The 72,089-nt window shown below is 48.3% G+C and overlaps 1 protein-coding gene across 1 annotated transcript; it reads right to left on the bottom strand.

Annotated features, from left to right (window-relative positions):
* Window positions 1-13,881: 13,881 nt before the first annotated feature.
* On the bottom strand, window positions 13,882-50,234 carry LOC138268025 (mas-related G-protein coupled receptor member H-like). Its single transcript, XM_069217343.1, has 2 exons — window positions 50,099-50,234; window positions 13,882-16,092 (listed from the first exon to the last, which is right to left on the bottom strand). The coding sequence occupies exons 1-2, from the start codon at window positions 50,137-50,139 to the stop codon at window positions 15,081-15,083; spliced, it is 1,053 nt and encodes a 350-aa protein (XP_069073444.1). The 5' UTR covers window positions 50,140-50,234; the 3' UTR covers window positions 13,882-15,080.
* Window positions 50,235-72,089: the final 21,855 nt, after the last annotated feature.

Raw genomic sequence — 72,089 nt, 5'->3', positions numbered from 1 at the left:
TCATAAGAAATAGGAGTCCTATCTGGTGGATTCAACTTTCTTGTTCCCCAGTTTTGTACAAATAGCTCCTGGGTGATCATAGTGATTCTAGCACCCGAGTCAGCCAGTAACTTCAACGTTTTGTCTCCAACTTGAACAAAAACATATGGATCAATACAGTGCTCAGGATTACCAGACACTGGCCCTCATTCTGACCCTGGCGGTCGGTGATAAAGCGGCGGCCAAGCCGCCAACAGGCCGGCGGTCTAAAATATGCAATTCTGACCCTGGCGGGAACCGCCAACACAGGCCGCCAACTTAACACTCCGACCGCCACAGCGGTACAAACAAACAGCGCGGCGGTTCCCGCCAACAGCCCGGCGGCAGACAAAGTACCGCCCACCCTATTACGACCCACCAATCTGCCACCTTTTCCGGGGCGGGAGCACCGCCGATAAGAACACGGCGGAAACAGACTACGAACGGGAAAACGCTCACCTCTACGCACTCCACGCGAGATTCCGGCAGTATGGAGCCAGAGTTACAGGTCATCCCCGCACTCCTATTCCTCCTCATATACCAGGAGCACGCCCGGCGGCACGGAAGACATCGGTGAGTACGGCACCTACGACACAGGGGAGGGAAAAGATTACCGGCACACACCCACCCACCCACACCCACTACAACACACACATCAATGCATTCCCACAGATCACTGTCACAACCCACAAACCACCCCCCTCCGAAATAATGCAAAGACCAAAAGAAGAGATCATAAACGGGCAGATATATTGAAATATGTACGCCATTAATCCCAATAAATAAATAAACTATGTACAAAATATATACAGCTACTAAATGTAGTCCAACCACTGTCCGTGGATCACAGGGGTCCTGTGCAAAGGGGCAAGGCCCAGTCCCACGACAAGAACTCCACGGAGAGAACACTGCAGGGGCATCAGAAAGAAAATAGGACAGGCACCTCAGGGGGAAGGGAAGGGGGGGCACCTCAGCCACTTGAGTACACGACGCCAGATCCACGAGGGGACTCCATGACCACTGGCCCATCCTGGGGAGAGCAAAGCCACAGTCCAAACAGTCCATACAGTGGGTGGCCTGCCCACTGGCCCATCCTGGGGAGAGCAAAGCCACAGTCCATACAGTGGGTGGCCTGCCCACTGGGCCATCCTGGGGAGAGCAAAGCCACAGTCCATACAGTCCATACAGTGGGTGGCCTGCCCACTGGCCCATCCTGGGGAGAGCAAAGCCACAGTCCATACAGTCCATACAGTGGGTGGCCTGCCCACTGGCCCATCCTGGGGAGAGCAAAGCCACAGTCCATACAGTCCATACAGTGGGTGGCCTGCCCACTGGGCCATCCTGGGGAGAGCAAAGCCACAGTCCATACAGTCCATACAGTGGGTGGCCTGCCCACTGGCCCATCCTGGGGAGAGCAAAGCCACAGTCCATACAGTCCATACAGTGGGTGGCCTGCCCACTGGGCCATCCTGGGGAGAGCAAAGCCACAGTCCAAACAGTCCATACAGTGGGTGGGCTGCCCACTGGGCCATCCTGGGGAGAGCAAAGCCACAGTCCAAACAGTCCATACAGTGGGTGGCCTGCCCACTGGCCCATCCTGGGGAGAGCAAAGCCACAGTCCATACAGTCCATACAGTGGGTGGCCTGCCCACTGGGCCATCCTGGGGAGAGCAAAGCCACAGTCCAAACAGTCCATACAGTGGGTGGCCTGCCCACTGGCCCATCCTGGGGAGAGCAAAGCCACAGTCCATACAGTCCATACAGTGGGTGGCCTGCCCACTGGGCCATCCTGGGGAGAGCAAAGCCACAGTCCATACAGTCCATAACAGACCCCACTGCCACTGGAGGAGGCAAGTTGGCCAGAGGACATCCTGCAGCCCTGCCCGAGATAGATCCTGCCCTGCCACGTCTGCCAAAGGGCCAGCGGTTCTTGCCCTGAAGGGCCCAGTTCAGCGGTTCATGAGACGGCGGGGCCCAGTTCAGCGGTTCTTGAGACGGCGGGGCCCAGTTCAGCGGTTCTTGAGACGGCGGGGCCCAGTTCAGCGGTTCTTGCCTTGAAGGGCCCAGTTCAGCGGTTCTTGCCTTGAAGGGCCCAGTTCAGCGGTTCTTGAGACGGTGGGGCCCAGTTCAGCGGTCCTTGAGACGGCGGGGCCCAGTTCAGCGGTTCTTGAGACGGCGGGGCCCAGTTCAGCGGTTCTTGCCTTGAAGGGCCCAGTTCAGCGGTTCTTGAGACGGCGGGGCCCAGTTCAGCGGTTCTTGAGACGGCGGGGCCCAGTTCAGCGGTTCTTGAGACGGCGGGGCCCAGTTCAGCGGTTCTTGAGACGGCGGGGCCCAGTTCAGCGGTTCTTGCCTTGAAGGGCCCAGTTCAGCGGTTCTTGAGACGGCGGGGCCCAGTTCAGCGGTTCTTGAGACGGCGGGGCCCAGTTCAGCGGTTCTTGCCTTGAAGGGCCCAGTTCAGCGGTTCTTGAGACGGCGGGGCCCAGTTCAGCGGTTCTTGAGACGGCGGGGCCCAGTTCAGCGGGTCTTGAGACGGCGGGGCCCAGTTCAGCGGTTCTTGCCTTGAAGGGCCCAGTTCAGCGGTTCTTGAGACGGCGGGGCCCAGTTCAGCGGTTCTTGAGACGGCGGGGCCCAGTTCAGCGGTTCTTGAGACGGCGGGGCCCAGTTCAGCGGTTCTTGAGACGGCGGGGCCCAGTTCAGCGGTTCTTGCCTTGAAGGGCCCAGTTCAGCGGTTCTTGAGACGGCGGGCCCAGTTCAGCGGTTCTTGCCTTGAAGGGCCCAGTTCAGCGGTTCTTGAGACGGCGGGCCCAGTTCAGCGGTTCTTGAGACGGCGGGGCCCAGTTCAGCGGTTCTTGCCTTGAAGGGCCCAGTTCAGCGGTTCTTGAGACGGCGGGGCCCAGTTCAGCGGTTCTTGAGACGGCGGGGCCCAGTTCAGCGGTTCTTGAGACGGCGGGGCCCAGTTCAGCGGTTCTTGCCTTGAAGGGCCCAGTTCAGCGGTTCTTGCCTTGAAGGGCCCAGTTCAGCGGTTCTTGAGACGGCGGGGCCCAGTTCAGCGGTTCTTGAGACGGCGGGGCCCAGTTCAGCGGTTCTTGAGACGGCGGGGCCCAGTTCAGCGGTTCTTGCCTTGAAGGGCCCAGTTCAGCGGTTCTTGAGACGGCGGACAGTCTATGGCCAACTGCTAAATGCCTGGTGGTGCCCTCCTGGGCAGCGGGGATGGTGCTCCTTCACTGCCCACCTGGGCTGTGGGTGGTGGGGCCCTCCTGGCCAGCTGGGCTGGGTCCTCCCTGGGCAGCGGCTATGGGGCTGGTGGGCTCTCCCGGGGCAGCTGTGCCGGTTCCTCCCGGGGCAGCGGCTATGGGGGTTGTGGGCTCCTCCTGGGCAGCAGGCCTGCTGCCTGACCTCTCCAACTTGCTGCCCTTGCCCTCCTTAGTCGTCGGCCTGTGGCCCTTTCCTCCCTTTGGAGCTGTGGCTGGTGACTGTCTCTGGGTGGTGTCCGGGGGGGATGTAGAAGGCGGGCTCCTGCGGCGCCCCTTCCGCCTTCTGCTCCTCTTCCCAGGGGGTGGGCTGGCTGTCCCCTTGCTGCTGGGCGAAGATCCAGACATGCGGGCTGGCGGGCTCCAATACCCCTGCACCCTTGTCAAGGGGGCTGCAGGGCTGGTGGTGGCTGAGGTGCTCTTCTTACCCCGACGAGAAGGAGGGGGGGGCTCAGGGTCAGGAAAGAAGTTAGTAGTGGCGAGGAAGAGCTTCTTGGGACAATGGAGAGTGGTAGGTACAGTGGGAATGGGAGTGGAGGGAGAGGATGTGGTTGTAGGTGAGTCACGTTTGCTGTCTTTGGGTGCAGGAGGGATAGGCTGTCGTGAGGTGGATGGCTGTTGGGTGGGTGGGTGGCTGCGTTTGTGTGGTGTGGAAGAGGGGGTGACAGACACAGTGGGAGAGGACACGGGACGTGTAAATGGCAGTGGGGGTGGTGACTGCACGTGTGCGGACTGGAGTGGAGGGTGTGCTGGTGATGGAAACACTGGCTGATGGTGAGGTGAATGGAGGTGTGAGTGTAGACGTCACAGGGAGGGAGGAGGGAGACGAGGAGGTGGGGGTCTCAGAGGTGGTAGTGACTGTTGGCATGTCTGCATCGGAATGTTGCGTGTGTGAATGTCTGCGTGATCTGTGGTGCTTATGTTTGGATGAGCTTCTCTTGGGTGTTGAGGTGTGTGCAGGCTGGTCTGATGGTGTGGGTGGGACAGGCAGAGGAACAGGAGACTGGGAGGAGGGAGTTAGTAGAGGCAGGCAGGAGACAGGGACAATGGCTGCCGTCAGTGCTGAGGCCAGAGCCTGGAACGATCGCTGATGGGCAGCCTGACCCGAATGAATGCCCTCCAGGTACGCATTGCTGCGATGAACCTCCCTCTCCACCCCCTGGATGGCATTCAAAAGGGTAGTCTGCCCAACAATGAGCGTTCGGAGGAGGTCAATGACCTCCTCACTGAGGGCAGCGGGGGTAACAGGGGCAGGGCCTGAGGTGCCTGGGGCGAAGGAGATGCCCGGCTTCCTGGCAGAGCGGGCACGGGGCGAACGCGGAGGGGCTGCTGGGAGGGCGGAGATGGTGCGCTGGGTGGCGGCTGTACCTGTAATGGCGGGGGGCACGGATGGTGCCACCCCCGCAAGGGAGCCCCCTTCCGAGGACGTGTCCGTGTCGCTGCAGGCTCCAGTCGTCCCCGTCGTGGAGCTCCCCTCGCCCTCCGTCTCACTGGTCCAGTCTGACTCTGTGGCATGGCCCTCCTGGGCCATGTGAGATGCAGCTCCCTCCTGCCCCGATGCCACTTCTCCTCCGCCTGATGATGCTGATGCACACAAGCACAGAAAGACAAACAAAAAGGGGGGGGGAGAGAGAAATAAAGGGATATTGAGTACATGGATCTCCGGTACAGTTAGCGGACATGACAGACACAGATGCCCCCTGCACTAAGTCGCGCACTTGGGGTACGCTACGCATTCCGTGGAACATGCCCTACACGCCTAGAGTTGACAACTGCACCCATGGATGACACAGCCCAGGGATGGCTGTACTGACAAACTACTGAGGGTGGTGGCTGGGGACACAGGGGCTTACGGGGGTGCCCAGCCTACAGATATCGCCCTGGCCTAGGGGGACCCCCAGCCCTCCTCCCCCACCCAGACACCTCCACTGCGCGACAACAGAGTAGATAATGCTTGTACTCACCCCCTTGTGTCTGCTGTGCTGCCCTCACGCGCCCATCCAAATCAGGGTAGGCCACCGCCAGGATCCGGAACATCAGGGGGCTCAGTTGACGGCAGGCACCCCGCCTACGTTGGGAGGCCATCCCCAGCAGAGACTCGGCGGTCTTCTTGGTCCCGCGGCGGATGTCCTCCCACCTCTTGCGGCAGTGGGTGCCCCGTCGATGGTGGACCCCCAGGGCCCGGACTTCCTTGACGATGGCACGCCAAATCCCGATCTTCTCATGGGCGCGGACCTATGTGACACGTACAGGGAGGGAGAAATACCACGTTCAAGTTACTCAGCATTTTCCTTTCCAGTGGCCCAACGCCCCCCATCCCCGCCAGGCCCCACGCCAGGCCCCCCGCCAGGCCCAACATGCCCCCCATCCCCGCCAGGCCCCCGCCATGCCCAACATGCCCCCCATCCCCGCCAGGCCCCCCGCCATGCCCAACATGCCCCCCATCCCCGCCAGGCCCCCCGCCATGCCCCCCGCCATGCCCAACATGCCCCCCATCCCCGCCAGGCCCCCCGCCAGGCCCAACATGCCCCCCATCCCCGCCAGGCCCCCCGCCAGGCCCCCCGCCATGCCCAACATGCCCCCCATCCCCGCCAGGCCCCCGCCATGCCCCCGCCATGCCCAACATGCCCCCCATCCCCGCCAGGCCCCCCGCCATGCCCAACATGCCCCCCATCCCCGCCAGGCCCCCCGCCATGCCCAACATGCCCCCCATCCCCGCCAGGCCCCCGCCAGGCCCCCCGCCAGCCCCAACATGCCCCCCATCCCCGCCAGGCCCCCCGCCATGCCCCCCGCCATGCCCAACATGCCCCCCATCCCCGCCAGGCCCCCCGCCAGGCCCAACATGCCCCCCATCCCCGCCAGGCCCCCCGCCAGGCCCCCCGCCATGCCCAACATGCCCCCCATCCCCGCCAGGCCCCCCGCCATGCCCAACATGCCCCCCATCCCCGCCAGGCCCCCCGCCAGGCCCCCCGCCAGCCCCAACATGCCCCCCATCCCCGCCAGGCCCCCCGCCATGCCCCCCGCCATGCCCAACATGCCCCCCATCCCCGCCAGGCCCCCCGCCATGCCCAACATGCCCCCCATCCCCGCCAGGCCCCCCGCCAGGCCCCCCGCCATGCCCAACATGCCCCCCATCCCCGCCAGGCCCCCCGCCATGCCCAACATGCCCCCCATCCCCGCCAGGCCCCCCGCCAGGCCCCCCGCCAGCCCCAACATGCCCCCCATCCCCGCCAGGCCCCCAAGCCAGCCAGTGGCCCCAAATCCATATTGAATTAAACTCACTTGTTGGTCTGGAGGACCGTAGAGTAGCGCATACTGGGGGAGGACCCCATCCACAAGTTTCTCCAACTCCTCTCCAGTGAAGGCAGGGGCCCTTTCCCCAGTCGCAGCAGCCATTGTCCCTTCCAGACCGAGGTCACAGCAACACTTGCAGTATAGGTCCTCTCCTGTGAAAGTTCAAGTCGCAAGTGGATAAGTAGATAGAAAATGGCGGTCACGTCCGCGGCGGTGCGTACCGCGGCGGTGCGTCCCGCCACCGCCGGCGCCCTTCGCCATTGGCTCCTGAAACCCATAGGGTTCAATGTTAACCAATGCGGCTTCGCGCCGCGGTCTTCGCCCGCCGCCCGCCGCGGTGTGCCACGCCAGCGCATTGACCTCACATCCCATTGTCACACTTCACAGGTCAGGCAGCCGCCATTTCCAGGGCCCACATGGCTCAATTTCAACTGCGTCACACAGGCCTAGGCCTTGCATAGCCACTCAGACACGCCATTCACTGCATAGAGAATCATATACTGTGCTAGCTGTGAGTACGTACCTGTGGGTTGCTTGACTGTGTGCTCCATGTTGTCCTTCCTAGGCACCGTCCGCTGGGTTGGGCGAGGAGACGGATGAATCCTCCCGTGTACCGACCGCTGGTGGACCTGTCGACAATGGAAGAACGCCACATTATCCTGACCTACCGTCTTAACCGTGCCACTATCCATGAACTGTGTGCCCAGCTGGAGCCCGACCTGATGTCCCCCATCCGCCAACCCACAGGGATTCCCCCTCTGGTGCAGGTCATGTCAGTACTACATTTCTTGGCAAGTGGGTCATTTCAGACAACCATGGGAATTGCTTCCGGGATGTCTCAGCCCATGTTTTCGAAGGTGTTATCCAGAGTGTTGTCTGCCCTGATGAAATCCGTGAGGAACTACATCATTTTCCCTGAGGTGGGCGAATTGGCTACAGTGAAGGGTGATTTCTACGCCCTTGGACATATTCCCAACGTAATTGGTGCCATTGATGGGACCCATGTGGCTTTGGTTCCCCCAAGAGACAGGGAGCAGGTGTACAGGAACAGAAAAAGTTACCATTCAATGAACATCCAGGTGGTGTGTTTGGCTGACCAGTACATCTCGCATGTAAATGCCAAATTCCCAGGGTCAGTGCATGACGCCTACATCCTCAGGAATAGCAGCGTCCCTTACGTGATGGAACAGCTACAGAGACACCGTGTATGGCTAGTGGGGGACTCTGGGTACCCCAACCTGTCGTGGCTACTGACCCCAGTAAGGAATCCCCGGACCAGGGCAGAGGAACGGTACAATGAGGCCCATGGGCGTACTAGGAGGGTGATCGAACGCACCTTTGGCCTCCTAAAGGCCAGGTTTAGGTGCCTGCATATGACAGGTGGATCCCTAATGTACTCACCTAAGAAGGTGTGTCACATCATCGTGGCCTGCTGCATGCTTCACAACCTGGCTTTGCGCCGCCAGGTGCCTTTCCTGCAGGAGGATGGTCCAGATGGTGGTGTTGTGGCAGCGGTGGAACCTGAGGAGAGTGACGAGGAGGAAGACGACGGGGCTGAAACAGACAACAGGGACAGAATCATTGAACAGTACTTCCAATAGGACACAGGTAACATTTCAAAGATAATTTAGTAAATGTTAACTACTCTCCAGCATCTCTGCTGCCTGTCTATTTGCCCCAGTGTATGATGACTGAGTTTTGGCTTTTCCCTCCCTATTTCAGATCTGGGGTCCCCACTACGAGTCCTGTGCTTCGTTTCCCCATGGACTACAGCTTTGTGGCAGCTGTTTGTTGACTTCACCATGTACAAGGACATATTTGCACTGTCATGTCAATTACAATCTATTGAAATCACAGCCAGACTCCTGATATTTTGGTGCAAAATAGGTGTTTATTGAAGTGCTCAAAATGGGATGGGTGGTTTCAAGTGGGTGGGGGCTATGGTGAAGGAATGTCCATGGCAGAGTCCAGAGTAACAGTCACACAGGTGCATTGTCCAGAGGCCTGTGGAGAGATGGAGCATGGGCAGTTCAAGGATGGACAGGGTGACAATGTGGGACAGTGGGATGACATCAGGTGGTATCCATTGCTGGCGGGGGTCTTGACATCCTACTCTGTCTTCTTGCGAGATCTCAGGGCCCTCTTGCGGGGTGGTTCTTCTCCTGCAGGAGGTGGGGGTCTGGTGGGCTGCTGCTGTGCGGGGGCCTCCTGTCCACTAGCGCCGGCGGAGGTGGATGGCTGTTCTTGGTCCAGGCTAGTGGCAGGGGCCCTTGGGTGTTGTTCAGTGTCCGCCCTGCTGTTTACGAGGTCCTGCAGCAGCCCTACCATGGTAACCAGGGTGGTGTTGATGGCTCTGATGTCCTCCCTGTACCCCCGATAGTGTTCCTCCTGCAGCACCTGGATCTCCTGGAACCGGGCCAGTACCGTCGCCATCGTCTCCTGGGAGCGGTTGTATGCTCCCATGATGGTGGTGAGGACCTCGTGGAGAGTGGGTTCCCTGGGCCTCTCCTCCCCCCCCTGTCGCACAGCTGCCCGCCGAGTTGCCCTGTTTCCCTGGGCCTCTGCCCCCTGGCCGGTGTGCCCACTACCACTGCCCCCAGGTCCCTGTTGTTGTTGGGGTGGTGGGTTATCCTGGGTGCCCTGTAGTGGTAGACACACCGCAGATTGACGCGCCCTGGAGACAGAGGCATGGGCCCGCTGGGTGGGAGCTGTGCTGGTGTTCCCAGAGGGGTTAGGGTCTGTAGTGGCCTGGGCCTGTGTGAGGGGAACCGACTGTCCAGAGGTCCCCGATGGTCCGGGCTGGTCATCGGTGTCCAGGTCGACAGAGCTGCTGTCATCGCTGACGGCCTCTTGGGTGGGGGGTGTGGAGAATTCTGGCCCCTCCGCCGCGGTGTGTTGACGGTCGGGTCCTGCAGGGGTATAGAGGTATGGTTATAGTTTCAATGTGTGGCATATGGGTGTATCTGTGGGTTCTCGTGTCCCCAAGTGCTGGCATTCGTGTGTGGGGGCTTTGGTGAGGGTGGCTTGTGGGGGGGATGTGTATATGCATTGGGCATGCTTTGGTGATGGGTGTCCATGCTTAGTGGACGCATGCAGGCCTAGGTTTTGGGATGTGTGGGTTGTGATGGTGAGACATTGGCGGGGAATAGGTGTGCTGGGGGTGGGGGTGAGGATGGTGGTGGGGGTGAGGATGGTGGTGGGGGTGAGGGTGGGGGTGGGGGTGAGGGTGGGGTTCGAGGATGGGGGTGAGGTTTGGGGTCTGATTTGGCATGCAGGTGGGGGGGAAGCAGTATTGAAGCTTCAACTTACCAGTATCCATTCCTCCGCCGACTCCTGCGAGGCCGTCAGGATGCAGGATGTTCAAGACTTCCTCCTCCCATGATGTGAATTGTGGGGGTTGAGGTGGGGGTCCTCCGCCAGTCTTCTGCACGGCGATGTTGTGCCTGGATACCATGGAACGCACCTTCCCCCGTAGGTCGTTCCATCGCTTCCTGATGTCTTCCCGATTTCTGGGGTGCTGTCCCACTGCGTTCACCCTGTCGACAATCCTTTGCCATAGCTCCGTCCTCCGGGCAATGCTGGTGTATTGTATCTGTGTGCCGAACAGCTGGGGCTCTACCCGAACAATTTCCTCCACCATGACCCTGAGTTCTTCGTCTGTGAAGCGGGGTTGTCTTTGGGGTGCCATGGGGTGGTGTGTATGATGTGTGGGGTGGAGTATGTGTATTTAAGTGAGTTGAGTGTGGTGGTGTGTGTTGTTTTGTGTGTGGATAGTGTGTGGGTGATGGTGTTGAGTGGCTGTGGCTGTTATGTTTGGGATGCTGGTGTCTCGCTCTTGTCTTCTTTACGAATTTTTAAGCGTAGGGGTTTGTGGGTGATGTGGGTGGGTGTTTTATATTGTATTGTGTGTGTGGGAGGGGTGTGTGTATGTGTATCAGGTGTGTGGGATTCAAATCGTCCAATGTGGGTGAGTTTTGTTCGTTTGTGTGTATTCTGACCGCGCCGGTGTGTCCCGCCAATGGAATACCGCGTTTGAATGACCGCCGCGTGGATTCGTGGGTCGTAATGGCATGGGCGTATTTCTGTTGGCGTGGCGGTGGAAGTTTGGTCACCTCCACCTTTCCGCCGACCGCTGGTCTGGCGGTCTGTTGTGGCGGTCGGATTTTCGGAGGTTTGCCTTCTGCTGGTCAGAATGACCGTGGCGGGTTTCCGCGACCGCGGCGGGATTATGGAGGATTTCTGACCGGCGGTAGGCGCCTTTTACCGCCGAGGTCAGAATGACCACCACTATGTCCTGGTCTCCCACCGCCAGAATCATCTCTTGAATTTCATTCATCAATTCATCCATCCTGTCATCAGTATCATCACTGACCGCATTAACCTTAGTGAAACTGTTTTTGTTACTTTGACAAACCCTTGCAAAATGACCAATTTTGCCACACGATCTACATTGAACATTTTTTGCTGGACATGCTTTTCCACCTTTTACATGTAATGTGTAGCCGCATCTAAAACAGATATTAGACTGCTTGAAAAAACTACAGGATTTGTTCGCCTCGACTTTGTTGTGAGAAAATGCCATAGTCTTGCGTCTGTCATCCGATCTCTGAACTACATTCACCATTTCATCTTTAGCACATTCCAATTCTTTAGCAGATTTAATAGCAGTTTCAATGCTTTTAGCAATCCTAATGGAATCCGACAAAGAAGGATCCCCCAAGGACAACAATTTTTGCTTTATAGCTTTATCAGAACAGTGACAAATAAATTGGTCACGTATTAACTGATCCGTAAATGTTTCAAAACGACACTCTGACGCAAGTTTCCTCAGTACCGAAATGTACATGTTAACATCTTTTCCACTTTTTTGCTCTCTCCTAAAAAACTTATGTCTTGAAATAACTAAACTTGGTGGTGCATCAAATCTTTTGCCCAATTTCTTAAGAGCGTCTTCAAATTCATAGAGTTCCTCGCCTTCATCCGCTTGAACTTCTGGCAAATGTTTATATACCGACCTTCCCTCAAAACCTAAAGAATGGAGTAACAAGCATTTTTTCCTTTCCGGTCTAAATCTTGACGCTCCAATAGCACCCATATATGTTTCAAACGCATCATACCATTGCCTCCATGGTATAGTTGGCTCACCGGGTGTTTCCAAAAAAGGTGGCAGAGGGTTGACCAACTGCATGACTGGAAACGCAGACCCAAGAACTATTTACAAACCAATAAAAATTAATTCAATGTAGACTTGAAAGGTCCCGTACACTTACTGCTTGATAAAAACACTATAAAAGTTTAAACTTACTGATGTTCAAAGATGTCCGCCACTCTTTCCATCAAAAATGGGCCTGCCTGCACCATCACCTCCAGAATGAGGGATCATGGGAGAACATACACAAAAAAAACTCACTGTAATTAGTCCAGGAGGTCATCCATTAGCAGAGAACTAGTACTAGCACGAGTGGGCTACACAATGTGTGCCTGGGGTGATTCAGTTTCACAGCTCGTCGCCAAATGAAGTGAGCTTGAAACAACGCGAAGGGAGGCTTGTAAGTTCCATTCTTCAACTGTTTATTTCAATGGTATAAGAGTAAACTGACAATAAATCACCCCAGCGCCAGCAGTCGGCCCTCCAATGTCCAAATCATCCAGCCGCGGCGTCCGACCGTTGCTCTCGAATCCCCGGCGTTCCTCGCTGCATACTTCAGCACGAGGAACCCCGAGGAACCAAAACACGGGCGCGTGTCAGCGTCTCCACTGCGCGCGCGGTCTAATACACAGCTGAATACAGCTGACCGGCCCGCGCAGCGAACACGCTGCTATTACATTGTGCTTAAGCACTAAACACTGTCATATCAAAGTGGCGAAAAAAGAGGCCCTGACCCTCTAGGTCGAGAACAGCGCCAACCAAACCAAGAAATGTTTCACCATCGTCAGAGAGTTTAGTTGCCCATCAGTCATGATGCCTTGGTGACCACTTCCACAACAAGATAGAAATCATTGACAGTAACTTCGATCCCCAACCCTCTGACCTCCCCAGCGTCCCATCATCCTCCACTGCTGATCACCGGCTCACCGCATGGCGAGAACTCAACACACCGAACACGATCACACTCATGAGCTCCATCCACTCAGGAGCAATCATTGACTCTGGCCCCCACAGGATCTTCAACCTCAGAAGAAACAAGATAAGCCACCAGCTCACCACCATCCTCAACACCGTGTTAACCACAACCACTTTTCCAGAAGACTGGAAATACACAGAGATCAGACCACTCCTCTGTAGAGGAGTGAGCTGCAGAATTACCGCCCGATCTCTCTGCTCACGTTCCACACCAAATTCCTGGAGGAGGCCATCAATCTCCAATTCAATGCCATTTCGGCAGCCTGCTTCCACACGCTCCCCATGCTCTGCAAGATCTTTAAGTGGCTCCCCATCAGCAGGAGGAAGACAGTGATGCAGGCCCTCATCACCAGCCGACTGTGGCACCAAATTCTATGTAGGCACCACCACCAAAGTCATACAAAGACTCCAGACGATCCAGAATGCAGCAGCCAGACTGATCCTCAACCTGCCCTAGAGAACCCACATCGCCAAGCACGTGACCACCCTAAGCCAAACACTCTTCAACGTCTACATGACACCATCAGCAGGAGGAAGAAAGTGACGCAGGCCCTCATCACCAAAAAGTACTTGCCCAATGAGAGGACTTTGTCAGCCATAAAATGTAAACTTTCCACATGTACTTTTCCCTGTCAAAACTAATGGCATCACCTGGACTTCATCCACCAGTGATCTGGATACAAGAGGACTTTGTTGGATACAGCCTTCAAGCACGCCTCACTGGAGGATTTTGACTTCCATAAAAAAGGCTAACCCAGAAGAAAAAAACTGTGATCGGCCGACATGCTGGTGTATCTGGCCTCCACTGCATTGTGGTCAGCCTGAAATTGTGCATAGGTCTGGGTAACAATGAAAATTGATTTCTGATTGCCACTTTACTTTTTCGTGATACTTTTTTGCCATAAAACTTTAAAAGTTCAGATCTCCGGTTATTTGTTTTCTGTCACTTTTCTGTCATTTCCCTATCAAACATTTTCTTATTTTTAGCAGTTGGTTGTGGGATTTGTAGTATGGTTAGTTTTGACTATTTTAGTATTGCAAAATACTTTCCTAGGTTACGCCTGTCTGCTCTTTATCACAGCTACTCGGTATTAAGCTGAGTTTTAATTTATTGACTTATTACTTACATAGGATTCACATTATCCCAGACTAAAAACCCATATTCCCATTCTGTATTATTATTATTATTATTATTATTAATGCTGAACAGCCAGGCACCAACAACCATCTGATACCTCCCATCACTTCTGCATAAGAAAGCTGAAAATTCTAAATCTTATCAAATTAAAATTGCTTTACTGTGCATCAAATGAAGACAATCATTTTTCAAAACATAGATTTGTAAATGTATTTCTCATTATTGAAGGAGCTCTTCAAACAAAAGTGTTGAATATAACAAACATATTGGTACTTAAGTTATCATCAGGACGTTTTTCATTAAGATAAGGGATGACAGTAGCCGATGAGTAGAGGGATAGAGGCAGAGGCCGGACAAACCATGCAGTGTATGTACATAATAAACCTATTGCATTATCATTAACACTTCTGGATGGTGGTGTGGAATGCCTAGCAACAGGAGCTTGTTGGTCTGTCTAAATGACTTTTTAGTACACGGTTGTCCTCAAGAAGGAATGATGTAAATCAGAGTTGACTGGAGAGGACAACTACTTTAGGAATTACCGCTCAAGGGTCCAGATGCACCCAGGATGGGAAGTCTGATCTCATTATGAGAAACATGGGTGCAGGATGGGTTTGGTCTGAGTATGGGAATTTGCACAACTAGAGAAACTGGAATAACAGCTAAATACAGCAGCATGCAACAAGGGAAGGAGTGATGTGGGAGACTGAAGAAGGTGTGAAAGACGGCTAGGAGTTTTCCTGAATTTGATGATTTCAGTTCCACTAATTTGGTAAATAATTTGGGTAACCTTGAGCAAACAGTTGATTCTTCCCTTTAAGGAAAATACCTTCTTCTTTTTAGTGGAGCCCTTTCAGACTCTAGAACCTCAGCCCAGATATCAGGATATAGTTTTATGAATGAAGAGAATTCATTAAATTCACAAGTGCTTAAAAAGGCCAACCAGTGTACAGAAAATCAACAGTTGTCTTAAACTAGTTCTGCTATTCCTAACGATCACCAACAATAGGGTACCAGAATATTGTTTGGTTTGTTGAAGTCTGCTTGGGCTTCTAGATGTATGTGACATCATTTCCAATATGCCTCCTTTAATGCAGAGTCTAAATTGCTACGCAATTATCACAGTAGCCCGTGATTACTCATAATTTGATAATGTTGCCCCAGGCAGTCCGACTGCCTAAAAGTGATCAGTATGAACTGGTTGAGACAGTTCTTATCTGGCATATCATGGATTAGGGTTCCTAAAGAAGCTGGATTAAAGTGACAAACTGGTTCTGAAACTCTGGCGTGGGGACGAGGTACCAACATCATCCTGTGATGATTCAGTTTCATCTTGGAATGCATTCCGAAGGGCCCCCCTTAAAGAGCTCCTACGTCCTTGTCGCCTGATGCCACCAACTAGAAAGTAGATGATGGGGTTGAGAGTGCTGTTAATGCAGAAGCTATAGAGGAAAATTAGAGCATGTGAGACTTGTATATCGATATTGACAAAGAGAGAAAGAAAACAAAATAGAGCAAACGGTGAAGAGAGGATAAGGAATGCAAGAACTGTTGAGAGGATGAGTATGTAGGGTCTCGGTGGGTGACGCTTTTGTGAATTCTTCCAGATAGTGATGAGCAGCAATAAGTTCGACAGAAGCATTAAAGGTAGAATAAAGCAAAAAAGTAAAACAGCTTCAATTATGTAAACTTCTGTACAATCCTCACATTTTGCTGCAACCACAAGATTTACTGCCAACATCAAGCATGAAAAAATCCATACAATGATGCAGACAATGGTGGACTGGTGCCTGGGACGGCGGCATCGGTACCAGATGGGGTAAAGGACAGACAGAGCCCTTTCCACACTGATGGCTGTAAGGAATCCCTGGCTGGTACCATACCCAAAATAACCTATTTCTAAAACACTATCATAGGGAACACCCTCAGCGATCAATCCAGTCATTTCCATCAAGAACAACATGCAAAAAAGTGACATAAAGACAAGAACTATGCAATCTGTGATGGCCAAGTTCAAAATGTATATGGTGAAGGAGTTCCGAGAATTTCGAAACCTCAAAAAAGAGAGTACCAATCCATTGCCAGCCAGACCAAAAACAGAAATGACCACGGGCATGGATAGTAGTGCCATAATGGAATAATATAGATAATTAAAGTCCATTTCCATGTCAATATCATAGTAATCTTCTAGAGATGAAGTCATCATGAATACAGTAGGATAATCATCCATGTTGGGACCTCCCTGGTTTGCAGTCATCGTCATTGACCTGAAAAAATATGAAGAGAATAACACCAGAGATCAGCAAACACCTTGCATGAATCTGGTTGATGCACTAGAAACATTGCTACCAAATACTTTCCATTTTTTTACTTACAATTGACTTCCTCTAAATTGTGTTGCACTGTGAACCTAATTCACAAGACAGTTTTATGATTCCGCACAGAACTTAATTTTTTTAATCAGACGTCTTGTCACTGGATTCTGCTTAGAACAGTCAAATAAAGATTGTTATCTAATGAAGAGCTTAGAAATTATCTTTGTTGGTGCTTTACCCATAACCAGAGTAGTTTTTTAGCTTCATAATGTCAGTCTGATGAGTTTTCTGTAGCAATGTTAATGGAAGTTTGAATGGCCACTCCCAGCATTCCTGGGGATCTAGGTCACAAATAGAACCAACTGCATAGAGGCAACTGGTTTACTCCAATTTTCTGATCTCATATTTGCAAGCATGGCCCATGAATAACAGACCAGCAGCTCAAGTGCTGCTTGAACTGTACCTGCATCCATAGCAACATTTCCTCAGCACTGACTTGTTCTTAAGGGGAAACATCCTGAACAATGAGGTCTAAACCACTACTTGCCTGAACCACTACTGCTAAACAACTAAAAGGTCTCTACAACTAAGTACAGAACAACTACTGTCTAAACAACAATTGTCCCTGAATAACAATTGCCTGAACAACTAATTTTAAGGTAAGTTTTTCTCTTTGTTTTATTATGGTTTATTAGTTGCTTAGAATGTATATATATATATATATACATATATATATATGTATATATATATATATTTAAATATATATACGTTGTTTAGAATATATATATATATATAAATATATATAAGTTGTTTAAAAAACAAAAAGAAAACCTTACCTTAAAATTAGTTGTTCAGGCAATTGTTATTCAGGCACAATTGTTGTTTAGACAGTAGTTGTTGAGTTTTTAGTTGTAGAGACTTTTTAGTTGTTTAGCAGTAGTGGTTTAGGCTATAGTTGTTTAGGACCTAGTTGTTCTGTCACATATTCGTTCTTAAGGATTGAATCATTAATCACAAGGGTGGATACGCATCAGATCCCTTGCCCTCACCCACTTGCATTATGTAAGCTCATTTTGACTACTAAATGATCCATCCTCCGTAATGCCATGTTTTCTATTTGAACCGTTACAAATGAGTGAAAGTAAATTTTGTACACAGAGCTCACACTGATACTTCTGATTTACATGAGCACTGGGGTAAGAGACATAGGCCCTCATTCTGACCTTGGCGGTCGGCGGAGAGGCGGCGGTCGGACCGCGAACAGACCGGCGGTATTAAAAATGGCATTCTGACCGCGGCGGTCACCGCCGCGACCGACCGCCACTTCCCCACTCCGACAGCCACGGCGGTCATGACCGACGGGCTGGAGTCTGCGCACTCCGGTCCGGCGGTCGACCCAAGACCGCCAACGCTATCATGACCCTGCTTACCGCCGCGGTTTCTTGCGTTCGGGAACCGCCATGCGAACCATGGCGGTAGGCACTATCGGGGCCAGGGAATTCCTTCCCTGGCACTGATAGGGGTCTCCCCCACCCCCCACTGCCCCCCCGAGTCCTCCCCCCACACCCTCCACCCCCCTGCCACCCCCCAGAGGTGGTACGAACCCCCTCCCCACCCCCACCCCGACATGCACATACATGCACCCCGACATGCACACACCCCCAACATGCACATATACACACCCCCTACACACACACATACACAACGGGGACACATACCCGCACACATACATGCCGACATGCGCACCCGCCGAACTACACACATTGCCCATAGGCACAGCAGCACTCCCCGCCCGCATGCACGCACTCACACACCCCCTCTACACACTCCCACGCACACCCCCATGCACGCACACATCACACAACACCCCCCCACCCCCTCCCCTCACGGACGATCAACTTACCTTGTGCGTTGGTCCTCCGGGAGGCGACGGGAGCCATAGGGACGTGACCGCCAACAGAAGACCGCCAACAGAAGACCGCCACACAGAAATGTGGGTCGTAATTCTGGGGGCGGTGTTCTGCTGGCGTGGCGGTGGAGGTTGACCAGTCTCCACTTTCCCGCCGACCGCCAGTGTGGCTGCTGGCGGTATTCCGGCGGAACGCTCCCAGCGGTCGGAATACGCGCAGCGGCATACCGCCGCGGTCGGCGGTCTTTACCGCGGCGGTAACTCGGCGGTCTTGCGAAAAGACCGCCAAGGTCAGAATGAGGGCCATAGTCAATGCATAAATGGGAGATATTTATCCACTGAAGGCATTGGGCCTGATTCTAACTTTGGAGGACGGTGTTAAACCGTCCCAAAAGTGGCGGATATACCACCTACCGTATTACGAGTTCCATAGGATATAATGGACTCGTAATACGGTAGGTGGTATATCCGCCACTTTTGGGACGGTTTAACACCGTCCTCCAAAGTTAGAATCAGGCCCATTGTGTCTTCCCTTTTGCAGGTGTGACCTTTCATAGTAGTACGCAGGGCCAGGCAAACAACACACTGAGGCAAAAACCATTGCGAATCAGGGTGTCCCTCAAAATAAGACTGCTAACAAACATGGTCATGTTCAAAGAAATTGTTTTCCATATTCCTTTCCAATTCCAACAGAGGTGCACGCGGGCGCGCACACACACACACACACACACACACTCTGTGATTTTTAAAGCCTCTTCCTGAATTCCAAAATGTGCAAATGTTGCCTTTTCTGAACCTCCAGGGGCATCTCAGGTACTGTACCTACACTGATAATTATTTTTGTCTCATGATGAAAAAGAAACCTTTACATCCCATAAAGTATCTAACTCATTTAGAGTACCCTATATTCAAATTTTAGAAGCTACACAAAGGGAAAATATATTATCTTATACTGACAAGCCAACTCATAAAACAGCATTATTGAACAGCACATTGCAATCAACAAGAATTGCACTGAAGCCTTTACGTAGCATTTACCACCGTATGTACAGCATTGAAGTGCTCTCCTGCAAGATTTCCATGCTACACTGTGTGAGATGTGTGACTGGAAGCCTTTACATAGCATTTACTACTGTATGTACAGCACTGAACTGCTCTCCTTCAAGATTCCCATGCTACACTGTGAGATGTGTGTCTGGAAGGGTGTTGGTTTTACTTCGAGACTATGGTGCCGGTGTATATTTCTGTCCCTCCTAATTGGGCAGACAGACATATAGTCAATTGTCTGACAGCCTCAATTAGTCGGTCATTTGAGAAGTTTGGTTACAGCGGTGGTGGATTAGTCACTGCTGTAGCCAAACCTATGGTTTGCCTGCATATAAACTGAGTGGGTGGATCACTATGGTGGTCATTCTGACCTCGGCGGTAAAAGGCGCCTACCGCCGGTCAGAAATCCTCCATAATCCCGCCGCGGTCGCGGAAACCCGCCACGGTCATTCTGACCCGCAGAAGGCAAACCTCCGAAAATCCGACCGCCACAACAGACCGCCAGACCAGCGGTCGGCGGAAAGGTGGAGGTGACAAAACCTCCACCGTCACGCCAACAGAAATACACCCATGCCATTACGACCCACGAATCCACGCGGCGGTCATTCAAACGCGGTATTCCATTGGCGGGACACACCGCCGCGGTCAGAATACACACAAACGAACAAAACTCAGCCACATTGGACGATTTGAATCCCACACACCTGATACACATACACACACCACTCCCACACACACAATACAATATAAAACACCCACCCACATCACCCACAAACCCCTACGCAAAAAAATTCGTAAAGAAGGCAAGAGCGAGACACCAGCATCCAAAAAATAACAGCCACAGCCACTCAACACCATCACCCACACACTATCCACACACAAAACAACACACACCACCACACTCAACTCACTTAAATACACATACTCCACCCCACACATCATACACACCACCCCATGGCACCCCAAAGACAACCCCGCTTCACAGACGAAGAACTCAGGGTCATGGTGGAGGAAATCGTTCGGGTAGAGCCCCAGCTGTTCGGCACACAGATACAATACACCAGCATTGCCCGGAGGACGGAGTTATGGCAGAGGATTGTCGACAGGGTGAACGCAGTGGGACAGCACCCCAGAAATCGGGAAGACATCAGGAAGCGATGGAACGACCTACGGGGGAAGGTGCGTTCCATGGTATCCAGGCACAACATCGCCGTGCAGAAGACTGGCGGAGGACCCCCACCTCAACCCCCACAATTCACATCATGGGAGGAGGAAGTCTTGAACATCCTGCATCCTGACGGCCTCGCAGGAGTCGGCGGAGGAATGGATACTGGTAAGTTGAAGCTTCAATACTGCTTCCCCCCCACCTGCATGCCAAATCAGACCCCAACCCTCACCCCCATCCTCGAACCCCACCCTCACCCCCACCCCCATCCTCACCCCCACCCTCACCCCCACCACCATCCTCACCCCCACCACCATCCTCACCCCCACCCCCAGCACACCTATTCCCCGCCAATGTCTCACCATCACAACCCACACATCCCAAAACCTAGGCCTGCATGCGTCCACTAAGCATGGACACCCATCACCAAAGCATGCCCAATGCATATACACATCCCCCCCACAAGCCACCCTCACCAAAGCCCCCACACACGAATGCCAGCACTTGGGGACACGAGAACCCACAGATACACCCATATGCCACACATTGAAACTATAACCATACCTCTATACCCCTGCAGGACCCGACCGTCAACACACCGCGGCGGAGGGGCCAGAATTCTCCACACCCCCCACCCAAGAGGCCGTCAGCGATGACAGCAGCTCTGTCGACCTGGACACCGATGACCAGCCCGGACCATCGGGGACCTCTGGACAGTCGGTTCCCCTCACACAGGCCCAGGCCACTACAGACCCAAACCCCTCTGGGAACACCAGCACAGCTCCCACCCAGCGGGCCCATGCCTCTGTCTCCAGGGCGCGTCAATCTGCGGTGTGTCTACCACTACAGGGCACCCAGGATAACCCACCACCCCAACAACAACAGGGACCTGGGGGCAGTGGTAGTGGGCACACCGGCCAGGGGGCAGAGGCCCAGGGAAACAGGGGAACTCGGAGGGCAGCTGTGCGACAGGGGGGGAGGAGAGGCCCAGGGAACCCACTCTCCACGAGGTCCTCACCACCATCATGGGAGCATACAACCGCTCCCAGGAGACGATGGCGACGGTACTGGCCCGGTTCCAGGAGATCCAGGTACTGCAGGAGGAACACTATCGGGGGTACAGGGAGGACATCAGAGCCATCAACACCACCCTGGTTACCATGGTAGGGCTGCTGCAGGACCTCGTCAACAACAGGGCGGACACTGAACAACACCCAAGGGCCCCTGCCACTAGCCTGGACCAAGAACAGCCAACCACCTCCGCCGGCGCTAGTGGACAGGAGGCCCCCGCACAGCAGCAGCCCACCAGACCCCCACCTCCTGCAGGAGAAGAACCACCCCGCAAGAGGGCCCTGAGATCTCGCAAGAAGACAGAGTAGGATGTCAAGACCCCCGCCAGCAATGGATACCACCTGATGTCATCCCACTGTCCCACATTGTCACCCTGTCCATCCTTGAACTGCCCATGCTCCATCTCTCCACAGGCCTCTGGACAATGCACCTGTGTGACTGTTACTCTGGACTCTGCCATGGACATTCCTTCACCATAGCCCCCACCCACTTGAAACCACCCATCCCATTTTGAGCACTTAAATAAACACCTATTTTGCACCAAAATATCTGGAGTCTGGCTGTGATTTCAATAGATTGTAATTGACATGACAGTGCAAATATGTCCTTGTACATGGTGAAGTCAACAAACAGCTGCCACAAAGCTGTAGTCCATGGGGAAACGAAGCACAGGACTCGTAGTGGGGACCCCAGATCTGAAATAGGGAGGGAAAAGCCAAAACTCAGTCATCATACACTGGGGCAAATAGACAGGCAGCAGAGATGCTGGAGAGTAGTTAACATTTACTAAATTATCTTTGAAATGTTACCTGTGTCCTATTGGAAGTACTGTTCAATGATTCTGTCCCTGTTGTCTGTTTCAGCCCCGTCGTCTTCCTCCTCGTCACTCTCCTCAGGTTCCACCGCTGCCACAACACCACCGTCTCGACCATCCTCCTGCAGGAAAGGCACCTGGCGGCGCAAAGCCAGGTTGTGAAGCATGCAGCAGGCCACGATGATGTGACACACCTTCTTAGGTGAGTACATTAGGGATCCACCTGTCATATGCAGGCACCTAAACCTGGCCTTTAGGAGGCCAAAGGTGTGTTCGATCACCCTCCTAGTACGCCCATGGGCCTCATTGTACCGTTCCTCTGCCCTGGTCCGGGGATTCCTTACTGGGGTCAGTAGCCACGACAGGTTGGGGTACCCAGAGTCCCCCACTAGCCATACACGGTGTCTCTGTAGCTGTTCCATCACGTAAGGGATGCTGCTATTCCTGAGGATGTAGGCGTCATGCACTGACCCTGGGAATTTGGCATTTACATGCGAGATGTACTGGTCAGCCAAACACACCACCTGGATGTTCATTGAATGGTAATTTTTTCTGTTCCTGTACACCTGCTCCCTGTCTCTTGGGGGAACCAAAGCCACATGGGTCCCATCAATGGCACCAATTACGTTGGGAATATGTCCAAGGGCTTAGAAATCACACTTCACTGTAGCCAATTCGCCCACCTCAGGGAAAATGATGTAGCTCCTCACGGATTTCATCAGGGCAGACAACACTCTGGATAACACCTTCGAAAACATGGGCTGAGACATCCCAGAAGCAATTCCCACGGTTGTCTGAAATGACCCACTTGCCAAGAAATGGAGTACTGACATGACCTGCACCAGAGGGGGAATCCCTGTGGGTTGGCGGATGGGGGACATCAGGTCGGGCTCCAGCTGGGCACACAGTTCATGGATAGTGGCACGGTTAAGACGGTAGGTCAGGATAATGTGGCGTTCTTCCATTGTCGACAGGTCCACCAGCGGTCGGTACACGGGAGGATTCATCCGTCTCCTCGCCCAACCCAGCGGACGGTGCCTAGGAAGGACAACATGGAGCACACAGTCAAGCAACCCACAGGTACGTACTCACAGCTAGCACAGTATACGATTCTCTATGCAGTGAATGGCGTGTCTGAGTGGCTATGCAAGGCCTAGGCCTGTGTGACGCAGTTGAAATTGAGCCATGTGGGCCCTGGAAATGGCGGCTGCCTGACCTGTGAAGTGTGACAATGGGATGTGAGGTCAATGCGCTGGCGTGGCACACCGCGGCGGGCGGCGGGCGAAGACCGCGGCGCAAAGCCGCATTGGTTAACATTGAAGCCTATGGGTTTCAGGAGCCAATGGCGAAGGGCGCCGGCGGTGGCGGGACGCACCGCCGCGGACGTCACCGCCATTTTCTATCTACTTATCCACTTGCGACTTGAACTTTCACAGGAGAGGACCTATACTGCAAGTGTTGCTGTGACCTCGGTCTGGAAGGGACAATGGCTGCTGCGCCTGGGGAAAGGGCCCCTGCCTTCACTGGAGAGGAGTTGGAGAAACTTGTGGATGGGGTCCTCCCCCAGTATGCGCTACTCTACGGTCCTCCAGACCAACAAGTGAGTTTAATTCAATATGGATTTGGGGCCACTGGCTGGCTTGGGGGCCTGGCGGGGGGCCTGGCGGGGATGGGGGGCATGTTGGGCCTGGCGGGGATGGGGGGCATGTTGGGCCTGGCGGGGGGCATGGCGGGGGGCCTGGCGGGGATGGGGGGCATGTTGGGCCTGGCGGGGGGCCTGGCGGGGATGGGGGGCATGTTGGGCCTGGCGGGGGGCATGGCGGGGGGCCTGGCGGGGATGGGGGGCATGTTGGGCCTGGCGGGGGTCCTGGCGGGGGGCCTGGCGGGGATGGGGGGCATGTTGGGCCTGGCGGGGGTCCTGGCGGGGGGCCTGGCGGGGATGGGGGGCATGTTGGGCCTGGCGGGGGTCCTGGCGGGGGGCCTGGCGGGGATGGGGGGCATGTTGGGCCTGGCGGGGGTCCTGGCGGGGGGCCTGGCGGGGATGGGGGGCATGTTGGGCCTGGCGGGGGTCCTGGCGGGGGGCCTGGCGGGGATGGGGGGCATGTTGGGCCTGGCGGGGGGCATGGCGGGGGGCCTGGCGGGGATGGGGGGCGTTGGGCCACTGGAAAGGAAAATGCTGACAAACTTGAACGTGGTATTTCTCCCTCCCTGTACGTGTCACATAGGTCCGCGCCCATGAGAAGATCGGGATTTGGCGTGCCATCGCCAAGGAAGTCCGGACCCTGGGGGTCCACCATCGACGGGGCACCCACTGCCGCAAGAGGTGGGAGGACATCCGCCGCGGGACCAAGAAGACCGCCGAGTCTCTGCTGGGGATGGCCTCCCAACGTAGGCGGGGTGCCTGCCGTCAACTGAGCCCCCTGATGTTCCGGATCCTGGCGGTGGCCTACCCTGAATTGGATGGGCGCGTGAGGGCAGCACAGCAGACACAAGGGGGTGAGTACAAGCATTATCTACTCTGTTGTCGCGCAGTGGAGGTGTCTGGTTGGGGGAGGAGGGCTGGGGGTCCCCCTAGGCCAGGGCGATATCTGTAGGCTGGGCACCCCCGTAAGCCCCTGTGTCCCCAGCCACCACCCTCAGTAGTTTGTCAGTACAGCCATCCCTGGGCCGTGTCATCCATGGGTGCAGTTGTCAACTCTAGGCGTGTAGGGCATGTTCCACGGAATGCGTAGCGGACCCCAAGTGCGCAACTTAGTGCAGGGGGCATCTGTGTCTGTCATGTCCGCTAACTGTACCGGAGATCCATGTACTCAATATCCCTTTATTTCTCTCTCCCCCCCCCTTTTTGTTTGTCTTTCTGTGCTTGTGTGCATCAGCATCATCAGGCGGAGGAGAAGTGGCATCGGGGCAGGAGGGAGCTGCATCTCACATGGCCCAGGAGGGCCATGCCACAGAGTCAGACTGGACCAGTGAGACGGAGGGCGAGGGGAGCTCCACGACGGGGACGACTGGACCCTGCAGCGACACGGACACGTCCTCGGAAGGGGGCTCCCTTGCGGGGGTGGCACCATCCGTGCCCCCCGCCATTACAGGTACAGCCGCCACCCAGCGCACCATCTCCGCCCTCCCAGCAGCCCCTCAGCGTTCGCCCCGTGCCCGCTCTGCCAGGAAGCCGGGCATCTCCTTCGCCCCAGGCACCGCAGGCCCTGCCCCTGTTACCCCCGCTGCCCTCAGTGAGGAGGTCATTGACCTCCTCCGAACGCTCATTGTTGGGCAGACTACCCTTTTGAATGCCATCCAGGGGGTGGAGAGGGAGGTTCATCGCAGCAATGCGTACCTGGAGGGCATTCATTCGGGTCAGGCTGCCCATCAGCGATCGTTCCAGGCTCTGGCCTCAGCACTGACGGCAGCCATTGTCCCTGTCTCCTGCCTGCCTCTACTAACTCCCTCCTCCCAGTCTCCTGTTCCTCTGCCTGTCCCTGGATCTTCGCCCAGCAGCAAGGGGACAGCCAGCCCACCCCCTGGGAAGAGGAGCAGAAGGCGGAAGGGGCGCCGCAGGAGCCCGCCTTCTACATCCCCCCCGGACACCACCCAGAGACAGTCACCAGCCACAGCTCCAAAGGGAGGAAAGGGCCACAGGCCCACGACTAAGGAGGGCAAGGGCAGCAAGTCGGAGAGGTCAGGCAGCAGGCCTGCTGCCCAGGAGGAGCCCACAACCCCCATAGCCGCTGCCCCGGGAGGAACCGGCACAGCTGCCCCGGGAGAGCCCACCACCCCCATAGCCGCTGCCCAGGGAGGACCCAGCCCAGCTGGCCAGGAGGGCCCCACCACCCACAGCCCAGGTGGGCAGTGAAGGAGCACCATCCCCGCTGCCCAGGAGGGCACCACCAGGCAATTAGCAGTTGGCCATAGACCGTCCGCCGTCTCAAGAACCGCTGAACTGGGCCCCGCCGTCTCAAGAACCGCTGAACTGGGCCCTTCAAGGCAAGGAGCGCTGAACTGGGCCCCGCCGTCTCAAGAACCGCTGAACTGGGCCCTTCAGGGCAAGGACCGCTGAACTGGGCCCCGCCGTCTCAAGAACCGCTGAACTGGGCCCTTCAAGGCAAGGAGCGCTGAACTGGGCCCCGCCGTCTCAAGAACCGCTGAACTGGGCCCTTCAGGGCAAGGACCGCTGAACTGGGCCCCGCCGTCTCAAGAACCGCTGAACTGGGCCCCGCCGTCTCAAGCACCGCTCCGCTGGGCCCCGCCGTCTCACGCACCGCTCCGCTGGGCCCCGCCGTCTCAAGAACCGCTTAACTGGGCCCTTCAGGGCAAGGACCGCTGAACTGGGCCCCGCCGTCTCAAGCACCGCTCCGCTGGGCCCCGCCGTCTCAAGAACCGCTCCGCTGGGCCCCGCCGTCTCACGCACCGCTCCGCTGGGCCCCGCCGTCTCAAGAACCGCTGAACTGGGCCCCGCCGTCTCAGGAACCGCTGAACTGGGCCCTTCAAGGCAAGAACCGCTGGCCCTTTGGCAGACGTGGCAGGGCAGGATCTATCTCGGGCAGGGCTGCAGGATGTCCTCTGGCCAACTTGCCTCCTCCAGTGGCAGTGGGGTCTGTTATGGACTGTATGGACTGTGGCTTTGCTCTCCCCAGGATGGCCCAGTGGGCAGGCCACCCACTGTATGGACTGTATGGACTGTGGCTTTGCTCTCCCCAGGATGGCCCAGTGGGCAGGCCACCCACTGTATGGACTGTTTGGACTGTGGCTTTGCTCTCCCCAGGATGGCCCAGTGGGCAGGCCACCCACTGTATGGACTGTATGGACTGTGGCTTTGCTCTCCCCAGGATGGCCCAGTGGGCAGGCCACCCACTGTATGGACTGTATGGACTGTGGCTTTGCTCTCCCCAGGATGGCCCAGTGGGCAGGCCACCCACTGTATGGGCTGTTTGGACTCTGGCTTTGCTCTCCCCAGGATGGCCCAGTGGGCAGGCCACCCACTGTATGGACTGTATGGACTGTGGCTTTGCTCTCCCCAGGATGGCCCAGTGGGCAGGCCACCCACTGTATGGACTGTTTGAACTGTGGCTTTGCTCTCCCCAGGATGGCCCAGTGGGCAGGCCACCCACTGTATGGACTGTATGGACTGTGGCTTTGCTCTCCCCAGGATGGCCCAGTGGGCAGGCCACCCACTGTATGGACTGTTTGGACTGTGGCTTTGCTCTCCCCAGGATGGCCCAGTGGGCAGGCCACCCACTGTATGGACTGTTTGGACTGTGGCTTTGCTCTCCCCAGGATGGCCCAGTGGTCATGGAGTCCCCTCTTGGATCTGGCGTTGTGTACTCAAGTGGCTGAGGTGCCCCCCCTTCCCTTCCCCCTGAGGTGCCTGTCCTATTTTCTTTATGATGCCCCTGCAGTGTTCTCTCCGTGGAGTTCTTGTCGTGGGACTGGGCCTTGCCCCTTTGCACAGGACCCCTGTGATCCACGGACAGTGGTTGGACTACATTTAGTAGCTGTATATATTTTGTACATAGTTTATTTATTTATTGGGATTACTGGTGTACATATTTCAATATATCTGCCCGTTTATGATCTCTTCTTTTGGTCTTTGCATTATTTCGGAGGGGGGTGGTTTGTGGGTTGTGACAGTGATCTGTGGGAATGCATTGATGTGTGTGTTGTAGTGGGTGTGGGTGGGTGGGTGTGTGCCGGTAATCTTTTCCCTCCCCTGTGTCGTAGGTGCAGTACTCACCGATGTCTTCCGCGCCGCCGGGCGTGCTCCTGGTATATGAGCAGGAATAGGAGTGCGGGGATGACCTGCAACTCTGGTTCCATACTGCCGGAATCTCGCGTGGAGTGCGTAGAGGTGAGCGTTTTCCCGTTCGTAGTCTGTTTCCGCCGTGTTCTTATCGGTGGTGCTCCCGCCCCGGAAAAGGTGGCAGATTGGTGGGTCGTAATAGGGTGGGCGGTACATTGTCTGCCGCCTGGCTGTTGGCGGGAACCGCCGCGCTGTTTGTTTGTACCGCTGTGGCGGGCGGAGTGTTAAGTTGGCGGGCTGTGTTGGCGGTTCCCGCCAGGGTCAGAATTGCATATTTTAGACCGCCGGCCTGTTGGCGGCTTGGCCGCCGCTTTATCACCGACCGCCAGGGTCAGAATGAGGGCCTATATCTCCACCAACATATAAACAAATAAAATGACCCCTATACTGGAAGTTTTTCCATGTCATTCACGAAGACCAAAGAGGGGCAGGCATCGTATTATGAGCGGCAGAGCTTGACCATGACATGGATGAAGATGTGTGAGAAATAGACATATGTTTTTATGGTACGATACACTGGCAGCTTCGATTAGCTTTGTAGGTTCCTTTATTGTGTTGATATTTTTTTCCTTTTATGTTCTCAATCAAATGTTTTATGCCTGTAGGTGGCAAGAGGTGGTCCACTCTAAGATTTTATAGATCTGTGGGAGAAATTCGGGCACTACTTTCAGAGGAGTCTATTGCCCACTAGCTCTCTTTCAAGTGACTATAGTCTGTCGTCACAATTCGTTAATGGGAGAACCAACCATGAGTTGTTGGTTCAAATAGGTGGGTGCGTCTGGCTCACGTTAGTGGGTGGTACTCTTGTACCACCCTTGTCTTATGTAACAGTACTATATATACTGTAGTAACAGAGAGTGTAATAGAGGTGGCACTCACAAATTAGGATGCCAAAATTATGGTTTAAATTTTGTTAAGTGGTCTTTGAATACACACCAATCCCACACAGCTGAGAAACTAAAAATTAAACACTCAGCTCTAATGCCAGAATGAATAGTTGCTTTCTTTAATGTAAGTGGTCGGTATGCATAACAAAATTTAATCCAGGCTGTAACAAGACAAAAACCTGAGACAATATTTAGGGCAGTGATAGAAGGTTTAGTTTATTAATACTATCAAATGCAATGGTTTGTTCTCCACCATTACCCCTTTGAATTAACATTCCTCCAATGCTAATAGTACTAATAGTACTAGCATCTTCAGCACTCACACATTTATACCACTGAATGTGTGACGGAACAACTAGGTCCTAAACAAGGATATCCTAAACCACTACTGCTAAACAACTAAAAAGTCTCTACACCGAAGTATTGAACAACTACTGTCTAAACAACTATTTTGCCTGAATAACCATTGCCTGAACAACAAATTTTAAGGTACGTTTTTTTTTTTTTTATGGTTTATTAGTTGTTTAGAATTTATATATATATATACATACAATAATAAACCATTAAAAAGAATAAAAACTTACTTGAAAATGTGTTGTTCAGGCAATCGTTATTCAGGCAAAATCGTTGTTTAGACAGTAGTTGTTCAATACTTTGTTGTAGAGACTTTTTAGTTATTTAGTAGTAGTGGTTCAGGCAAGTAGTGGTTTAGACCTCGTTGTTCAGGATGTTTCCCAGTGGGTATACTTGCCAAGTTGAATTGGCAGTTTAAAACTGCACTCACAGACATTGCAGTGGCAGGTCTGAGCCATGTTTACAGGGCTACTAATGTGGGTGGCACAACCAGTGTTGCAGGCCCACTAGTAGCATTGGATTTACAGGCCCTGGGCACTTCTAGTGCACTGTACTAGGGACTTACTAGTAAATCAAATATGCCAATCATGGAAAGCCAATTAGACATACATTTTACATAAGAGCACTTCCCCTTCAGCACTGGATAGCAGTGGTAAAGTGCCCAGAGTATCAAAAACAGCAAAAACAGAGTCCAGAACACAACAACAACCTGGGAAACAGAGGCAAAAAGTTAGGGGAGACCACACCAAGGATGCCAAGTCTAACACCTTCCAAAAGAGAGTTTTTTTAAAATACTGTAGTTGTCTGCATCTTCTTCTCTGACAATGAGAAGTATATCCCTCCTGGTGATGGACTGGGGAGTGGTCACGCTCCTGTCCTTTGTCCAGTTTCGTGCCAGAGCAGGGACTGGGGGTCCCTGAACTGGTGTAGACTGGATTATGCAGGGAGGGCACCAAACGTGCCCTTCAAAGCATTTCCAGTGGCTTGGGGAGGCCACCCCTCCCAAGTCTGTCAGACCTATTTCCAAAGGGAGAGGTTGTAACACCCCTCTCCCAAAGGACATCCTTTGTTCTGCCTTCCTGGGCTTGAGCTTCTCAAGCAATAGGAGGGCAGAAACCTGTCTGTGAGGTGGCAGCAGCTGGTGCTGCCTGCTTGTAAAACATCAGAAGGCTGTAATGGCAGTTCTGGAAGTCCTCTAAGGAGCCCTCAAAGTGCATAGGATCATACAACCAATGCTTGCAAAAGCATGGGGGTATGATTCCTACAGGTTTGATACCAAACATGCCTCTGTTCGGAGTTACCATTATGTAGCTGGACATAGGTAGTGACATATGTCCAGTACACACGTAAATTGGTGTCCCCACATTCACCAAGTCTGGAAAAATGGTCCTGGAGGTCGTGGGGGCACCTCTGCTAGTGCAGGGGTGCCCTCACATACAGGTACTTTGCACCCTGCCCTCAGGTTTGGAGGGCTTGCGATAGAAGTGACTTTTAAGTTACCTGGTGCAGTGTAAATGGCAGTGAAAGGGTGCCTGCACCCTTTCATGCAGACTGCAATGGCAGTCCTGCAGAAGCCTTTGCATGGGCTCCCTATGGGTGGCAAAATATATGCTGCAGCCCATAGGGATCCCCTGGAACCCCAATGCCCTGGATACCTAGGTACCATATACTAGGGACCTAAAGGGGGCACCAGTATGCCAATTGTGAGTGGAATACTGAGTTAACAGTATCCAGTGACCAATTTGGAGGGAGTGAGCATAACTAGTGGGGTCCTGATTAGCAGGACCCCAGTAGACACAATCAAGCACACTGACATCAGGCAGAAAATGGGGGTAACCATGACAAGAAAGAGGGTACTTTCCTACAGTCGTTTGCTGCACTTGAGAGGGCCTGTAAAGTTCAGAGGGTCTCTCAGAGGCAGTGAGCTGCTATCCTCTAGTTGTCCTTCTCTGACAAGGGGAGGGATAGACTTCTAAATGTCAGAGAAGAGGATGCAGACAACTACAAGACACTTAAGTGTGCACTCTGATGGTTTTGGTCTCACCACTGAGAAATATCGAATAAAGGTCAGGGAGACCAGAAAAGAGTCCTCACAAGATTGGATAGACTTTGTGGACTGTTCTGTTAAAGCTTTGGAAGGCTGGTTACATGGCGGCCAAGTGTCTGATTATGAGGACGTACACAACTTAATTCTGATAGGGCATATACTTAATAATTGTGTGTCTGATTTATAGCACCAGTATCTAGTGGACTCAGATCTAACCTCACCCCAAGAATTAGGTAAGAAGGCAGACAAATGGGTCAGAACTAGGGTGAGCAGAAAAGCAAATACAGGGGTTGACAAAGACAAGAAAAAGAAAGCAGGTAAGTCACATGACAAAGGTGGGAACAAAGATAAAAAAGAGTCTTCATCAGGTCTACAAAACTCCTCTGGGAGTGGGTCTAAAACCTCTTCCTCTAACAATCAGGTGAAAAAGCCTTAGTGTTACATGTGTACGAACAAAGGCCATAGGCCACGAGACAGCTCCTATCCTAAGAAAAACACCAAGCCACCCACCACTACAACCCCCACTCCTACCTCTAGTGCCCCTGGCAATAGCAGTAGTAGTGGGACTAATCATACTAATAACCAATCCAAGGGTGTAGCAGGGCTAACTCTGGGAAGTGTCGTTGGGGCTGGTTTAGTTAGGGAAATCACTCAAGCTGCTTTAGTCTCTAATGGGGGCATTTACTTTGCCACCCTTGCTGCTTGTCCCCTTAACATGGATAAGTATAAGCAGCAGCCCTTTATAAATGGGGTTCAGGCAGAGGCCTACAGGGACACAGGTGCCAGTGTCATCATGAAAAACTGGTGACCTCCTGAGCAACACCTACTTGGTCACCTGTACCAAATGACTGAAGCCCACAACAATACTGTAAGCCACCTCATGGCAGTTGTTGATCTCAGCTAGGGGGGGTGGTGGGTTATTGGTCCTAAAAAAGTTGTATTGTCCACAGACCTACCTGTAGAGTGTCTACTAGAGAACGACTTGGAGACTTCAGCTTGGGCTGAAGTAGAGTTGGAAGCCCATGCAGCAATGCTGGGTATTCCAGGGCACATCTTTGCTTTGACAAGGGCTCAGGTGAAAAAGCAAAAGGAGTGGACCAAGAACGTCCTAAAAGCAAGGGTAGAAAGTGTAAGAAATTATCCCTTACCCCACCCTCCACTACGATTTCCCCTTTGAGGAGGAGGAATCCATTCCCTGGAAAGAACCTCCACCTGAAGAACTCAAAGCTGATCCAGCTGAGCTCTTAGGTGCAGGGGGGGGCTGCCAGGGAGGAACTGAGTGTGGCTCAAAAGACTTGTCCCACACTAGAGGGTTTGAGACAGCAAGCTGCCCAACAGGGGATGTTGTTGGCAGCCACAAGGTGTACTGGGAGGACAACCTCCTGTATTCAGAGCCAAGGGACCCAAACCTGGTGCCACCAGGAGACTTGTAGTACCTCCACAATACAGAGAGTTTTTGTTGACCCTGGCACATGACATTCCCCTAGCTGGTCACCTGAGACTTGGGACAGACTAGTCCCTCACTTTCACTGGCCCCAAATGTCTGAAGACACAAAGGAGTTGTGTCACTCCTGTGTCACCTGCCAAGCCAGTGACAAGACAGGTGGCACCCCAAAAGCCCCCCTTAGTCCCACTACCAGTGATTATGGTACCCTTTGAGAGGGTAGGGGTTGACATTGTTGGCCCCCTCGTCCCTCCCACAGCTTCTGTCAATAGATTTATACTGGTGGTGGTGGACCATGCCATCAGGTATCCAGAAGCCATACCTCTAAAGACCACTACAGCTCCTGCAGTAGCCAAAGCCCTCCTGGGTATTTCCCCCAGAGTGGGCTTCCCAAAAGAAGTAGTATCAAACAGGGATAGTAACTTCATGCCTGCTTACTTGAAAGCTATGTGGAAAAAGTGTGGTGTAACTTATAAATTCACCCCCCTTACCATCCCCAAACAAATGGGTTAGTCGAGAGGTTTAACAAAACTCTCAAAGGAATGATAATGGGACTCTCTGAAAAACTGAGGAGGAATGGGATGTCCTATTACCTTGTGCCCTTTTTGCCTATAGGGAGGTTCCTCGGAAGGGAGTGGGCTACAGCCCATTTGAGCTTCTGTGTGGGCACCCTGTTATGGGTCCACTTGCACTTGTAAAAGAGGGCTGGGAACAACCTCTCAAACCCCCTAAACAAGAAATTGTGAATTATGTACTTGGCTTCAGATGAAGGATGGCTGAGTTAATGAAAAAGGCCACCAAAAACCTTCAGGCCAGCAACAAATTGCAAAAGCAATGCCATGACCAGAAGCCTGTGCTCACTGTTTACCAACCAGGACAGAAAGTGTGGGTCCTGGAGCCTGTGGCTCCCAGAGCACTTCAGGACAAATGGAGTGGTCCCCACACCATAGTGGAAAAAAGGGTGAGGTCACCTACTTAGTTGACCTAGGTACTCCCAGAAGTCCCCTCAGGGAGCTTCATGTGAACCACCTAAAGCCTTACTATGACAGGGCTGTCTTAACCCTGCTCATGGCCACTGATGAGGGACAGGAAGAGAAAAGTGACCCTCTCTCTGATCTCTTCTCAAATTCTGCAGCTGATGGCTCAGTTGAGGGAGTAGTCGTAGCTGAAAGCCTCTCTGATTCCAAAAAACAAGGCTTCAGAAATCTCCTAGAGCAGTTCTCTGAACTGTTTTCCCTTACACCTGGTCAGACTACAAGGTGTGAACACACCATTGATAAAGGGGACAGTTTGCCTGTAAAGAGTAAGATCTACAGACAACCTGACCATGTAAGGGACAGCATCAAGCATCTAGGAGTGATTTAGCACTCTGACAGTCCCTGGGCTAGCCCAGTGGTCTTAGTCTCAAAACCCCACTTTCAAAAATCCGTTGACCAACTCCTGCATCCTCAACCTGGTGGGTAGGTGCTCCTGCCCCATGGAACTGTGCTTGTCTTCTGGACTTGGTCCCCTCTTTCCACAGGTCTTCCTCTTCGGAATCCACCATTGGTTTCTTCCAGTCATCTCTGGGTTTTGAAATTCTCTTCTTTTCTTCCAAGTGGGTGTTTTGGGAAAGTACAAGTAATGTACTCCTACCTTTCTGGTCAGTGGGGGGGGGGTGTTCTGGTACTTACCTTTGTGCTTTCCTGGTACCCCCAGCGCCCCTCTACACACTCCACTTACCTAGGTGGCGATCCAACTCTCGCATTCCATCTGTTTAGTACATGGTTTGTGCTCCCCTAGGGTCACTATTCTCTACTGTGTTTTACATTGCTTTGCACTATTTTCTAACTATTCTTATGCCTATTGCTGACAACTAGTGTTGCCTCTATAGTATTTTTGGTGCTGTTTTACAATAATAAAGTACCTTTATTTCTGTAACACCGTGTGGTTTATTTCATGTGTATAAGTGCTGTGTGGCTACAGTAGTATTGCATGAGCTTTGCATGTCTCCTAGATAAGCCTTGGCTGCTCATCCACAGCTATCTCTAGGGAGCCTGGCTTCTAGGCACTGCAGACACTAATAGGGGATACTTGTACCTGTTATAAGGTGTAAATACCTTAGGTACCCACCACACACCAGGCCAGCTTTCTACAATAACGATTGCAGAAATCCATTCATATTGTCAGTCAGAACTATTATTCCTAACTCTGCCTGATCTTACCTAAGATATTTCTCCTTTTCAATGCCACGTATAATTCAATTCTATTCCTACTTTCTATGAATTCTGATCTACATGGAAATACCCTCACTTATATAAAGCTTTTGGGTTCGCATCAATTTTTTTCAAAAGATACATTTCCCCATTTTTGTTGACATGCTGCATCTAATAAAATTGTGATAGGTGACCCTGAGTCAGCCATTAAGTAAAGCGCTAACTTTCCAATCTTGACCACACAGATAGTTTTTTTTGCCTTTGTCATAGATTTGACATCCCATTCAGTGCTTAAAGTCAAAACTAAGATATTCAGTTTAGTAGCCTCTTCACTAATATCATCATAAGAACTATTGATTCCTACATGGGTGTCACCTGTAGCACTCTTGCACGTATTGTAAAAGTGGCTCAATTTTTTGCATCTGTTTCATCTTTTACCAAAGGTGGGTCCTGCTATTGTTGCTCAAGTGGTTGCATGAGGCACATATAAAGCAGCAGCTGAAGTTTGTGTTTGTTTTATTATTTCTAACCTTTTTCTCCATAAAAGAATTACAGCTAACAGTACTACACACAGATTCATCAGCAGCCTAAACCATTAGGGTGTATTTAGACCATTGAATGCCCTTTGCTGCTTCTATAAGTTCAGCCTAGGTAGCGATGCAGCATTCTAAGAATTACTCTTACAGTTTTTCATCCTCTTCCTGTGAAAGCACTGCCCCTATCCCTTGATCCGATGCATCGGTTTGTAAATAAAATTGTTTCTTAAAATTAGGGCATTGCAATGCAGGTTCGATAGTGAGAAAGGTTTTGAGAGTCATAAAGCTTTGATACTGATCGACTGACAAAGGAGAAAGCTTGTTTGGTCTAGTTTTTTCTAGCAAGCTGGTCAACAGGCTGCTATGGTGGAAAAATGGGGAATGAACCTCCTTTAGTACCCTACCATTCCCAAAAAGGCTCTCATGTCTCGTTTGGTTTTGGGTACAGGTATCTGTTTTATGGCCCCAACTTTATCAACTTGTGGTTTAATAGTACCACCCTCTATGACGTAGCCCAGGTACTTAATAGATGATTGCGCTAGGTTGCATTTTGCTGCATTTGCAGTTAAGCCTGCTTTTTGTAGAGTTTCGTCCGATGTGCTGTTCCCATGTCTGACTATAAATAACAATGTCATCCAGATACGCAGCTGCATATTCTCAATGTGGTTTTAACACAACATCCATTAACCTCTGAAACGTTGCCAGAGCACTGTGTAACCCAAAAGGTAATACCGTAAATTGATATAGTCCCGAAGGGGTAGTAAAGTCTGGTTTCTATTTATCTGTGGGGTTTAAAGGGATTTGCCAGTACCCACTTGTCAAATCTAATGTAGTCAGGTATTTTGCTTGTCCTAGCCACTCAATTAAGTCATTGACCTGAGGCATGGGATACATATAAAATTGAGATATAGAGTTCACCTGACAAAAGTCAATACAAAATCATATACTACCATCAGGTTTGGGTACCAAAACCACTGGGGAACACCATGGGCTAGAGGAGGGTTCTATAATGCCTGCTTCTAACATGTTTTTTCTTTCTTCCTCTACTAACTGTCTACGGGCTTCCGGAAGGAGGTAAGGTTTTTGCCTAGACACTTTCCCTTCAGAGGTTCTAATGTGGTGTTGTATTAGGTTGGTTCTGCTGGGGACTTTTGAGAATACTTTTCTATTATCGTATACTACGTTCCTAAGTTGAGCTTTTTGTTCTTCTGTTAAACCAAGCCCATAGGTGGGTCCTATCTCCTTCTCTTCTTCTTCGAGCAAGGGGTGAATAGGAATTTCTAAGGGTTGTGTGGTTGTAATGTATAACGCTGTATCAGCTGTGACACTAGAGTTCTCGTTCTCTTCCCATTCTTTTAACAGGCTGGCTTTTATTAGACCATTCTGGAATTTCTATGTTATAGGTAACTGGGGTTATTTTGTCTGGAACCCAACAACCATTTAGCTAGTAGTTTGTTATCTGATGTGGGCAAGAGAATTAGTACTTTACTACCTATGGTTAGATCACATATTTTCTTGCCTAGATCATACTGCTTCTTCTGTTTGTCTTGACTCTCTTCAAGGAGGGCTCTTACGCCCTCCCATACTGAGTTTAGGTTTTCTTTCAGTTCTCTGGTGTATGTTAAAACATTCCAAGACTCTTCTTCAGTCTCTTCCCATTGTTCTGCAGCCATGTTCAATAGGGTTCGGGGCTGCCCCCCAAATAACAACTCAAAGGGACTGTGTCCTGTAGACGCCTGAACATGAGTACTGATAGCATATAGGACTAAGGGTAATTTCTTATCCCAATCTTTCCTGGTATCGGTTATGGTTTTCCTTAACAAAGTGTTGATTGTTTTATTGTATCTCTCGACCAACCCGTCTGTTTGTGGGTGGTAAACTGACGTTGTTATGTGTCTTACTCCTAACAATTGACAGACTTCTGCCATTAGTCTTGACATGAACAGCGTTCCCTGATCCGTAAGAATCTCTTTGGGAAAGCCGACTCTAGAGAAAAACCCAATCATTGCCTGAGCTATGCTCTTAGTTGTTATACTGGTGAGGGGAAAAGCTTCTGGATATCTGTTGGCGTAAGCAACAAGAACCAATATGTACTGATAACCCTTAGAAGAGGTTACTAACGGACCCTCCAGATCCATTCCTACTCTGGAAAAAGGTGTTTCTATTATGGGTAATAGAAATAGTGAGGCTCTTGCCTCGATATTAAGGTTAACCAATTGGCACTTGGGACAGGCCCTACAATGTCTTCTAATATCTCCAAATACTCAAGGCCAATAGAATCTTCATAATAGATATTCTTCTGTTTTCTCTCTACCAAAATGACCCCCCTACCTGCCCATGGGCTAAATGCAGTACCTGTTCCCTGTATGCCTGTGGAACCACCAGTTGTTTCTTTGGGATTCCTTGTAGTTGGACACACCTATACAAAAACCTATTTTGGATCAGATAATAGGAAGCCACCTGATCTATAGGATTAGAGCATATAGGATTCCATGAGTTTTTGAAGGTTGGGTCATCCCATTGACACCTCCTAAAATCCCCCGAGTTGGTTACCACTCTTTTCTCTTCAGGTAATGAAGTAGTATCCTGGCTATTGTACTTCAGTCGATACACTGTTTTTTGGATTATTTTCTGTATTTTTGTCAGGTGTTCGCTTTGGGACTTTCAATGTCCTCCATGGAAAAATGGGCCTCTTTTAACAATGACTCCATGGAATTTTGTGGTTTAATACTATTTAATAGGTAAGGGAAGGCCGTATTATCCGTGCCTATAATGAGGTCTTCAACCAAATCAGTTATTTCACCCACTTTAATCTTCTCTTCCCAACCTCTCCAGTTTATTAGTATTTTCCGCAATGGGATATTGTTATTTATCCCCATGTACGCATGTTATGATCACCTCTTTTTCCTGTAACCATTGTTCTGGTTTCACCAGTTTTCCAATAACAACACTTTGACTGCAGCCAGTTTGGGCAAACCGTTTACCGATATGTATGTCAAATATCTAGGAGTCATACCTCCGGCCCACAAAACCCGTCCTTTAGATAGTCCTGTCTTCAAGGGTTCGGCTGTGGAATGTTTTTTAGGCAGTACCATGCTATGTGTCCCCATTCTGCACAATTGTAACACTTTGGGGTGGAAAGGGGCTCTTTCAGCAGAAACCGTAGGGCTGATGTTTTGTCTGTGGGAAGTCCAGTAGGACTCTTCCTAATGGGGGAAGGATGGGAGGTTTTAGAGACCGATGGTAAACTTCTCCCTGGAGCACTTCGGAATTCTGGACCTCTATGATATGCACAGGCTAGCTCAATCGCCTGAGATATTGTAATATCAGGATGTTGTCGTATCCAACTTCTAGTGGTTGTGGGGAAAGCTTCTAAATATTGTTCTAATAGAATGGCTTGTAGGAGTTCCTCTTTAGTACATTCAGTGGGATTTAGCCACTTGCATCCCTCATCCTGCACTCTATAAAATAGGGCTCGGGGATTCTCTGAGGGATTCCATTTGGTCCTGTGAAAACTGAGTATATAACTCTCCTTATCTAATCCAACTCGTTCTAGAATTGCTTTCTTTATTTCACTGTACAGGATTACTCCCCCTGGATTGACCGCCTGATAGGCCGATTGTAATGCTCCAGTCAATAGAGGAGTGACATATTGACCCCACTGTTCCCTGGGCCACTTGCGGAGTGGGCGACCCTTTCGTACTTAGTGAAAAAGGCATCCGGGTCTTCTCCTTCCTGATATTTGTGTAGTACTGAGCTGGGTACCGCGGGGTGTATCCTAGTAGTGGCGATAGTCTCAGTGAGTTTCTGCAAAGTGTCACTATCTGATTTTGCCTCTTTTACCTGTTCTTCCCATAATAGCTGTAAGTGTCTTTGTCCCTCAGCCAACTGGGCTATCATGTCTGCCAGAGATGGATGGCCCTTCATGGTTCCCCCTGTTATTCCGTTTCTGATCCCACTTCTGACACCACTGTGACAGGGAACCACCTGAACCCGGGAGGGTTATACTCCTTCTTCTGGGTCAGGTAAGCAATAATCCCGAAATACTGTTTTTTTTTTTTTTTTCAACAAGTTTGTTTATTCACTTAAAGCCTTTTCTTTGTCAGGACTTTATTAATTGTTTCACTTAATACTGTGTTTTTCTTCTTTTTCTCTTGTTTCTTCAGCTCCATGCACATTTGTCTTGGATTGGTTGCCCAGTGACCCGAGAGAGGGAAGGGAAGGAAAGAAAACAAAGAAGCCTCTACCAGGTCAGTGTTTTATATTGGGGTTTTGTTTTCTATTTGTTTACTTTCTTATACTTCTTTTTGTATTACGTGCATTTCCTTTTGTGCACATTCAGTTAGTCTTGCGAATAAGTAAGGGGGGAGAAGAAGAAAAGAAGTGGTGCTCATTAGCTTCAATGCTGCCTTAAATGGTTCTGTGATAGTGCGTCTGAAATGGAAGGATAGTGCTACCTCTGATAGTCTGTTACAAGAGGTTTACCTTTCTAAGTCCCTAAACGGCTGTGTTTGGTTTTATTTTTTCATTTATCTCTCAGGTGAAAACACGTATGCTCCCTGTTAGTGCTCTTCACCAACTGACACAATACCCACCGAAACAACCAGTAAACAAACCAGAGAAAAATAGATTGGTGGCGGTTAATATTTGTTATATCTTTTTAGTTGTGGTCCTCTGTGGAGCCCAACCCTCCTCCACGTTTCGTCCCGCCTCTCCCAATATAGGTTGTTTATGGGCCTTATACGTGGTCCCGTACCCGTAGGAGCCATGTCCCTCCAGAGACGTGGCTGGCTTCTCCACTCTCCTTCTCCTTTGCCACAGTGCTTGGATCCTTTGTCTCTTCTGTGTTCGCCTCTGACGATGACTTTGTCTCCTCCTCGTTAATCCGCTCTTCGCTCCTCAAACTTCAGGTCTCCTCGTCTTCACGTTTTCCTCTTCCTGTCCCCCTCCCCGTCCAACGTCTTCTGGCTTTGTCTTCTGGATTCCCCACGACATCATCACGTTGTTGTCTTTTAATCAGCAACAGGCTTTTTGGAGTACCCCCGGCGGACTCAATGACCGGTTCGGATTTCGTCGTACCCTCTACCCTGGCACAGGGATATTACACGGACGAGCAAAGAGGGGACTTCTCAACGGGAAGTCAGCCATCCTCCGCCTCTAGAAGGAAGCAGGTGGGTGTATATGTGCTGGATGCCCATCCTTTGTCCTTCTGCTATTCTTCATCATGCCTAACGCACACTCCAACAGGGTTTCTTCCTCCTCTCCTGCACCTGTGTCTCTGAGGGAATGGGTGCATGTCATTAAGGATCCCAGCGACAAAATGCAGTTGTCTTTTGACAGAGCCTTGGAGACGTTACCATCTGTAAGAAGCTCTTCTTATCCTAGTGCTTCAATCCTGAGCTCACCTGACCCTGGTCGAGGGCCCATATTCACTGTGCAAATAAATAAATCAATCAATCAGTCAAGATTTTAAAGTGCAGGAAATCACCCCTGAGGGTCTCATCTAACTGGAGATGCTAACTTGTCCGTGGTGAATTGTTCATTCGAATAGCCAGGACTTGAGTCCTTTCCTGAATTCCGGGAGCGATGAGGCTATCCTGAGGTGTGGGGAAACATTGTTCCAAGCTTTGGCTGCCAGGCACCTTCATGAAGGGGCGTAAGGGAGAAAAACTCTTCATCCCACTCCTCCTCAGGACCCAGCTCGGGCAGGTTTATGGAGATATTACTACTAATGATGCTAAAAGGATGAATCATTCTTTTCCTGAGTCTTGCTGTCCAGTGAGGTACATAACACTGACTTTGGGGCCTTTTCCGATGATGCCCTGGGGGTTCCGGTCCCAACATTGCCCTCCATTTCTCCCTCCAACTCATAGACACTATTCTTGCCCTCTTACGTGGCCCATTTTCCCTCCTCATTTTGGAGGATCTCAGGGTACCTCCAATCGGAGGCATCCATGTTAATCAGACTCTTCCCCGGGCTGCGTGGGGCTGCTTTTGTCTGCCCAGGTTTCTCTTCTCCTTTAGAGAAATCAGAAGGAGCTCTCTCTGCTCACAATATGCCCCTTGAGCACACAGGTGTAGATTTGAGGGGGAGGTTTGATGTGTAACACCCCCTCATAAATCTACGTTCTGGTGAACAGTTGGGTACAGGTCCTTTCAGTCGAGTATGGTGAGGTGTCTCTTGGATTTCACCATGAATTTACCTACACAAAGACAAAAAGGCACACCCACTTTCTCCCTCTCTGTTTTGAAACTTTCAAAAATGTTGCCTATTTTACAAAATATGGTGATTTCTCTCTTAGTACCTTAGTACCTTACCAATCTTCATTCCTCTTCCTTTCCACTGCCTCTTTAACCCCTCTCACGCGCCCTGCTTGTCATATAATAAACTTTAACATTATATTCCAGTGTGATTGTTAGAAAATCTGAATCTCCCCTCCCCTCCCACCCAAAACTGACCAAGCTACGCCCCTGCTTGAGCGCTTGTCTAGCCGTCATAAGGGTCAGTTCTTCACCCACCATCCCTTCCACAGATGCAGAGATGTTTTAAGGCATGGGCAAAGGGGGCTGTGGCTCAGGACCCCAGCCTTTAAGGGGCCCCCGATAGAGCCTGCTCTGCGGGGAGTCTTGTTCTGATGAGCCTGAATAATTCTTAAACAGATTATTTTAAATACAGTTTCCCTTTCATTTATTTGCAATGTGGGTTTTTTATGGGAATCTATTACAGACACTTTGAGGAGAAATGCTTATGTTTTTCAACACCACCATGCAACAACCATAAAAAATATTCTAGAACAAAACAGGACTTCACATATGAGAAATGGGAGGGGTTGTAAATACCTTTTGCAATAATTTTAGCTGCTGCTGTGTTATAATATTGAAGACATGTCACTATCCCTTAATATTAGATTTAAACACAGTTGGAATTTGGACCAGTGAGTCTGTACAGTCAGTGATCTAGGCAAAGAGGGCATGAAGGAGCTGAAATTGGATCATACATTCAAAGCTGTTCTGAACAGGGGCCCTCAAAATAAGCTTGGTCCATGGCCCCCTGAAATCCTTAAGATGCTTCGACCTCTGTCTTCACCCTGATGCCTGTCACTCTCCATTTAAAAACCGCGATATGTGGACTATCCAAGCGAACTCCTGGAGTTACTAGGTTAATGCATGTGCTGTAAACAGCGTGATGTCTTGTAAAGCAGGCGCACTGCTCCCTTCTGCAAGGAAGGATGTGCTGCAGCTGTTTAGCTTTAGAGAGCTGCCTCCATGGAGCTTCACAAACCCCACTGCTCCTTCCAACAGGTCAGCAAGCTCCAGGCGAGAAGAGTGATCTCCTCTGTCCCCCTCAGGTCACCCCATCTCAAGACTGTATAAAAAACACATATGCCCCAGAACCAGTTATGGGGAGGTTGTTGTGCTATGCGACAGCCACACAGAAAATTAGGTGGAGTACAAACTGTATTCATTGATCTCCATTTTGCGCAAAAACAGGGGCAGCTTTTGTAGGGGGAAAGTGGCGAGGTGGGGACACAACAACATAAATACATTTAAAAAAAAGAAACTTACCTCCGCCACCACTGCCTAGCTGCTCTCCTGGCTCCCGCTCTACCCGCTGCAGCCACAGGCTCCCAGCCTGCCCTGCGACCAATCCTAACACTGCTCTCACATGAGAACAGTGTTAGGATTCGCTGGAGCGCCCTGGCTTGGTGCTCCGAGGCAGAGTGCGCATGTATGGTTGGCCAGCCCGAGACGGCTGGCCAAACATACATGGCACTGAGGGGAGTGCTGTGCACTCCACCTCCGTCCCTGTCATCGCCCATGGCCCTGCCCCCATGAAAAATAAAAATGATAGTAAACACTGTTTATTATCATTTTTGTTTTTCATTCTGCAGCTCCTGCTGCTGGCGGGGGGCAACGCTCCTCGACATAGTGGAGGAGCCACGCCTGAGCAAAAAGTTTGTAAAAATAGTCTGCTATACTCCGTGCCTTACTAATTTACTTTAGGCACAACTCCCTACCCGCTGGATTCTTTTCAGTCTAGTTTATAAAGTATTTCCTCCTGCGTTGTCCTGATACCCTTCACTCAAGGCTGTAGCCCCTAAATAAAAAACACTCCCCACTATGATCTGTATCCCAAGTGCCAAGGAGCGAGCGAGTGAGGCGAGCCGCAGGGGACTGTCCCCATCCCCAAGAGAGAATTATACATCTTCCTTCCTTCCATCCTTCTTTCAGTCTTTATTTCTTCTTTCTTACCTTCTCTTCTTCCTGATTACTCCCTTTGTATTTCTTTCTTTGTCTTTCCTGCTGTCCAGCCTTCTTTTTTTACGTGTACCCATCCACCCTTCTGTCCAGCCATTTAGCCTTCCATCCATACACCTTCAGTTCTTCAATCCAACCACTGACTGTCCTTGTAAGCATCTTTCCAGACCTGTTTCCTCAACTGCGTTCATCTATCTAGTCTTCACTTCTTTCATTTGTCCTTCCCTCCACTGATCCATCTACTCTTCCTTCTTCCATCCATTCCTCTTTTTATCTCTTTTACTGCACCCATACATCACCACTCCACCCTTCTCTCATCAACCCTTCATCCTCCTTTCCATCTATCTCTGCATCCGTCGAACCACCGCCCCATCCATCGCTAGCCGTCCATCCTTTCATCACTCTATCCTCCTCTTAGCCTCCACTCCCTTTACTTCCTTCCCATCAAGCTCTCTGGTCCCATTCCGTTGCCCATCCCACAACCCCAGCATAATATCCCCATCAGGTGGTATGCCTGACTTCCTGACTTCCTGTTTGGAGACCCGCAGTCTCCTATAGCAGCCAAAGGAGGTACAAAAATGTGAAACAGAACTGGCAAGGGGTACCCACCCCAGCTCCAGTTCCCTGCCTCCACTAACTGGAACCTCTTTTGCTATATTTCACTCCTAAAAACCAATGTTCTGGACGTTTATTTGCCCCATTCCTCACGTAGAAGAGCTTTCCTACTGATTACACACCCTTTGTACTATCACTGAGCTCCTTACGTGAATACATAAACCTCATACATAGCTATTTTGTTTTTTTTGCATATTTATGTAGCGCGAGCTCGACCTGATGGTATTGGAGTGCTTTACGTGAGCACCGGTTACATTAGACAAGATTACAATCTGTTTTTATCACCGGGGGAGATTTAGGGGGGCATTTTGACCTCGGTGGTCTTTTGTCAAGACCGCTGAGGGACCGCCGTGCTGAAGACCGCCATTGGTGGCGGTTTTCCGCTCAGCATATTATGACTGTTGGCAGCTCTACGTCCTTTTTCGGACAGTGTGTTGTGTGCGTGCATGGGGGTGTGCGTGTGTGTATGTAGAGGGGGTGTGTGAGTGCGTGTATGCTTGCGGGGTGTTGTAAGTTTGGGAATGAGTGCCTGTATGTCTGTAGGTATGTCTGTATGGTTGTGTGCGTGTATGTTTGAATGTGGGTGTGCGTGTCTGACTGTGTGTGTGGATGTTGGCATGTATGTTGGTGTGTGTGCGTGTATGTGTGTTGGTGGTGCCTGCGTGCGTGTCGTGTGTGAATGAGTGATGTGATGTTGGGGGTCGGGGTGGGGAGGGGGGTCCTGCCACCTTTGGGGGGTGGCAAGGGTGGTGGGGGGTGTAGGGGAGGGAGTTGGGGTGGGGGTGGGGGTGGGTGACACCCCTATTAGTGCCAGGGAAGGAATTCCCTGGCACTGATAGTGCTTACCGCCATGGATTTCATGGCGGTTCCAAACCTCATGAAATCCATGGGGGTCAGCCGGGTCCAAATACTGCCGGCGGTATAGTGACAACCGCCGGGCGGAACGAAGAAGCGGCGGATGACTATGGCGGTAACCGCCATGGTCATAATTGCAAAAATTTGACCGCCGGCCTGTTGGCGGTCTTACCGCCGTTTCTCCGCCGTCCGCCAGGGTCGTAAGGACCCCCTAAGTGATTTGCCCAGAATCACAGGATGTTGAGCTGACTTCAAGATTCGAAACTGGGTCCCCAGAGGGCTTCTTTGGCCATAACATGGCATCCTCCCTCCTCTTAAATCATCCATTTTCACTTCTTCTGGGCTCCCCAAACCATGCATTGTACTCAATCTGTCACTCCCCACTTGCATCTTTCCTGGCTCGTTGAAGGATGCCACAGCCCCAGGGGCCTGGGTAGCATTAGTGCAGCAGGTGCAGTGGCACCGAGACCCGGAGCCCTGATTGTTCTATTGAAGCCAGATAATTGCTGTATTTTGCTACCCTGACAGCAGACAAATAGGCCACTTTCCTTGCTTAAACCATGGATCCCAGCTTTCTTGCTGTGCTACTGCAGTCCTCACAATCCTTACTCTCCGTGCCCTTGTAACAGGTATGGAAACTGCCTCTCAGGCCATCATTAATAGAGTCCGGTGAATAGTTATCACCAGCAAAGTCTCTCCAAGTCTCGAGCTTTACTTCCCAGGCACTTCTTGTCCTCACTTAGGATGTGGTGGTTGTCCCCTGGCTGCCTTTGTCTTATCTCCACCATTCCCTGCTCCTGAAATCCATCAGAAGCAGCAGTGCAAAAAGCATCCTTCTGCACCCACCTTCATCCTCCATCTGTTCCCAGGCCACACTAGCCACTAGCACAGTCACTAGTGATGTTGTGCCTTACACATACTGGATACCATACAATAACATGACATAGCATAGAATAGCATAGCACAACATAACATAACATAGCATAACATGACAACATAACGTAACATGACAACATAACATGGCATTACATGACATGACAACATAACATAACACGCTTTAACTTAAAACCACGTAACACGTCATAACATGACATAACGATATGACATAATATAACATGACATAACATAACATACCATAACACAGCATAATAACATAACACCATGTAACACATGTAATAATATACCATAACATAGCATCACAACATAAAGTAACATGAGAACATACCATGGCATTACATGACATAACAACATAACATAACACGCTATAACTTAACACCACGTAACACGTCATAACATAACATGACATAACACAACATAATGACATGACATAACATAACATGACATAACATAACATACCATGACACAGCATAATAACATAACACCATGTAACACATGTCATAATATAACATAACATAACATTACAACATAACATAACATGACAACATACCATGGCATTACATGACATAACAACATAGCATAACATGCTATAACTTAACACCACCCAACACGTCATAACATAACATGACATAACACAATATAATGACATGACATAACATAACATGACATAACATAACATACCATGACACAGCATAATAACATAACACCATGTAACACATGTCATAATATAACATAACATAACATTACAACATAACGTAACATGACAACATACCATGGCATTACATGACATAACACGCTATAACTTAACACCACGTAACACATCATAACATAACATGACATAACACAACATAATGACATGACATAACATAACATACCATTACACAGCATAATAACATAACACCATGTAACACATGTCATAATATAACATAACATAACACATGACATAACATAACATATATAACAACACGACATGATACATATCATAACATAACATAACATGACATAAGATAACATAACAACATAACATAACACGTCATAAGACAACACCACGTAACACGTCATAACATAACAGAAATCCACTTAACACATCACAACATAATATTACAACATAACATAACATAGCACAACACGTCATAACATAATATAACTCCACGTAACACATCATAACATAACCTAACATGACATAACAGAGCATAACATAACGCATCATAACATAACACTACGTAACACATGCCCTAACATAACACCATGTGCACTTCATAACATAACATAACACTAAGTAGCACGTCATAACTTAACACCTCATAACACACGTCATAACATAACATACCATAACATAACATTACATAACGGAGGCATCCATCTCCTTAGGAGCACTGTCCTTCACTCACGATGGGAGGAACCCAAACTGTTAAGACTTCACTGACTTGTTCCCCATAAATTGTGTTGTTTGAGGTGAGTATTAAACGCCAGTTTGCCATTTCTGCATCTCCACATTCTGCTCTGTCTCCGAGCCATCAATAGCCCGACCAGCAGCCCAAATCCAGAGATGGATCATGGATTCAGTTAACTCAAACCAGTATTTTTGATCCACAGTATCCCTGGCACAAGTCCACCTTGGGATAGACTCCTTCAGCCGCTACCAAGGGTTGAGAAATCAGGAACTACAGCCATGCTAGCTTGCCTTCATTTCTGTTCACTATATGGCCTAAGACTGACCGCGCCTGTCACCCAGGAACCCACACCATCCATCAGGGCCAGATTTGTCTAACTTTTTTAATATGATGGCATCCTTAAAGTACACCTGAAACCTGGGATATATTTAACCATGGCACCAACAGTGGCAAGGGTCTAGGCCTGAAAATTAAAATATCTCCCACTTTGAACCAAAGCTCTTATGACACCAAGCAAGCAAAGCAAATCATTGCAAAGCTCCCCAGAAGAGCTCTCTTATCTCTTTCATCCAAGCATCTATCTATTCACCCTCCCATCCACGCACTGATATCCATCATTTCACATTTACATTCTGTCATCCATTCAATCTTTCATCCATAGTTCATTGTTTAACTATTCTGTCCCTCCGTTCATCTATCTGCCCATTCTTATCCAATCTTATCATCTATCTCCAAATCTATCCATCTAAGCCATCAATCCACCCATCCATTCATCTATCCTTTCACTCATCCATCCCTCCATCGATCCTTTAATTTATCTATCCATCCATCCGCCTGTCCACCCATCCATCCTTTCACTCACCCATCCATTCACCCTTTCACTCCATCCAGCCATCCTTTCATTCCATCCATTCATTCATCCATCCAGCCACCCATCCATCCTGCCATCCTTTTACTCAGCCATCTACCTTTTGCCTCATCCAACCACCCTTCCATTCATCTTTTCATTCCTTTCACTCATCCATCCTTACATCATCTTTTCACTCACCTACTCATTCATCAATCAATCCTTTCACTTATCCATATATCCAGCCTTACACCCATCCATCTACCCTTTCACTCTTCTATCGACCCTTTCACTCACTCACTCAGCCATCCATCCTTTCACTCATCCATCCACCCTTCCGCATATCCACCCATTTATCTTTGCACTCATCCATCCATCTTTTTACTCACTCATCCATTTATCTTTTCACTCATATATCAATTAATCTTTTCACTCATCCATCCATCTATCCACCTACACTTTGATTCACCCATCCACCCTTTCACTCAAAAGTCCTTCTATCCAATCATCCATTCTTCCTTTCAGTCATCCATCCGCTCTTCCACCCACCCACCTATCCACCCATCCATTAATCCATTTACCCTTTCACTCATCCATCCATCTTTTCACTCATCCATGCATTCATCCTTTCATTCTTACATCAATCCACCCATTCATCATCCGTCCATCCACCCTTTCATTCATCCATCCACCCTTTTACACACACATCCATCCTTAGATAGATCCTTTAACTCACACAGTCACTCACCACCCTTTCACATCAATAATGAGCCTTTATCTGCCGAGTTGCAGATAGAAGGGTCCCATCAAGGTCCCCACCCCTCTGTAGCTGCTAAAGTGGGGGGTTCACTACGCCCCTGAACGGCGGCAATGGTGCAGGTAACCTATTTCTTCTAAATCCTGAGAGTAAAGACATGTTCCCAAGTATTTTTGGTGGGAAGTTGCCATTTGCTGCTAGGTACTGCTTCTACTGCTGGTGTCCTGGTACGAAGAAGCCAAGGGCCTGATTTAAAGTTTGGAATGATGGTCGTCATTGCGAAGGACGGAATCACTCCGTCGTCCTGACATTCATACTGTCCCCAAAATTAGAGAAGTCTCTCATCATTGGCAGGAATCGTCGCCATGGCTTGTCAATGTTGTATAATTTTGATGAACGGCTACGTCAAACAGGACGGCCGCCCATCAAACATTTACAGTGTTTAATTTTTCAAAAACAAACCTCCAAAACGAGGGAAAAAACTAATGACACTTATTTTCTCCTGGCAGTGACAGCAAAAAAGCCATCGATACTTCCACGTTAAAATGGCGGGTAGAGGGACAGTCGAATCGCTAACTCCTGCCAGCCCCGTACTCCGAAGAGCTGTTGAAGGAGTACGCTGCCGGTGACGGAGCCGGAGTGGCTCCTTCACTGACATACTTTGAGATTAAATTAAACAGGCAATGGACAGAGTGAACAGGCAGTGGAGTTTAGAGTAAGGAGGGAAAAATGGAAACGATACACAGATTGACATGAGCGTCAGAGCTGGAGAAAGGAGGGAATACATAAGAGGCTGAACAACAGCCTACGGACGATGGAGAAGATGCTGACTGTGATGATTGTGAAAGAGAAAGACTGATGCTGTGAGAGGGGGAAGCAGGCACACACAGGTGGAGGCAGAGCAGGCAGGAAGATGTTGGGATATTAATGAGCGGGTTAAAGAGATGGAAAAATAAATGGATAATGAAAAGGGTGGAAAAGAAAGCCATGGGTGGTGGGATTCAGGACATGAGAAAGACAGTGAGGGCACAGGCAATCTTCAATTCTTCATAGCAGGGATAGACTTACTCTTTAGTGGTTAGAGGCGAGCTCGAAGACAGCCAGGCCATCCTCTTCGATGTGAGCAGAGAAGCTCTGGTCCAGGCGGTTTGGTGACCTCGAAGTACTAACCCTCCAGGACCGATGGTGAGATGTGACTGTGCTGGCAGGACTCTCATCCTGAGATATTGTCGTAAGAGCCTCTATCAGCCGTTGAACACTCCTTCCTTCCACCCTTCTGATAAACATCTGGCTGTCACAGATACTGTATGTTTGCTCTGTCCTTTAAGCGGGTTTCCTTGACATCAGAAAATACCCAGCTTGTTCAACGTGTGCAGCCAGCACTGCATAGACTTGGGGTTCGATTCATATGAAAATGTGCAAACCTATACCCAGAGATCTATCGCCTCACATGGTGATCAATTTATTCAATTTTGGAATCCACAAAGGTTGGCCAAGTTATAATCTTTGACAGTCACAGATTTTCACGAGTACTCCACAAATCGTTTTGTGAATTCCATTTTTCATAAGCAAATATGTATGTTTCCCATTGCATAACTCTAACGAGCAAAGCACATTTATTTGCTAACTTTTTTCGCTTTTCCTCCATGGCTGAAGTATTTTGCACAGAAACCTAGATCTCTACATCGGTTTTGAGAGTGCAAAAGTAGTTCCCAAAACCTCAGTATTTGTGTGTGGAGGGTATCCAAACTCACGCGGCATTCCAGCTCCGGAACTTCCATTCCACATCACCTTAATGGAAACAGGATGCGTTTAACAAAGCATTACATTTGTAACTAACATTTTTTAAGGGTAGGTAGTGCCCATGTTTATGTTCATTTCAGGGAATGCTTGAACCTTCAACCTAGAGACCCTGGTGGACAGGAGCCAACCCACTGAGCTTTTTCAAAACTGAGGGTACCTGTTGATTCAAGCCCTTTTGTTGCTCCTTGGTCCCCCTGCCCTCCCTGAAACTGTATTGGGACATTCAGAGAACGTTATTAGATTGAACCCACTCTTCGATGCGTTGCAGAATGATACGCCCCACAATTTGAACAGCATCAAGTAGAGAGATTGGTCGATATCATTCTGGGTTCTGCCTACACCCATTTTTGAAAACGGGAACAATAATTGCTGATTTCCATGACTTTGGGATTTCAATTGTAACAGCATCATTCAAAACATTAGTTAATAAAGGGGCCCAAAAGGTAATATCGCCCTTATAAAGGTCCATAGGCACCTCATCCAGCCCCAGGGCTTTGTTCGAAGGGCTAGCAGAGATTGCAGATTAAACTTCTTCAAGATCAAAAGTAATGCTCAATGGAAACTGAGGAAGTCCCGTGGCATCTACTGAGGGACCCTCAGTGCCCAGGGCATACACCTTGTTAAAATGAGTCACCCACTATGCAGCAGTAATGTTTTTTCCTATATTATCAGAATAAGTAAGATATTACGATTTCCCATTGACTATAAGACAAAAAACCCATAAATCCCCAATCTACAGGTGGAAACACAATTCTTCCCACATCTCATCCTTAAGAGTTTTCTTCCTGGTCTCAATGGCTTCTTTATAGGCCACTCCAGTGGCCCTGATAAGCTGCTGATTCATTGACTTAGCTCGAAGAGCTTTCCACGGTTGTTTATTAGCCACCCTACAGTTTGTATCGAACCAACCAGCTGAGGGGGCTCTACGCAGTCCTGACAATTCCAACATAAGAGTCCTTATACTACAATTCAAAGATTGGAAGTCAACTAATACTTGGGCACAAGGGGCTTCAAATGTTAACAGAGAATTTAAAAACACACTGGGATTTAGACTCAGTAAGGTATCCAACAAAACAGGGATGGAGACGTGGTGCCACTGATCCTACTCCCCTGATCCTTAGGGATCAGGCCAACAGGTCCTGAGACAGCATTTCTGGAGATCTACAGTTAATCACTGCACAATTTCCTTCCAAACTTTTGGCTGCGGGGCCAACCCAACCCACCTTTCTTACAAATAATATATCCATAAACTCATTAATACTAAAATCAGAGTTATGGGACAGCCAATAAAAAACTTTGTTTTTAAGATCAGTGGTAGATTCCCTGGATGCAGGACTAAGGTGGGGCACTCCTGTCATAACTGCAACATACGGGCATCACTCTGGTGGCAAGTTAAGACGAAGTAGGCCTTCCACTAATTGAGGACACAATTGATCATCTGCCTGATAGGGCACTACTTCTATCTGATTAATCAGGGCCTTTTGGGACGGCCCTCTGCTAGCCTGGGGAAACACAGTATCGCTACTAAGTGCAGGATTGAAAGGCACAGTGACAATATCAGCATATGTGGTGCTTGGAGGCACTTGAACCAACTGAGTGGACACATCATCATGGGATCTGCTGGCAGCCCCTTCTAAGGCCGGAGTAAGAGAGTGGGCTGTGCCTGCGGAAGAAGTAGTATTAACATTAGCAACCATCCTGGTCAGAGTTCGAACAAAGGATTGTAAGCTGTGTCATCGCTCAATCAGTGGAGCCACACACTGGGCAATCACAGCTTTAAGTTTAACTAAAAGAAAGTCCCAGTCCGGGGTAACTGCCCCCCTCCGGTATCCACAGAGGCTGTTACCGGTACTTTAACACTTGTAATGTGGGATGGGGATCTACGGTTCGCAGGACGCTCTGCTTGGCGCTTTTACTTAGCTGAGGGGGCGCAATCACGGTTGTTTAAAGACTCCTGGACTTCGTTCCCCGCAAGAAGTTCACAGGCAGCTGGCAGCGTATTAGGGGAGTGGGCTGACCAACAGGGTCCGAAACGGGACTGCAGATCTAACTGCAGTGTTAAAACACAACTCAGGCCTTCCACTACATCCAGTGATAGTCGGCGTCCGCCATGATCAATCTCTTTGGTAATTACCCCCATTGCACGGGCTAAAAAAGAGTCAAGGGTGTGGCCTGGACTGGTTTGTTCACAGGGTCATTATCCCCTTGTAATTTACCTTTGCTCATGTTGCTCCCTTGCAAGACCTTGATCTCCAAATCCAAACTGCACTAGGTAAAGTTATAAAAGCACCCAAACAGAATAACTTGCTGAGAAGCGCCACCAGTACTAGCCAAAGAAATAATGCTGAAAGCGGAAGTTACTATTCTGTACCAGCCTCTTGTTTGCAGGAGTTGGTTCTTACTCTTTCTTCTTCTTTATGATACCATCTTTTGCCTTTCGGGTAAGGAAATTCTTGACCTCTTGCTGTCCACATTTACTCCAGGCCGGAGGAGTTGTTGGGGCTGTGGGGACACCCCCTGTCTCCCGATGGTCTCCAATCTCTTGGTGCTTGTAGCCCCCATCTTCTTGCCTGACCTCCATTGCTGAGGGGTCTCCAATCTCAATGCATTGCTCACCTTGCCTTCTGCAAGATCTCACTAGATGGGCTCAATGTCTGCCTTTCCTAGCTCATTTTCTTTCCCACTTCGTCATACGTTGCAGTGCAGGATTATTTGGTGGTGATAGCTCAGTGATCACTGTCTCAGGCTCTTGCTTGCTCGTGGGCTCTCCTCTCAATAGGAGTCGCCCTATCCCCTTGCCTGTTTAACCTAATTAGTTGGTTATTTTCATTGGATGAAATGTTTGGGGTGATTGGGAAAATTGACGTTGGCGTCCGCCCTGCCTCTGCAGTGCACTTCTTCCCATCATGGTGTGCTTTCCTTGCATCATCTGCATTGACTGCATCATCTGTTTGTGCTGCTGTCCGTATGGTTGGACACTACAATTTCCTTACTTCTCCACACATTTCCTCCAAATGCACTGGTAGTTGTACCAGCTTGTCAATAACCTTGTTATACATACACATTGTGAATTCATCGTCCTCCTTGATTGAACTCTTTAAATCAGATTATTTAAATTCTCCAACTCCCCATTTACACCTGACACGAAAACTGCCAGCACGTTTAACAGGTCCACTTGTATATCCATTTTGTTAGCGTGGTCATTCAATTGTTCCACCATCGCTTGTATTGTGTTTAATACTGCCTCCCAAGAGCTCTTAATATCAGTTGTGACCACATTTGAACTCTTGGCCCTTCTTGAGTGCTCTGGACTTTGGTCTTCTGCATATGGGGTGGCCAGGAGCTCTGCTCACCTTACAACAGTAGAGCTGAGCACTACCTCGCTTGTGTGATGCTGCGTGAACAGACACACTGCCTCCCTTTCCACGTGCGAATTCAGTGAATTCAGGTGATGTGCACCTGCTCCCGCCTCGAAGGCCGGAAAGGCACTAAAAATTGAATTAAAATTGCATGAAAGGCCTCCATTATCCAGTTGTTTGGTTGCATTTATAGCTTCTGGGGAGATGGTGTCTACAGGGATTACTTCCACTTCAGGGTGCTCTGTTCCTTGCAGACCAAAAAGACAGTATGATGACCCCTCCCATGGTGATGTAGTTATTGTTGGAGTCGCCGTAAGTGCCTGCGCTTCTTGCTGCTGGTAGATTGGCCTCCTCTACTCCCCACTATTCCCTCAATGTCCAGGATGAGATGGAAAGTTGGGGGTGCTCTGTTTCCTTCAATGCCTCCAATGCCTACTTTACTTCTTTTTTCTGACCTCCTCAGTGGGGATTGGGGAAAGTGGGGGGCACTTCCCACAGCCACAAACAACACCCGATCCTAAGTAGGGCCGCTTCTGGGACTCTGGGAGGGACACCTAGGTCTGTGCCACTAACCACAGCGCCCCTCGGGCTCTTCCCACACGCTCCCAGCTCACCCTCCTTTTGACTTAGCTTTTGACTTAGCTTAGGTTTTGATCACCTTGACTCTCTGCTGAGGGGATCTACTGGTAGACAGGCCCAGGTTGCTGCTGGTTGCTACAGGGAGCCGACACCACGCCGTCCACGCTGTCCCTGAGCACTCCTCCTGGTTTCCCCCGGATTCTGGTTCAGGTTCAGCTTCTTGATTCTGGCTGTGCCTTGACACAGGTCACTGGTCTCTTGTCCCTTGGCCCTTGATGAACCACCATCACAGCCTGGGCTCTTGTGACCTTCAGCCCAACAGCTGTTGGGCCCTGTCCATGCTGCACCAAATCGCACCCTTGTGGTGCTTGTGGCACTCCGAGCACTCAGTGGGGACAGCAGACTCATCCAGGGGCCTCAAAAGGACCTATGAGGGGTGCCCGCAGCCATGGCCACAGCCAGACCTCCTCCTGCTCCAAGCTCAGCAGCCCAGCTACTAGCGATACGTCACATCCTGCTCCAGCCCGTCACGTCCAACCGAAGGGGATGGAGAACTGAAATGTATGATCCGCAATTTAGGACCACCTACTATGTTTATTACTTCTATTGCTCTTGAACCTCACAATGTGATATTACCAAAGGTACAGCTATAGTGTGTCAAATCCTCCATAACAAACAGTGGTAAACTGCTCTTTGTGCCAGTACCTTTCAGGCAGATATCACTAGTAAAGACACATGGCTTTGCTCCACATTAATGTTAATTATTCCTCTTCCGATGTTCCATGTACCATTCACAAGCCTGAATCTGTGTTTGTTCTTAGCTGTAGTCGTTTAAACAAACTCAGGATACAACACTATGACTCACTCATCAGGTTGTATCACATTGCTCATTAGAAGCCGGGCATCAGCCATCTGACATCCATGAGTCGAATATGGGATTAAATCACATGGTGTGAACTAATCTACAAAGTGAACTCGTTTGGAAGCACTTAAATAACAACTGCATCAATGTTTCAGGACTTACGTGCTCACATTTAGCCCAGGCATTTAATATGTTCTGCACGACCCAACTCGTATACTTTTCTGCAAAAGATGTTCCTTCTACGCCCACATAGTCACAATAGTTTGCTTGTATTATCCAAGAGCCACTGATATCACAAGGTTAGTGCCCCACAGAACCTATGACACTGTCTAATGTGCACTATCAGAGTCGCATCACGTCAGGTAATTCAGTATGCTTTTGTTAGCAGACCACCATACCACAAGTCCATGGACCAGCAAGTGTGTCTCTCTCATGCTCAGCACCTGGCAAAGAAGACAGTGGAGGATGAATTATGTTATAATTGCAGTAGAGAAACCCTGTTTGTGAAGTCCACCATCATGGTGGCATTCAACATTTCAGTGGATAAGGAGAGTGTTGGCCCCATATAAGGTGGCCCACTCTACTACCACATCACAGTTGATCACCCATCTGTCATTGAGGTATACTGTAGATTGCAAGTCTCAGGAACAAGTACACAGAAATCTGTCTACAATTTCCCAATTGCGAATCTTTGTGATTCACAATTAGGAAATTGCAAAAAGTGATGCACTAACATGTCTCACACACATTTAGCGATTCCCAGTGGGTCTCAAATAGACCTAACTCATCAATATTCATGAGGTAGGTCACAATTTGAGACCCATTGGGAATGCCTAAAATTGCAGGGATGGTGGCCTGCTGGGGTCATCAAACCCCCATGTCTGTGATTGCTTTTAAATAAAGCATTTTTTTAAAAACATGCAGCCCGTTTTATGTAGAGGAAAATAGTATGCGTTTCAAAAACAAAAATGTAAAGCTTTCTTTTAATGTTTTAAGAGTAGTTAGGGGTCCCTGGGGCCACTCCCTGCTCTTAAAAAAGTTTGCATCCACATTCACAAAGGGGAAGGGGTCCCCTGGGGACCCCTTTCCATTTACGAATGGGTTACCACCAACTTGAAGTTAGTGGTAAACTGTGAATATTTTGCGACCGCATTTCGGTTGCAAAACATTCATACATCCCACTGCAAGTCACTGTTAGGAAGGGAAACCCTTAACACGCCACTTCCTAACACTGATTCGCAAACCTATTTTGCGATTTGGCAAAAGGTTACTGAATCACAAAATAGGGTTTGTACATCCCAAAATGTTTTTTAGTGGTCACAAATGGCGATTCTGAAAATCGGATCATTTGAGACCAATAAAAACTTTCAGACATGTGGCTCTAAGACCCTTTGTGCTTGTCCAGCTACCCAGGACTTGCCTCACCAAAGGCTCGGATGCAAGTGTCTAGATGAATCCCCATTAAAGCAATTCCGCCATGGTGAAGCAACTCCAGGGTTTTGTCCGGCATTGGTGGGATTCCTTAACAGGGCAATGTGATTCTCCTTCCAACATTCGCTATGTCACATGCCACTGAAGTGAGCACTTCATCACCTAGCCAATTAGGTGTCTGCTGGAAGGCAGTCATGCTTTTGTGGTCAGTGGGCTTGATGAAGAGCTGGTCTGTTGAAGAACTTCTTTCTCCTCTATAGCTTGAGACGTTCAAACTGGAGGACTACTGGTTCTCCAATACAAACTAGCATGGATCTTCAATTACCACTTGTTTAACCACTAATGTGTCACAAGTACCTCCTGTAGCATCATAACCAGCATGTCAAACCGGATTTGCTTCTGGACTACCTCAAGTAATAATGGAGAAGAACACACCGTGGAATAATGAGGTCCAAGAGCTCATTTAGGTAATTCTTGTAGGTCAGTTTTCCTCTTACAATAGCTGGTCACGCCACTGGCACATCAGGTGGCCAACAACTACCAGCTGGACCTATAACTGTACCAATCCATTTCTCTCTTAGTGAAGAGCCAGGTTTGTGGACCCACTCATGGATACAGAGGCCATCACCACCTTCACAAGGTGTCAAAGAACATTCACAGCCACTAAACACTTACACACAGACACAACCCTCATCTACTCCTGCAAGTGCACATTTCAGAAACTTACCTATAATCCTGTCATAACAAAGAAAAGGATGCTCATAGAAAGATAGCATGAGTCACATGTTGTACCCTGGTTCTTTGGAATTATGTTTATCTAGGCCGGGTATGTGTGCAAAAAACATGACTGAGCTAAAGGTATTTCAAACAACACGGTAACATAAACATCAAGAGCTATTCCTGTACAAAATACCGGCAAGGTTTATTAAAACAAGGTTTTTCAGAATAAAAAATATTATCTAAAAAAATGTTAAGTATAGGAAGGACATGGGTTGCTTGAAGATTAAATGTGTGGTTGGCAAGCTCCTTGTTGTGTATAAAAATATCTAAACTAAAACTCCACCTGATTCCAGGGAGTGATAATCAACTTGGAAATGGAGAGAAGGGTTTTTCAACATTTCTAAAGATGTGTCCCCTATTCCTCGTGAGTGGGAATACACAAAGCGGGTGTGGGTTCAGTCACATCCTGAGAGGTGTCACACATAGGAGTACAAACCTAGGTGAAAAAATGGTAGACCTAATGAGCTAACAAGATGGCAAGGGATTGAGGGGTCTGGGAGATGGCAAGGAAGCAGGCTATGAGGCATGTTGGCAGTCATTGTCCTGTGCATGGTAGTCTTTGCCTTCTGGAAGTCAGCACAGTAAGATCCTCCTTAAAATGGGTTGAACGATGGTCTTCTGTCCAGCCACTAACTTTCTTAACGAAGTGGGTAACCCCAAAATAACATTGTTGGAGTTCAGAAGGTGACTGCAGGGGCATAGCCTGGTCAGTAAGATTGGGTAGCTGTGAGCTTAAGAGTTTCAAAATATCACCCTGGCATATAATGTTAAAATACTTTATACGACAAGAGGGCACATGAGAAGGGCTACAGGGCCAGTGGAAAGAGAGATTAATGCAGATTGGCAGAGGCAACAAGAAGGAGAAAACACAATACATTGTAAAATAACCAACATTTTAGAATCTTTTAAAAAAAGAGGGAGAGTTTGTGCGTTTTTGTCTGTGTGTGTATGCAAAAAATCCTTGTGATATCTAACAGACACCTCACCATACCCAACTGAAAGCACCTGTACCCAGCTATTTATCAGAAAATACATATATTTGGCAGGTTCAACAACCCAAAGAGAACCCTGAAGCTATGCCCTTCGGTGACTGAGAAATAAATATGCCTGTAAATGTTGTTTTGTCCTGTCAGGTTAGCTGTTCTTTCAAAGACAGCAGTCAAATATCAGGTATGTCTGACAAACGGTTTTTTATTCCTTTACCATGGAGATTGATGTTTAATTTTCTTGGATTGTGAAGTAAGAGGATTTTGTTAATCAATCTTGCTGGGGTGCAGGGGGAATGAAGGGAAAGGCTGTAGGATATATTTTTTACAAACAAACTGAAATATCTGAAAATGAGCTGTACAATTATTTTAAAATATATCAGCAGTTAAGAAAGCACAAATGTAGCACATTTTTTAATTTTGAAGTGTGATAGAAATAGGATCAAAATAAATCAAGACATTTTACTTTCCATGGTAATGTCTAAATGATAAATATTCACTCAAACTCATTTTTCACAATCTCTATGCCTTCAGTGATGTACGATTGATGGCAGCATCCCCACTATGAAAATTGTCCCAGCACCACTGCCATGTACATGAAACTGTGATGCTGCGGACTACCGTGGCGTCCCTCTTTCGGACCATGGTCGGGCCGGCAGTCCGCATTTCAGGATGCCGGAACCGCCGCTGCCCATTTTTCTGTGCTTGTTTTGCTGCAGTGCGGCCCTGGAGGCACACTTCGTGCTCTGGGTCACACAGCAGACCCTGACAGCCTCCCTGACTTTCCTTGTACTTACCTCCTTGGGTCTTTCCTCTTCTTTCTTCCTTTTGATTTTTCTTTTTCTTCTGTCTTCGTTTCTTCTTTCTTCTTGGCCTTCCATATTGTCTTCTTCCTTGGTGTTCTTCTTCCCACCATGCCTTTTTTCCTTTTCCTTTTCTACTTGGTCTTTTCTCTCATTAATTTCTACGTGGACTTTCCCTATCCAAGATGGTGTTGTACTTTCTTCCTGTTGTGTCACTTCCTGTTTCATGGTATATAAGCACTGCAGTTCCTTACTGCCTTGCATTGCAAACACTTCCGTCTTGGTGGTGATCCTCGCTCCTGTTTCCAGTTTTCTCTGTGCTCCTGCTTCTTCCTGCAGAATTATATTCTAGTTTTTCCCTTTTTTCATTGTTTTTTTCCCCCTTTTTCAGGAGTTCCTGTGGTAGAGGTTGTTTTCCCATTTTGGGGGTTTTTCCTCTGGGACTCCTTCTGGAGGGTACGGTCTGCCTTGGCGTCTTTTCCAGTCAGCAGCACCGAGGCTACTAGAAAGGGTCACCCCTACCTTGGCCAGTCCAGAACCAGTAAGCAAGTTCCTCCAAGTTTTTCAGCTTATGGTGGTAAGAGACGTGCAGACCGTAACAGAAGCATATTCAGAAAAATAACGAGACATCACAGTACAGGACATGCGTCTTGGTGTAAATGGAAATATGATGAAATGTACTATTGCATTCTTGATGTATATGCATTTCCAGCTACCCTATGAGGTCCAATGAGCTCATTGCCAGGACCCTCCTCACCAGAGGGTTTAGCCAGAACCAGTGTTTCGGGTGGCACTGGGTATAGTGCCGCAGGATTAGTTTCACAAGTGGCAGATATCCACCTATTGCTAGAGGGCATCCAGGCCTCTCCTGGCGGCAGTCCTACCTCCAAGAACTTCCTGGTGATAGATTGCCACATTGCCAGTCATGACCCCTGTAATAGTTGGGTGATGGGCCTCCCATATACTTCTGGAGAACCTACTTCAAGCTGTTCCCCAAATCCTCTTGACTAAAGATGTGTGCCCTTGAGTTTGTCTCCTCAGCATTTTTGGGGCTAGAGGTGATTGAAACACAGGAGGAGAGCAATGAATGCTGGCCTGTCTTGCGAGTGCCTCAAGAATGAACAATTTTGGACTTTCTAGTAGTTCCCTTCCTGGTATGTGTGGATGGTGAAAAATTCCACTTAGATTTCTTATTCGTATGCTCCTTAGAACATCTAAACAAACAAGAAAGGGGTAACACAATAGAGAAGGAGAGCACTATATTCTCTGAAGCATAGATGTACCAGTAGTGGTGTCAAACACATTTTCTTTAACTTGCTATCATTTTAACCTAATGATATTGCTCGGAATAATGCACCCTTAACATACCAAATACAACTAATGACAGGAGAAGAAAACTGGACACGTTCATCACACCAGAGCCACAAAATGGAGACACGATTAGGCTTGATGATGGGCAACTGGGGAGGTTTTGTTTCTTATCTTTTATTAGTTTGCGGGTATCTCTATGATCCTGCCTGTTTGGGTCTGTGAACTGTAGTATCCCTATAACTTTTTATATATTTTTTTTCATGTTTTCCCGATGTTATTCCATTGTCCTGAGTTAGTTCAATTGCCGTGGCCTGAATGTGGTGTGTGATTTTCTTCAAGGTAGTGTTACTGTAAATTTGATTCTAAATGCTGTAGGTGTGTTGGTGGATGTTTATAGCTCTCATGTTTTTCCTCTTGACCCATTCATTTTGGAGAAGCTATTGTCATGTGTGGATCCCTCCCCTTGTTCACAGCCACATTTTCATCTAGGTAGACATTTTCAATGTAAAGAGTCTTCCACACACGGAGGTGTTCTTCATGTGGACATTTAAGCCCAGATTTAGGGTTTTGTGGACGGGGTTCCCTATCACAAACGTGACAGATATCCCATCCACATCATTAGAAGTGCTACATCATATATTACACCTTTAATAAGCTAATGGGATCTCTGTCACATTTGTCAAACACCAATCCATGTCCTTTGATCCTTCTCCATGAATGAAAATAAGGCTCAGTTTATTGCCAATTAATGTTAGCTGCAGGCATGTGCTGAGCATACTGTTCCATATTTACTGATCACAGCATGGAGGAGATGATTCCCCATATGACTAATGAAATCCTTTCATCACACAAACCTAGTTTCGCCTCTGGCATTACCATCCCCACTTCTATATAACAGCTCTTTCCTCAACAGAACTTCCAGCTCCCAGCAAGGCATCAACAGCAAGTAGGAATGTGCCTTCAAAAACATTCTAGTGAAAAGTCTCAGCTATGACACACAATCTTCCGAGTACCACAGGTAAAGCAGGAAGGCAGTGAGACAAATTGTCTATATTTGCATGGTTGCATGGTTTCCTTTTCCACATATGAGTTGTGGGTTGAAGAAGGATGATTGCAATGAATGGGCCTCTTTAAGCCCGCCTTGCAACCCAACATTTGATCAGTGTAGAGAACGTCTGCAATTAACTTAACTTTAAAGAGTAAAATGAATCCATCTAAAATCTGCTGTTAAATTCAAGACTTACACCAGAGGCTGTACTGGAGCCTTGATGGCTAACATGGTGGGGGTCAGTTCTATTTCTCCTGTCAGACCAGGTCCCCTAATCTAACATGATTCAATACAATAAATAGGACAAAATAATACGGAGTGACTCAACCAAGCAGGGATCTTGCTTTTCTTGAGGACCTCTCACACATGAACTTTGCTGCTTCTAACTGGCTGAACCATACAGTAATGGGTTATGCTGCAAAGCTCTAGAAGGTCTAGTTGGATTCCCAATCAACATAACGCTCTGTGATGCTTTTTTCCCAGGGGATGTGTGCTTGGTTTAAATAACACATCATTTTTAGCCTTCTGGCAAAAACTACTTTCTAAGAAGTTAGAATTTGTATTACTGTTCCTACTGTTTTACAAAGCTTCAGTTCATGTTTGGCGGAAAGACCTTATTTTATAAGCCAGGGGTGGATTTCGACTGGGTTGAGGCGAGGCAATTCTCCTGCGACTTTAAGGGAAGCCACTTCTGATGCAGCAGCACTTGCTTTTGGCAGTGCTATCCAAAGAGAAAAGGATTCAAAGATGGTGTCACCATCTTTATATGGGTACCTCATAGATCATTATTAGTGACGGTCATGGTGATTCTAGAGACCCTAATGAGGAGAACGTTTTCTGGCGGAGAACGCTCTGCAATGACTCAAACCACCACTGAGAATTTGTCTTCAGTTCTAGAAGCAAGGCCACAGAAAGGCATGCCTTACTTTATGATACAATTCTCCAATAGGACTGAATAGACCCAGGCTAACATCCTTCGCCACCATATTTAACTCCACGATTCCCAAGGAACCCACCACTGAGAATTTCACATACTGCATTCTCTCCTGGAATGTTATTGGCCTTAACAATGGAAAAAAGTGAGGGTAGTTTCAAGATGGGTCTACAAAAGAGGGTATCACTTGAGGGCGTACAAAGCGCTTCAGAGAAGTGGCAATACTCTAGTGTATGTCCTCTCCATTGGTGGTGAGTGCAGACAGATGGGTTTGGCTGATATGTATTGTAACTGTTGTTTTGTGGAGATTCTTCATAATCTGTATGAAGAGCTCATTCACAATCACTATACTCAAGGAACCCAGCAGATGTTAAGTGACTTATTGGCAGATATGTCGCATGGGTTTATGGTTGTCCGGGTGATTTAAATCCAACTTTGAACAGAAAACTCAATGTTTGTCAATCTCATCCTGTGGAAATCCCTGACGAACTCTACTGTTTCTCACTGGGTGATCTTGCTGTGTTGGTGTCACATATGGTAGACTGAGCTACCAGATAAGAAGTCCTTTATGCTTTTTATTCGGCCGTTGATCAGTAGTTTTCCCATGTTGATGATTATGACTTCAAGCTGCCTACCTTTGGTGGATTAACTCTCTGTACATCCCACCTCAAAATGTGACACCTGAATGGTTGGTAGCTAGTAGAAGAAGTATTTTCTGTATTCATTCTTCCAAACTAACTTCAACTTGACTACCTCCTGAAGTAAATGACAAGAAGCCTATAAATCTTAGACTAGACCGCAGGCTATAAAAAATAAGGGATAAGATAGAAAACATGTTGTAATCACACAGGAAAGCCAAATTTCACTTTAGATTGGATGTTTGCATTTTTTGAATATCTATATATCCTCTGACTGATCGAGTCGGCCAGACTGGAGCATGAAAAATTAACCATGATGTGGCCTGGTTGGTTTGGATGCCATTCCACAGATATATGAGATGGTGAGAAAGACAGCAAAATTGATTACTAATCAGCTAGCAGAGACGTGCCGTCCAAGAATATTGCTAAAGCCAGGAACCCTCAGGAACACTAGTGTCTGTTTCCTATGAAATAACCTCTGGATTTGCCTGCTATTACAGAGATTTCTATGCTGCAAAACCAACGTCATGCACAAGGCCACTAACCCATCTATCACAATAATTTATATTCTAATCCCTACCACTTTAGGAAAGGACAACCCTTGATTTACCACTTACTGAAGGCACAATACATGAAGAATTGAGTTCTTTGCAAACTGCAAAGACACTTGGACGTATTTGTTTTCCAGTTGAGCTCTTTTAGAAGCAGGCCACCAAACTCACCACTTTCTAACCATGTTCTTCCATGCACTTACAATGGGCTTCTTCTCTTTGGATCTGCAAGACTATGATGTCTGTTTCATTTTGAAATCTTGGACAACCATTGGATCATTGCACCACCTATTGCCTCATTTCAGTCATGGATTTAGAGGCAAAGATCTTTGCAAAGGTCTTAGGAAATAGAATTATTGTTCACAAGACCACAATGACTTTATGCTGGGTCATAGTACTCACCCTCCCTCAAGTGGGTTCAGATAGTGCTGACTAACACCCAGGAACACTGAGGTCCCAGTGCTTTGATGGTGGTTGATTTGAAGAGGCATTTGAGTCCTTAAGATCCATCTAAAAGGTTCTCAAGTTGTTGAACTTTGTCTCTAGATTTGTGGCATATATGTGGGTCCTACAAAGTAACTCCTAGGCCCAGGTCTATATAAACTACTTATTCTCCAAGATGCTCACAGTTGCAAGAGGCAATAGACAGGATTACCTTCCCTACCCCTTTCCTTTTCCTCTGGTGAGCAAACTTCTATCCAGTTTGATAATAAAAAAGGACTGCATAGTTCAGTGTTCCCAGTGGGAAGAAGGGCTGGAGGATCGATCTTGCTGGCAATATCTTTTTCCCCTTTATCCCTGATGGATAGGCCCATGACTAACGGAGACACTGAACCTATGCTGAGGTCTCTGGCTTTGTGGTAACTAGGAAAAATCAGTAATTGTCGGTGTCCAAGGAGTTGTGTCCACACTTGCTAACAGTCGTTATTGCATGTACAGACGCCTATTTGTAGTATCTGGGAATGCACATTACTAGTGACCAGGAGTTGTCTTGAGACCTTAGTGTCGCTCCTCCCCTATATTGTCTATCCAGGGATTTCCCAGCCTGAGATAGTCTTCCCCTTTCCCCTAACCCTTCTCAGAAGTTTCTTTGAAGCATTGCTCGCTTTAGCCTGCACAGTCCCATGGGTGGATAAACAACTCAGGCTTTCAATGAATAAATGTGCCCAATTGGACTGTAACAATGGACAGGGCATATTATTGTTGCATCAGTAAAACTGTACCCTTCAGCTGTCAGTCATGAAAGATTGCCTTGCTGTTCTGAAGGATGATACTGGCCTTCCCCTTGAGCTTTACCTATCCGTGGGCTCCGCCTTGCGCCTTGTTCTCATTTTTATATAGCTCCTCAATCCCTGATTGCCTGCTCTTACCCACAATATTTACACTAGGTTGTTAGTATGGAGCCTTGAAATGGATTGGACACGAGTGCAAAGGGATTCACCAACACCCTAATTTCAAGGCAGATGTAAGCAGAATCTGGTGGACGGACAAGGTTCACAGATTGGAATCATCTTGGTCTCTAGGAGCTGTTTGGGATTTGGACCACATGAAGTCTTCGGGTCCTCAAAGACGAGTTTGGAGTTCATAAATCCAAATTGTTCTGGTATTTCCAGCTGTGACATTCCCTTGTAGTTCTAAATTAGTGGCCACTTCTATGTTTATCCCTCTAGAACTGAAGTTAATAATCTCCTCTGAAGGTAAACTTGGCTTCTCACTGATATATCGCTCATTGGTGCTGTACATTAGTGACTTATTTGTAGGTCTGTCGTCTCTCCAGGAGGATGACATGGGACAATAGGAGGAAGCGGACTGAAGGAGACTATGTTGCCACCACAATGTCATCTGAAAACATAACTTTTCTTCAATACAGCCTTGTGACATCCCAATAATCCCTGGATAGTGCAGAATGTTAAGTAAACACTCTCTGATTTATTGGTCTATTCCTTTGAACTCACCCCAAGATATGATCTGGTGAGTACTAAAGGAATTTAGAATAGACTGTGGGTCTATGCGGGAGTATCAAGGAATGCCATGGGGAAGATACAGTTCTTAGAAAGTAGGAGAAGGGGAAGTAAATAATGTCTGTTTTTAATAAATTGAGAATTTGTTAATGGAGAGCCATGCAATTTCGGATTAGTGGGAAGCAACCTGACTTTACATTGGGTCATCAGATAAAAGATGATGAAATCAAAAGAATGAAAAGGTGTCAAAAAGACAGTAAGAGTAGATACAGAGAAGTAGAAGCCCAAGGCATAGGCTTGTTACGACTCTGTCGTCCCATTTCTAGGGGGCGCTGTGAGGGGACTGTCGGAAGCCTGGGAATCACCTTGAACACTTAGGGCCAGATGTAGCAAGGCTTATACGCCTGGCAAACAGCAAAAATCACTGTTTGTGAGGCGCAAAACCCACATCGCGATGCCCATTCCCATTTTGCGGGTCGGTAATGATAGAGCGTTCCTCCCTAATAATTTACCTGTGTTTGGACGCTCTTCGGGTCGATGAATCTTTTGACTAAGTGGGACTCTCTTCACCCGAGATCAATCAATTTAATCTAATCAATAATCAATAACGAAATAAGCAATACCCTGATCAACATAACACTTAACAATTAATCCGGAAAACATTTCGGCGAACCATGACCTTTCGGCCATGAATAACCACACCAGTTTATTCAAAGTTAATGAATTTATTTCCCTATATTAACAAAGCTAGCACAATATAGATGTGTCTCAACACCAATTGATATATGTAAATGAACATTAATAGCTGTCCATAACGGCGGAAAAGATGCAATCTATGCAGTATTTGAATAACAATGCATTCGATAATAGCAACGCAAACCACTAAAACTATAATCTGTAATGAGCTAATTGAATACATTAGTCAGCATAACAAGGTCTCAAATTGCATCGTGCACCAATGATTCCTCATCTAACCTCGAATTAGCATCTGCATGTGGGACTTCATGCAAAAACAATTTAGCAACATTAATTTAGAAAACTCCTAGCTAGGGCTCTTATCAAAATCAGCAGTTGGTTACCCAAAAGAAACACAATGCAATTGTACAATTTCCTTTCATATTTAACAATTACAATCAGCATTCAAGGAAGTCTTCGTCTCACAGGTACCGGTTTTCCGATCAGCATGGGACGGGGCAAAGGGGCAAGGTGGACGGGGCAATTGCCTCACGGCGGCAAGATAAACTACTATTTCATGCAAAGGGGCAGTTCAAAGTTAAAGTCTCTAGGGCAAGAATTTCTTAAGGTCTCTTTCTCTCGATTAGAGAAAGCATCAAAGTCTCATTCAAAATGACATCGAACATCAATTGGCATCATAGAAGATGGCAAAATGACAAAGTCGGCAAGATGGGCCATAATGGCTGCAATGTCCTGCAAAATGGCGGGTATCGGGCCAATGGCAAATGTCTAATGGCTAAAATGGCTATGGCGAGTAATGGCTGCAAAAATGGCTGGTAATGTCCGATGGGTAATGGCTGCTTTCTTCTCGTGCACCGGGTTTAAATAAACAACAGTTCAAATCCAGTAGGGTCTTCCATTGGAGGGTTCATAGGTTGGCTTCAAATTGTCCAATCAAAAACAACAGTTCTCAAGCTTCTACCTAGGCATACATTATCCTTGGAGTCGGGAACGTAAGTTGCAACATATTTTACCAATTAACTCACTTTCAGAGCTTCCATTGTCCGCACCTGCAGATTGACCTTGGAGCAAAGAAGAAGATGCCAGGCTAGCACGAAACCTTAAAGATAAGCATGTGAACCGGTCTCACTGGAAAAGTACAGCTTCAAGCAGAAATACACGTTTATTAGCACATTAGAAAAACACGAGCATCTAAACCGTGAGACCAGGCAACTAGGCCGAAGCCTCCACTAAAGTTATGCTAAGCTAAAACATTCCAAACAAGCAAATCATGGCACACGTTTACGGTTATGTCAGATTAATACAATTCTAATACATCATGATCTATAAAGCACGCTTATAAATGTTGGCGAACTACTCTGAGGGCACATTTTGTCCCAGTACAATCTTTATTAGTTCGGTTAAAGTCACACTTGATTATTGCAGCACTACGTTTATGCGCTAATAAATGTAAAACCTTCATTTCCGCGTCATCAATCTCTCCTCTGATGACTACTTGTCATCACACAAACTATTCCCACAAATTTTATTCCACTAAAATTCTGTCAATTCTCTTTTCCTTTTAGTTCCCCTTGTTCTTTCTTTGTATTCTTCTGCCATTCTTTTCATCATTTTCTCTTCCTTCCTTCTCTTAATTCTTTCCATTATCATTATTATTCCCCTTTTTATTCCCCAAATCCCAAAGATGCAAATTAGTACTATTAGTATTCCCTGTATTATTTTGAGTAATATTCCATTCCAAATGCCACCAAGCCAATTTCCCACTGAAGCAATTCCTTTTCCAACCTTCTCCCAAACTCCTGGTTCTTTCAATTCCTTCAAGTCTGCACTCTCTTTTGTTAGATTAGCAAGCATTGTTTTAATCTTTACACTGTTGTCAGGTATATACGTACAACAGTGACGCGCACCAAGCCTTTTGCAAACGCCGCCATCCTTTGCTAAAAGAATGTCTAAGGCAAGCCTGTTTTGAAGAGTCATAGCTCTTTCTGCTGCAAGTTCAGCATCCATCAGGATCATAGCACCTGAAAACTTTGTCAACATGTTATCCACTATAGTAGACAACTTTCTTATTTTGATGGAATTCAACACAACTCCCAATGAAGGAATCATGGCTCCAAATATATCTCCTACCACAGCAGCTGCGGTCTCTCTTTTCTGGATACGATGAGATCCAGACGTCTTTGGAATCATCGATAGGTCATCCAGTTGATAAACCTTTGGGAACACTATACCCAAATAACATCTCCCCCACCACCCTTTTGGAAGACGATAATAGGCATTATGCCCACAAATGTAATATACACCAGGTATGACAGGGTCAAGTCCGTTCAGCATGAATGTCCATTTGGCCTTAAAGATAAACGTATGTTTACATTCACTCGCTCCCACAAAATGTTATCATAATAAGATTCACCACGATATATACAAAATTTCCCTACATGCCAAGCATCTAAAGCTATTCTCCCTTGTGTTTTTATTGCGGCAAAAGCATAATTGTCTACTGAAGTCCTCTTACTTAGCTCTTTTTCTAATTTCGCATTCATTTGTGCCCTTCTATCATCTGTGCGATCTAAAAAGCTTATTTCTACTGCAGTGAGTGAGCATGTAAGGTTTTCCCTATGTGCGTGAGCTGTTTCAAAAGGTTGCATTGGCTCGAAAAATTCCCTCATTAACTTAGCATCCCAATCTTTAGCAATCTGGCTTAGCTGCGTTATTATAGGAACATATGCAAAGGTAACATCATAATTTGAGTAAAAATACTGTATGTTAGTTTGACCATAAAATCTAGAAGTTAATATACTACATGTAATCCCGTATGTAAGAGGCATGTGGTGATAAGTCACCCCTTCCTTTACTGATGTCGGTATCTGTGTACACACATAACAATCTTTCGCATCCATAGTCTCAACATATTCTGTTAGTAGGCGATAGAAAACATTATACGAAAGTTCCTTCTTATCATGCAAGTGTCTCTCATCTAATTCTAGTCTTTTCAATGCAGTTAGTTCAGTGACAGTAACAGGAGCAAAAGTAGAAGCATCAATTTTCTCATTCTCACCCTTTCCACGTGTTGCAAGCACTATTGCCATTATTATTAGTACACATGCAGTTATCAAGCCTATACACGCATATTTACAATATTTCACTCTACTGTTTTGTGTAGCCATGATCTGTATAGAATCAGAGAGCTGGAAGCACTTATAAAGAAAACGATTTAGCAATTAGTTACAAAGCTGAACGAGCGCAATGTTCACACAGTTTTCTTCAGGAGCCCAGTCACTTATCGGTTAGCAGCGTTTGTCTCAATTCGGCAATAACTCAGTTTTTTTCAGTTAGCAACGTTGTCTCAAATCGAGTTTAAGAGTCAATCAGGTTATCAAAGTCTTATCAAGTTAGCAAATGTCTCATCCGGTTTAGCAATGTCTCAGCTGGTTGTATCGCTTTAGATTATAGCAAGCAATGTCATTTATCACCCTTTCAATCAACAGTGTCCATAAAACTTTTCTTTTCTATTGGTATCTCTTCTTCTTCGTTCTCGAGGCTAAGAGATACAAATTTGTCAGTCCAATCGTCATTGATTGCATATGCCCATTCTGGACCGGAATATCTCCTGTTTGGTATCCTTTTCCTTTTCAATTTTGCATCTCTCTTCGATTCTGCCTCACTGGTACTTTCCTCTTTGGCCAAGTCTTTTTCTTCACTTGAAGTTGGTACCACGACAGACACTTCTTTTCTTTTCTCTTTCACTCTTGGCCTTTCATTGTCATTCAACTTTTCTCTAGTTCTTAATTTTACTGGTGATATACTTGGTCTTTTCTTTGCACTGTGTCCACTTGATGGACCTGCGATCTCTTCTGAGGAACTTTGAACAGTTTCGTCCTGTTTTGCCTTGTCCCCTCCTTCTGGGGAGTCAATCAGGTTTTTCTTTTCTTTTTCTGTACCGTCTGCTTCTGGGAAAGCCCTCCTCTGATCAGGCTCTCCTGCTTTTTCACCTCTTTCGAGCCCTTCGTCACCGTTACTTTCTTCAGGCTCTTTATCACTTTCAGCTGCTTCAGGCTCTTTGTCACCTTCAGCTGCTTCAGGCTCTTTGCTACCCTCAGCTGCTTCAGGCTCTTTGTCACCTTCAGCTGCTTCGTCGCTGTCTGAGGTTTCTCCTTGGTCTTCCCCAAGCGAATCTGTTGTTTCGTCCTCAGAGAATATTTCTCTCTCTCCTGTTTCTGCCTGTTCGCTTCTAGTTCTGTTTTGCTCTGTCTCAGCGCTCGGCACTGTGTTATCAGTTACTGGCAGTTTCAGCGCTTCAACTTCCTCATCTGTGGGACACAACACCTTCGTTGTGTGACTGGCGTGAATCCAGTTGGGAACTCCCGCACACTTCACAGCGGTAGTGGTCGTCAGGATCACTTGGAAAGGGCCTTTCCAACGGGGTTCCAGACACAACTTCCTCACGTGCTTCTTTATCACGACCCAGTCACCTGCTTTCAGTGTGTGTCCTGGACCTTGGATCGGTGGCAAGGTGGTTGCTTCCACCTGGTGAGAGAAAGAGCGAACCACGTCAGCCAGACCTTTGCAGTAGTCTAACACCATATCATCTGTAATATTCAAAAGCGCGTTTGCGGGAACTGCAGGAAGTCTCATGGCCCTGCCCATGAGAATTTCGTGCGGGGACAATCCAGTCTTTCTGTCAGGGGTGTTTCTCATTGACATTAACACCAAAGGCAATGCGTCAGGCCATTTCAAATTTGTCGATGCACATATTTTCGCCATTCTTGATTTCAGTGTACCATTCATCTGCTCCACCAGTCCTGAGGCTTCAGGGCGATAGCTACAATGCAGTTTTTGCTCAATGTTCAGCGCTGCGCAAAGTAACTTTATCACCTCGTTATTGAAGTGACTTCCTCTATCTGATTCTAAAGAGATCGGGAATCCGAAATGTGGTATCATCTCCCTCAACAAGAGTTTTGCAACTGTAAGGCTGTCATTCCTACGTGTGGGGTATGCTTCAATCCAGTGACTAAAAATGCACACAATCACCAACACATACTTCAGACCTCCATGCACAGGCATCTCAATAAAGTCCATCTGCATTCTGCTGAACGGGCCTCCCGCCCTACCAATGTGGCTCAGGTTCACAACCGTTCCCTTTCCTGGGTTCATCTGCTGACAAATGACACATCAATGGCAAATTGCTTCTGCAACTTGACGGAATCTGGGGTTAAACCAATCAGTTTTGAACAATCTTATCATGGCATCTCTCCCTAGGTGAGCCTGCCCATGATAGAACCGCGTTAGCTGCGATAAGAGACTATTTGGTAAAACA

The sequence above is a fragment of the Pleurodeles waltl genome, chromosome 12, assembly GCF_031143425.1.
Source record: "Pleurodeles waltl isolate 20211129_DDA chromosome 12, aPleWal1.hap1.20221129, whole genome shotgun sequence".
Classification (NCBI taxonomy): domain Eukaryota; kingdom Metazoa; phylum Chordata; class Amphibia; order Caudata; family Salamandridae; genus Pleurodeles; species Pleurodeles waltl.
This window is presented reverse-complemented; position numbering and strand designations above follow the sequence as displayed.

Bases quoted from the DNA above. Each gene is read 5' to 3' on its own strand.
- LOC138268025 (XM_069217343.1), bottom strand. From the start codon at position 50,139: ATGGCCTGGCTGTCTTCGAGCTCGCCTCTAACCACTAAAGA. The intron at 16,093-50,098 runs GTAAGTCTATCC...ATATTTTTTCAG, and splicing joins TCGCCTCTAACCACTAAAGA to GTCAATGACGATGACTGCAA.